The 60,948-nt window shown below is 52.8% G+C and overlaps 2 protein-coding genes across 4 annotated transcripts; one reads left to right on the top strand and one right to left on the bottom strand.

The window, feature by feature from the left end:
• Window positions 1–314: 314 nt before the first annotated feature.
• Window positions 315–24,634, bottom strand: MCM2 (minichromosome maintenance complex component 2). The gene is made up of 16 exons (XM_055259628.2): window positions 24,568–24,634; window positions 23,494–23,723; window positions 17,609–17,784; window positions 17,236–17,496; window positions 16,049–16,268; window positions 15,588–15,795; window positions 13,904–14,038; window positions 13,380–13,571; window positions 6,811–6,904; window positions 5,646–5,896; window positions 5,360–5,486; window positions 4,684–4,796; window positions 3,480–3,731; window positions 1,882–2,064; window positions 1,534–1,689; window positions 315–1,098 (listed from the first exon to the last, which is right to left on the bottom strand). Exons 1-16 carry the CDS (start codon window positions 24,571–24,573, stop codon window positions 988–990), a joined length of 2,715 nt encoding a protein of 904 aa, XP_055115603.1. The 5' UTR covers window positions 24,574–24,634; the 3' UTR covers window positions 315–987.
• Window positions 24,635–31,403: 6,769 nt separating this feature from the next.
• TPRA1 (transmembrane protein adipocyte associated 1) lies at window positions 31,404–50,740 on the top strand. 3 transcript variants are annotated; one of them, XM_055259697.2, is made up of 11 exons: window positions 31,404–31,618; window positions 42,749–42,890; window positions 43,040–43,172; window positions 46,785–46,871; window positions 46,968–47,040; window positions 47,165–47,244; window positions 47,811–47,921; window positions 48,052–48,112; window positions 48,320–48,422; window positions 48,560–48,640; window positions 50,023–50,740. In XM_055259697.2, the coding sequence occupies exons 2-11, from the start codon at window positions 42,766–42,768 to the stop codon at window positions 50,288–50,290; spliced, it is 1,122 nt and encodes a 373-aa protein (XP_055115672.1). In that variant the 5' UTR covers window positions 31,404–31,618; window positions 42,749–42,765; the 3' UTR covers window positions 50,291–50,740. The 3 variants fall into 3 exon arrangements, with proteins under 3 accessions (XP_055115672.1, XP_055115669.1, XP_055115673.1); XM_055259694.2 differs by lacking the exon at window positions 31,404–31,618 and adding an exon at window positions 41,932–42,087; XM_055259698.2 differs by lacking the exons at window positions 31,404–31,618; window positions 46,968–47,040; window positions 48,052–48,112 and adding an exon at window positions 41,959–42,087.
• The last annotated feature ends 10,208 nt before the right edge of the window (window positions 50,741–60,948 follow it).

Below are 60,948 nucleotides of genomic sequence, written 5' to 3'. Positions count from 1 at the left end.
CATCAGCATCTCTGGGTGAGGTGGTGGATGGTACTGCCCCACTGGGGGGTGGGCTACACCACCTGTAGTCCTTCTATACACATGTCTAACTAGGATTTCCACGGATTCCACTTAGATATCACAGAGGCAGTGACTGCAAACCAAGTTCAACGGGGAGATCCATATCACTTTTGCTTTCTCTACATCCACAAACCAAACAGCTTTTTTAACCCGACCTACCTCCTACAGAACTCTAAACGGAGAAGGTGGAAAGGGCCTTCAGAGGAAGTCCAGGTTACTTACTAAAGCGGAATGGAAGCTAACAGATACCAGCGTTTATATTTTATTCAACTTTATTAAAAATTAAAACTACAGAAACCAAACTGAATGCACAAATGAGAGTGGGGAAACAGACAGGCAGCAATGGCAGCTGATAACTGTGGCGAGTGGATAATCCGCATGACTCACATCCCATCCCTGCGACTGAGGAGCCCAGGCCGCTGCACCGGCACTGTTGTGCCCTCTTCCACCACAGGGGCACAGAAACCTGCAGGAGACTGAAAATGATTACAAACATCTTCAACCAGCTCTCTGGCCAAAGGCAGCAGAAGCAGCCAGAATACAAAACTCACGCCAAGAGGGCAGCAGCTCTCTTGACATCCATGTAAGAAGGCTAACACCTAAACCACACGCAGGCATCCTGAACTCAGCAGCTCTGATCCAAGGTACCGAGTGGAGACAAAGCACTCGGGTGGCAAGATGTTCAGCAACCAAGTAAGACACACTGGCAAGGCATCCCACCCAGAAGGTGAGAAGCACAAAGCAGGCTTGGAGAAACAAACAGTCATGCCAGGTGCAGCCAGACATCCTGCTACAGGCCCTGACCCTAGCACCCCGAGTTCATCAAGTGCTCTGGTTTTGTGTCCATAAAGCACAGAGAGCACTGACCATTCAGTCTGACCACCCCAAACCAGAATCCTAGGGAATCCTTATGGATGGTGTAGGGCCTCAGAACTGCTGCAGGATCATTTTCCTTTTCAGGTCGTGGCTGAACTTGTTCATCCTGAAGAGCTCACTGTCATAAAATGCAGACAGGTTGTGGATGTTGATCTGACGAGCCTGCAAGGAGGAAGTGTCCGGTGAGCCATCAGTGGTGTGAGAACAGGCTGTTTCCAGAGCACCCCAGTTACAGTGCACTTTCAGACACCATCACCTCCATTTATAGGAGGAAAATATCCAGGGGTGGAGAGGCCGATTAAGGGGCTTCAAATCTCTGCTGTGTAAGCTGTGCGTGTAAACTGAGACAAGTTACCTGGCTGTCCTGTATCTGTCTCCACCTCTGTACAACAGGAAGGCAGTAACAGGACTCACCTCACTCCCCTGCCGTCAGACTGTAGGCACAGAACTGGACTCAACAGACTGTAAGCATTCAATAAATGGCTGTCAACCAAGGCCCACCTACTTCCTGGACCCATTATGATGGAGCCCCCGTCAGGAGACTGGCAGCTCCCAAGGCAGCAAACCCCGACCCTCACCTCCCTTCCGGGCTCATACCTTATCCACCAAGTCCTTCTCAGGGACCTCAATAGTGTCCTGCTGGGCCCCAAAGCGGTTGCGCTGATATGTCACCTGCTCTGCCACTAACTGCTTCAGTATGAAGAGCAACAGCTCATTGTTGTCACGCCGGAATGAAAGGTAGCGGGCAAAAGTCTGCAGGAAAAAAGCCTCAGTCAAACACCCGCTCCCACTATGCCTGCCACACTCCCTTTACCCTACGTGCCAGCACCCAGGTCAGACAGGCTGCTGCTCCTGGGTGCACGTCCAGGCCAGAGCCTTGGATACCCACATGTGGCCTCCTTCACTGAGCTTGCCCATCAGGCCCCTACCTCAGAGCACACCCACCTTGCGCATGCTGCGCATGACGCTGAACTTCTGTGTGTCTATGAAGCTCTCCAGCATCACGCGGATGGCCATGTTGACATCGTCTTCGATCACATAGTCCCGCAGATGGATGCGCGCGTGGGCCTCTGCCATGCGGATCATGGACTCGATGTGCCGCACCGTAATGGGGATGCTGCCTGTCGCCTGGAGAGAAGCAATGTCAGGTCTTTAAGGGGCAGGAAAGAGAGGCAAGGAAAATAAAGCAGCAGCGCTGTTAGCACCCAGAGCCAAGAAGACCCATCTGACAGCGCCCCAGCAGAAATGCAGAATGCTTGACTGCACTGCCCAGTGAATGCACACTTCCAATCCCTCCTGGAAATCGGACGATGCCATTGGACGCTGCATGCTTACAGCCTGTCACCATCACACCTGCACAGTTCTGCTCCCGCCAGCTGACTTCTGTGCGTCTCAGAGGCTGTTGTATTTGTGGCCAGCTGTATTGGTTATTGTCACACACTAAATATTGAATAATCCTGTGCAATGTAAATGCAAAAAAAGGTCGTTGTTTGTAGGAAAACTAAATTGAATGATCTGAAAAAACTTGGTAAAGTTAAAAGGCAGAAATCTAAAAAGCTGCTGTGTTGACTGGGTGTGGCTGAGGCAGCAATCTACACAGACTTGGCATTCCCATGGCTTGCAAGCTGCCTTTAAGTTTCCATTCCACTATGAATGAGCCAAAGACCTTGTGTTCATTTACGTGAAATTTACACAAAGTCAATGTGGAACTTAATAAGCACATCAACAATTAAGGCTCTGGCCCTACACCAAGACAAAGGAATGCACATTTAAATTTCATCTAAAACAAAATGGTTAAGGTATACATTAATACCTTTTTTTTTTTTTAATTTTTTTTTTGAAACAGGGTCTCACTGTGTCACCAAGGCTAGAGTGCAGTGGTGCCATCATAGCTCACTGTAGCCTCAAACTCCTGGGCTCAAGTAGATCCTCCTTCCTTAGCTTCCTGAGTAGCTGGGACTACAGGCACAAACCACCAGGCCCAGCTAAGTTTCAAAACATTTTTTGTAGAGAAAGGGCCTCACTATGTTGCCCAGCCTGGTCTTGAAGTCACCTCAAGCAATCTTCCTGCCTTGGCTTCCCAAAGGGCTGGGATTACAGGCATGAATCACTGTACCCAACTTTCATTTTTTGTTTTTGTTTTTGAGATGGAGTCTCACTCTGTCACCCAGGCTGGAGTGTGGTGGCATGATCTCAGCTCACTGCAACCTCCGCCTCCCGGGTTCAAGCGATTCTCCTGCCTCAGCCTCCCGAGAAGCTGGGATTACAGGCATGTGCCACCACGCCCAGCTAATTTTTGGGTTTCACCATGTTGGTCAGGCTGGTCTCAAACTCCTGACATCATGATCCTCCTGCCTCGGCCTCCCAAAGTGCTGGGATTACAGGTGTGAGCCACTGCGCCTGGCACCTTCATTTTTTTTTAATGTCTGCCTGCTCTGGCACCTTTCGGCCTGACTGACCACTGACCCCGCTGCATCGGTCACAAGGCTCACACTGCACTTCCTTCTCTGCATAGCACTTCCCGGCTCTGCCTGGGCTCTCACCATAGATTCTTTCCTCAGGTCACTGTACATCTTGGCCACCTTGTCCTGGTCCATCTGGTTGAGCTTCGGGTGGACCCTCTCCTTGGCATAGATGATGTACTTCTTCAGGACCTCCTGGGGCAGGGGCTCCACACCATACGTGTTGGGCATGGCGGGCTCAGCGGCACTGCCATTGGCCAGCCCCTCCTCCTCCTTGTTGCTGGGGTGGTGTCTGACGTGGCTGCCCACCACGAAGCGGGCCAGCATCTCGTCCTAAAATAAGTCATGAGAGGGTGGGTCTGATTGTGGCTGTGCATGGCTTTGGGGAGGTCAGTGGCTGGAGAAGGGCTGCGTGTGTGCCCTACAAGGGTGACGCTCTTTCAACAAGACTGACTACACTGACCATGTGCCGGGCACTTCTGGGTGTGGGTGGCAAACCAGACAGTGGGACAGAGTCCCTACAGGGCTCACCTCCACAAGGGGACAGGAGACAAACAGTCTTAAAAACATTAATTATGGAAAGTAATGCTCAGAAGAAAAATAGAGTGATGGGATCAAGGGACCAAGGAGATGCCTCTAGCTAAGGGTGCCCGGCAAAGCCCCTCCCTGAAAGACAGGGAGCTGAGATGACGATGATGAGGTGTAAGTCACGTGACAGTGTGGGAGAGTGCCTGCCAGGAGCAAGGAGCGCATGCAAGCCCCAAGGCTCGGCCCTTTTGAGAGAGAGGGCAGGTGCAGGTGCAGGTGCAGGTGCAGGTGAGGGAAGGGAGCGAGGAGGAGGTAGCTGCAGAGATGGCGGGTGCGGGCCGGAGGGGAGGACTGTAGATTCTATTCTGATGACAGCAGAAAGCCTCGAGCAGTTGTTAAGGATGGGGCTGATCTAATTTATGCCTTCAACTGGAAGACAGTCTACATGGGTGCCAGGAGGCCAGTTCAGATGATCATAGTGCCTCAGGTCAGAGGCAGAAGTGAGGGAGGTGGGCAGGCTCAGGAGTTGGGACAACAGGATTTGGTGGATTGTGGGTTATGTAGGGTGGGGGTCGGGGGGCTGTGAAGGAAAGAGAAATCAGGGCAACTTCTGGACATGAGAAGAGACCGAGGGAACAGGCCTAGAAAACAGCCTATGACCCCTGCAGCACCTGTGTTGGGCACACTATATGACCCCAAGCCTCACCTGAGGTCCCCAAACCACAGTTCATGGAAACTGGGCACATGCGAGCTGTACCTGGACTGGGTCCACGGTGTCCCTCACCACACATAGGATATCAAAGCGTGAGATGATGGGCTCTGTGAGGTCCACGTTCTCAGAGAAAGTCAGCGAGGGGTCGTAGCGCCCTCCTGAAACACAGGTGAGCACCTCCATCAGGGTGGATTCCCCTATCCTCCCATCTCAGCGACCCCAGGCCGCTCTGATGGCAGAAGGGGATGAGGGCAGTGGAAGAGGAAGACATGGGTGGGTACTTAGCACCTGCTGTCTGAGACAGCAAAGAGCTTACCCCAACCAGTGCCCCAAATAGCCTAATTTAGACAGAAAGCATAACTGCTTCCCCAGGAGGAAAAACCAAGAACACAGTGGGTGACAGAGCCTGGGTTCTTTTAAGCATTTGCTGTTGAGACCAACAGCCAACTCCATCCTGGCCAGAGGGGCACTGGGCTCTCCTCCCATGCCTTCTGAGAACATCCAAGGTGATTCCAGGAACATGACTCTACAGGAAACCCAGGTGTCCCAGTTCCCACTTTCACTGTTCCCCACTCTGGCAGGATATGCAGAAGAGGGGAACCCTCTGCTGCCCAGTGACTTCCTCAGATCGGCTCCTGGGGACCCCGTGGGCTCCCGATTCAAGCAGGCGGGACCTCCCTGTGTCCCACCCCAGCCCCAGCAGTCAGGGTGCCTGCTGCACCTATGGGGTTGGCGGCAGCAATGACCGTGCAGCGAGCCTGCAGGGAGGTGACGATGCCAGCCTTCGAGATGGAGATGCTCTGTTGCTCCATGGCCTCATGGATGCTGGTTCTGTCCTGGTCATTCATCTGCAAGATTAAAATGGCCAGCCTTTAGCATGGTTCATGACCCTACTACTAAGTCTCCGATGAGGTCCCAATGGATCCCTTAACACCATTCCCCTCACTATGGCCCAAGCCCACACACACACCCTGAGTTCCACCAGCCTCTGTGACCCAGGGACCCACCTTGTCAAATTCATCAATGAGACACACTCCTCGGTCAGCCAGAACCAGGGCCCCAGCCTCCAAGGTCCACTCCCTGCTGACAGGGTGCCGCTGGACATACGCCGTGAGGCCCACAGCCGACGCCCCCTGGCCGGTGGTGAAGATGGCTCGGCTGGACACTTTCTCAACATACTTGAGAAACTGCGACTTCGCCGTGCCAGGGTCTCCGCACAAGAGCACATTGATATCACCACGTACCTTGTGCTTGCCACCTGGAGGGGACGAGTAGAAGCAGGGGAAGGGGAGAGTGGGAAGTAAAAGGAGGAGGGCACAGTTGCATCCCCCACCAATTCCTCAACCTACTTGTTAGGAATGGTAAGGCACAGTCCCTCTAGAAAGGGATACAATGCCCTACGCCATGCAGTCCCACTCTGGGCACTCCCAGGGAAACACACAAGGGTGCAGAGGAGGGATGCATGAGATGCCCTTGGCGAATGTGAAATACCAGAAACAATCTAAGTGTTCTCCAAAGGGAGAGCTAAATAAACTGCGTTATCCGGTGCCATGATACAGTCATTTAAAAGAATGCAATTGCTCTGTATGCACTAACAAGAAAAGATGCCGCAGTGTGGCATTGAGCGGGAGAGCTCCGTGGGGTGCACTGCACATAGGCACAGCACTGGGCACACACAGGGGATGCTGTGCTTGTACAAATAAACACGTGTAGTCATGAAACCCTGTGTTTGCTGTGTAATTGTAAATGGCCACAAAGGGAGGGACTAGGAAGAGAAGTGGGGGTCAATGGGGAAATCAGCCTCACCCATGACTTTTAGTGTTCTATAAAAGTGTAACATAAGCACATACTCATGTGTCAATAGTATTTCTGTACTTAAAACAGTTTTTTAGAAGACAAAGTATTTTTTAAATAGAAGAGAAGCAAAGACTCATTTGCTTAAATCACAAAAGCAGGCAGACACTGGCTCCCTGACCAACAGCCCGACACCCAGAATGCCCAACTCAGGGCCACCCTCTCCCTTGAAGAACAAGTCACGCCCAGCCAGACCATCTTTTAATGCATTCTTTCTCCCCAGCACCCAGGCTTTAAAAACACTGTGTCCTTCTTTGAATGCTAGCTCCCCAAAGAGAAAGCTGCTAACACCCCTGCAGAGGAAAGGTGGGTACTCACCTGGGTTTTTCGGCTCCCCTCCGAACAGGGCCAGAGCCAGGCCTCTCTTGATGTCTTCATGACCATAGATGGAAGGAGCAATGCTGGCAAAGATCTGAGAAAGGGAGAGAGACCGACAGGAATGGGAACAGATACTCACAGAGTAGGTCACCCACATGCTCTGGCATCAGGGAACCAGGACATCCCCAGCTCAAAGACACCCACTTCCACAGCTGCTGCAACTGCATCAGGCCCTGGTATCAAGCCGTGCCCGACTCTAAAGCTTTTCATGAGTTGGCTCTTCCCAAGAATCACAGAACTTTGGAGTTTAGAAGAACCTTCATCTGAACCCCTAATCTTGACATATTTCAGAAAGGCCTTTCCCAAGATCACAGACCAAGAGCAGAAATAAGACCAGAACCATGTCTGTCATGGCACTGGCCTACCCCAAGCCTCAGTTTCTTCATATGGGAAAGAGAGATGGCAACACCCAACTCACAGAAGGGTGGGTACAAATGCGACACTTCATGCAAGTGCCTGCCTCGTCAATGCAATAAATGTGGCACATCTGGGAGATGTGTCCACCAGGAAGTAATTCCAACTGGTGAGTCACTGGAACATTTCTATTTCAGTGTGTGTGTGAGAGAAAGAAAGAGACAGGGAGAGAGCAAAATCTTCATGAATTTTAAAGATAGAATCAGAGACAGCAAAGACATTTCTTGCTTGTAGGAGACTGCTTCCAACTCCACCTGCAGCACAGCCGTGTTTTGATGGCTTTCAACCTTCATACCCCCCTGCACTGGCCACACCCACATCCTTCCCTCCTTACAGGACAGACAAAGGAGCTCAGAAAGCACTGGCCCTCCCCTGGGGAGAGGGCACTAAGGCAGGAAAACCAGCCCTGAAGGTGGAGGGGAGACACCCCCATCAGGCTGCATCCTGTATGTCCTGCCTGCACCACCAAATTCATGCAGCTTTAGAGGTATCTCTAACTACAAATCTCCCTCTGAAAGGAAGTAACACTTCCCACAGGGCTTCTTGGAGAAATGGCCAATTCCAGGTCCGGGGCAGGAAATGTACAAGAGGAGCCTGCAATATCTTCTACCAGAAAGCAAAAAAACACTCAAAGACAACCAGGGTCATGTCAACAGAATTCGGGAGCCAACATGAATAGGTTCACACTGGCAAAAAAGGGGGGCACTTCAGCATCATAGGGATGACACCTGCAGCGTGGAAACCTCAACACCCGGCGGGCCTATTTGTCTGTTATGATACCCAGGTCACCTGGGAACCAATTCATTATTTTTAAAACTAGTAAGTCAAAGAAAAATAAGCAGGCATTTATTTGACTAGGCTCCAGGGCCTGACTGCCAAATTACAGAAAACATAGGTGACAGAGGTGTGTGTCTAATGGGGACATAATTAGCAACATCTCGACTGCAAGGCTCAACAGAAAAAATGACCCAGTTTCTTCCACAAAAAATTACAAGGAAAAAAAGAGATGGAGAAAAGATCTAAAGATTATGAGACTTAAGAGATATCAACCAATCACAATTTATGGACCTTATTTGGATAATGACTCCAAGAAGCTGTAAAAAACAGGGGGAAGGGGTAAGGTAATCAGGGAAATGTGAACACCAACAGAATATTGGATATTAAGGAACTGTTAATTACCTCTTAAAGTGAGATAATGGTATTGTGGCTAGGTTTATTCAAAAAGAGCCTTTTCTTTTTCATATACATACTGATGTAGTTACAGAAAAAACGGCATGCCTGGAATTTGCCTTGAAATATACTAAGGGTGAATGGGTGGTGTATTAAGAAAACTCGATTGGCTGTGGCTATGACAGCTGGGGAAGCTGGGTAGAGTGCTACGGTTTGAATGTCCCCCCCAGAAAACATGTGTTGGCATCTTAATCCTCCATTTAACAGTATTAAAAGGTGGGACCTTTAAGGGGTTATCAGGCCATGAGGGATCTGCTCTCATGAATGGAGGATAAAAGCCCTGCTATCCAGGGAGTAGGTCCTTGTAAAAGGATGAGTCTGGCCCCCTCTGGGATCTCACTCTGCCTCTTTAACTCTCACCTTTTTGCCATGGGATGACATGGCAAGAAGGCCCTCGCCAGATGCCAGCCCTCAATTTTGGACTTCCCAGCCTCCAGAACCATAAGCCAATAAATTTATGTTCATTATAAATTACCCAGTCTATGGTATTCCGTTGTAGCAGCAGAAAATGGACTAAGACAAATAGTCGAAGTTCATTACGTCATTCCACATACCTGTTTGAAATTTTCTGTAACAATGTTTTAAAATGTTGGCCAGGCCTTATGCAACACAGAGTGCCCACGGAACCCACAATAACCAAATAAACTCACCAACTGTTGGCACAATACAGTCACTGGGAGCATGGACTCAAGCCAGGCTGACTCTGCCACTTGCTATGTGACTAAGGCCAACTTATCTAACCTCTTGTGCCTTAGTTTATTCATCAGTAAAACAGGCACAGATGAAACCTCATAGGACCATTGCTATCTAGAAATTACCTAGACAATGCCAAGCAGATACTAGGTCCTCATGACTCCCTTATGAAACCCTTACTTTGTGCTGCGGATGCTAGGCAGACCCCTCCACGGACCTCTCACGTCCCAACACACCTCGTGCTGGATGTGCCAAGACTGCCAGTCCTTGACTCCTCTTAACCCAGCTCATTTCCCTGTGTAGTTTTTGTAGCGAGCAACCTTGCAGGATGAGGTAATGTCTCCCTCCAGGGCCAAGAGCTTCCTGCTTGCTATGCAGGGCAGACTGCCCAACTCAATCCCCCTCCTCTAAAGCAACCACTGCATCCAGGGGGACTTCCCCGTGGGACTGGAGGGCAAGCGGCACAAATGTGCGAATGCCTACACTGCCTGCTGTGCCTTCCACTGCTGACCCAGTTACTCCAGGAGAGAGTAACAGGCTAATTTAGTGGCTGGAAAGTGGGGCAGAATCAAGTCCCAGACCTGCCAGGGAATAACAGCGCTTTCCATGAATTACCTCATGTAATCCTCATAATAACCTTGTTTCTCTCAATCCTACAGAGGAAACCAAGGCTCAGGTCAAAACATTTTCTCCTAGGAGAGGCAAGACTCGACCCCAGATGCATCTGAATCCAAAGCTCATGCTCCTCATGGCTGTAGGTGTGCTGCTTCCTAGCACTCCTCAGTCTCCACACCCAGCAAACAGAGTGCCCACCTGAGTGGGTACTGTGAGCTCCACCCAGCAAACGGAGAGAAAGCACCCACCTGCATGGGTACCATGAGCCTGAGATAATGTGTGTAAAATGCCTAAAGCACCAGGCTCAAAGCTATTTTTGTCCTACCTACTGGCTGCTTATGCTTTCTACATGCCTGTCACAGGCTCTTCCATCCATTTTTTGTACAAATAGTTTAACTTCTGTAGCCACGTGCAGTAACAGCTAGATACTGAGCACTCGCCAACAGCCAAGTACTTTATATGCACTGATTTATTTGATCTTTATAACAACTCCATAAGTGTTTACTCTCATCCTCTCATTTCTATAGATAAGGGTGACTCATCTGACCATCCTAAGGATTAGGCCAAAATTCAAACCTAAAAAGTCTGGCTTCACACTGCATGCTGCTTCTGTTAGTTCTTTAAAATCTAAGTGTCGGACATAACCCTAATCTCTTTAATACTTTACCCGATCAGTGTCCAGGGCCCACGGAAGGCAGGCAGGACCATGAAACTGACAGAGTAGGGGACGGGGCAAACCTGGGGACACAGGTCCTGCCTGCAAGGGCAGCTATGCCTCGGCTCCGTCAGCATTACCAGAGAGGAACACAGAGCCAGCACCCACAGATCTTGGATTTTCAAAAAGCATCCGGATTTCTATGTGAAGTCTCTGGATCCCTCAAGGATGATAACTAACTCAAAATAAAAACAAATATGAAAAGTCAGCTGCAGAAGCCTGCAGGGCTTCCTGCTGGAGGTGGAATCTGCAGAAGACAGAAGTCAGCTGGGGACAAGTGAGGGAGGAAGGTGCTCAATATAGACACAAATAGCAGGCATCAAGACACGGGAGTGGGGCAGGGCTGCCTCCATTTGGGGAACAAGTCATTCTGGAACCTGGGGCTCCAGAAGCACATGGGGATGGCCCGGGCAGATGCCTTATTAGTGCCCAGGCATGCCATGCCTGCCACACACTCACCTATGGGTCTCTCACCTCTTCAATCAACAGAGTGGGAGATTAGTGGCTGAAGCTCAAGGCAAAGGAAGAGAAGGTGCCAGAAGAGAGTTCCTGAAGCATGCAGCTCCTTTGGCATGGTAGGCACAGACACAGATAAGCATGTGGGACACAGGTGGCCCGGCTGCTTAGGGAATGCAAGACCCCAGCAGGGCCAAGTCCACCCAAGCCTGAAGAAATTGGCTCAAGCATCTGGATGAAATTCTGCAAAGGTGTCCACCGTGGTAGCACTCATAAGCCTCTACAGGTAGTGAGGGTAGAAGGCTGGGAGATCCTGGCTTTCTTTGCCCGTGTGACTGTCTTCCTCGCATGTAAAACTACGTGAAAAGATCTTGTCTATTTCCTATTATTGGGAACCCTAGTAAAATATGAGCTCTGAGGGCAAGGGTCATGTCTGACTTACTCACCATTGTATCCCTAGAACTTGGCCCTAGGAGGTCTTCCAGGAACGAATGTGTGTTGGCTGAACTGAAGCTCCTGGCCTCCTGAGGCTAAGAAACACCCACCTCTGCTATGGGAACCCCAAATCTTCGCAGACTCGGTTAGATGGCCAAGAGCTGAGAAGGAATGGCACCAATACCAGCCTCTGCCAGGGATGCATTTCTGAAGCTTTCCTGAACAATGACAGTAATGTATAAGCCCACAAATGCTGGATGCTTCGCCCCTACTGGGTTTGCGTCTAGCCTGCAGCAGCTTCTCATGGTGGATGTAAAGACACACAATACACTTGAGAAAAGGAACCAAGACATAAAACTACCCTGCCTATTTGGAGAACACGCCTCAAGGAGTAAAGAAAGGAACAGAACAAACCATGCATGTGTAAGAATATTAAGTGGCAGGCAGACATGGGTAAATGTGATGGGTGACGAGGAAAAGGAAGGGGCAACCATAGCCGTGCCTCAGAGGAACCAAGGGGGCTCCACAGCCTTCAGGGGAAGGTGGATGGAGAGAAACAACCAAAACAAATCAGCTAACCTGCAGCCTGGACGCAGCTCTCCTTACCCCACCATCCATTCCTTCAAAATTACTCAGGGCCTCCTGCAGCCAGGCCCTGGGGACAGAGGTGATTAAGCCAGTGATGGCTCCTGTCCCTGGGGGGTTTACATACATCAGAAGGAAATCACCCAGTTCACCAAAGAAGCCAAATGGGATCTGAATTTTATGTTGCCAGAGGGTAGCAGAAGAGTGGAGGCTAAAGGGCGAACTAAACTGCTCTGCATTAAAAACTGAACTGCAAGTTGACTTGAAGGCCAGGCGTGGTGGCTCACGCCTGTAATCCCAGCACTTTGGGAGGCCCAGGCAAGTGGATCACCTGAGGTCAGGAGTTCAGACCAGCCTGGCCAACACGGTGAAACCCATCTCTACTAAAAATACAAAAATTAGGTGCGGTGATGCGTGCCTGTAATCCCAGCTACTCGGGAGGCTGAGGCACAAGAATTGCTTGAACCCAGGAGGCAGAGGTTGCAGTGAGCTGAGATCGTGCCACTGCACTCCAGCCTGGGTGACAGAGAGAGACTCCATCTCAAAAAAAAAAGGAAGTTGACTGAGAAAGAGAGGAAGGAAGGAAGAGAAAGGGGAGTGCAGTGAGCTTGAGAACACACGGTGCTCTGGGGGCAGGATGGAGGTACTGTGGGAAAAACAGCAAAGGATTTTTATCAACAGAAATTTAATGTTCTGTTTAAGTAATCCATATTTCTGCAACATAAATCCCCATCTCCTCATCCTTCAGTAAGAATGTCTACACCGAAAACCAACTGCCCAGCTGCCTGGGCACAAGGGCTCACACCTGTAAGCCCAGCACTTTGGGAGGCCAATGTGAGAGGATCTTGAGCCAGGAGTTTGAGACCAGCCTGGACAACATAGTGAGACCCCATCTCTATTTAAAAAAAAAAAAAAAACACCACCATTCTGGGTTGTTTTTCTGAAGAAATTCCCTTTGGCCACAGCTGGATCCCTAGGAATCCCTCATGACACAAGTTATCCTATTGCCCTGCCTCTGTTCCAATTTCAAACCACAGCTCAAAATGATCTGCTAAAGGAAGAGCTCTTCTCGTTGCAACCCTGTCCTCAGCAGGACTCCTCCCCACCACACAGACTCAGAGAGGTCATCCAAGTTATCCCACTACCTTGATGGCCCATGGTGGAGCCAGGGCCAGGTTCACCCATCCCCAGTGCCAGTTTACCTCTTCCCCTGGAGCACGGGGCCTCCCTTCCAGAGAAGGTTACTGAGTTCCAGGGGAATAAGGCAAGGTTTGAGCAGTGAGCCCTAGGTGCCTACCACAGCCACAGCAACCCTCCATATCCCCTCACAGCATCCTGACAGCCCCTGCCCCTGCCTTCCACCTGCCTTCTCCCCGATCTGCTGATCCTTGGAGAGGCTAGTGATCATCTTCACATCTTCATCGGTCAGTTCCCCTACAGCGACCTTGTTGTCCTTCTTGGCCACGTGGTTGGCCAGGATGACAGTGGCAAAGACAGGGAAGCCATTGGCAGTGTTGAGGGAGCCATCATAATTGTTGTGATAGATGCCAGTCAGCTCCTGGGGAAAGGGAGGGGCCAAGAAGTCAGAGCCTAACCCAGGGGCCACAGGCGGAGTGGGTGCCCACCTCTGTGCTGCCTTCCTCCAATTTCTCCTATTGCAAGTGCTCCACACTACAGACACCAAGATAAGTAACTCAGTAAAACCCCTCCTAAACCCACCATTCCAACAACCCATCCACCAGAAGAAAGTTCTTTGCCTCAGCCATGCAAAAACAGACCCTAGCTCGAGTGCCCCTGTGACCACAGACACCCCCACCAGCCCAACCACAACTGCTTCTGCCAATTCCCTCTGCAACTTGGCTCCCTCCCAGCCTGCCCCTGGCTACTTACTATCTCGTCTCCTGGCTTGCAGCTGTCTACCAGATCCGCGAGGAGAATGGCGTCCTTGGAGCGGGGCAGCCGGCCAGCCGCCACTTTGCCTGGACTCTCCTGGATTCGGATACGCTGGTAGTTCTGATAGATGGTCTGCGAGGGACACACAGAAGGCCTCAAAGCACTGACTTACTATGTCACCCAACCTTGACCCCCGACCAGGAGGGAGAACAGGCAGGATTCTGACTCCTGAGTGGCAAATGGAGAGCCAAAGACAGCAAGGAATGAGTTCATGGCGACTCAGCACATCAGTGGACAGTCCCCACTCCTGCCACCATCCCTCTGGGATGCCTTCTGACTGCCAGACTCAGCACCTGCTCTATGCTGTACAGCTGAGCTGTCTTGAGTACTGATGCTGGAACCAGGCTGCCTGGGTTCTGTGTCTAAGCTGTGTGATCTTGGGCAACGGACTTCCTCTCTCTATGCCTTCTCTGCAACCTCCCAATGAGAATTAAAGCAAGTCATACATACATCAACCTAATCCAGCATCTGATAAATGTTAAGTTACAGGAAGTTTTGGCTGTCACTGTCAAGTATCACAGGCCAGCACTGTGCCATGTCATTTCGTGCCCATTATCTCACAACACGGCACTGCGGTTAAAAGCACATGCCCTAGATCAAGATGCCTGAGCTGTGGACCTCTGACCCACATTCTGGCTGGGTGACCTCAGCTAGTTCTCTAAACACTCGGCAAAGTGGGGCCAGTAACAGTTCCTGCCTCATGAGCTGTGAAAAAGGACCAGGTAATAAACCACCCACCACCTGGCACTGATAAGTACTCCATGAATGATAGCTGTAACTGTTAACCCTCTACCAGGTACTATCTCAGGTCCCTAGAAGCAAGGCCTGAGGGAGACAGACAGGGCATGGAAAGAGTGAGCAAAGATGTGGCTCAGCCGGCATCTGGCCTGCAGCTGCCCCACCTGAGACTGGGGTCAGCCTTTGGCTGTAGGTGGCCACAGGTGGAACCTCTGAGGCATTTTCTGGCAAGGTGGCTCCAGCTGGGACAGTTCTCAGAACTGCAGAGTGGTGAGGACAGCCAACAGCCACAGCAACAGGGCAGTCAAGGTGCCTGGGTGCCACCACAGGGACTGCGACGAGCCCATTTACAGGGACGCTGAAGTACAAAGGCACATTACATGTGCCTAAGACCTTAACGCCAGAGGCTTTGGCAGCATCTCCTGAATATGGTGCAGGAGGTTGGTATGGTCCAGGGGCCCCACATGAGCCAGGCAGGTCCCAGAAACAAGCCGAGGGGAAGTCCTGATGGGACTGCAGCTGCCTCACGTGAGTGATGGCGCCATGGAGACTGGTAAGCACATATCCTGAAGGAGTGACCCGGCAAGAAGCGGGCCCTGTTTGCCAGATCTTCCCATGTTTTAAGAGGAGCCATAAACTTGTATTGTTTAAACAAAATCGTCTGACTTAAATATTGACTTGAATTCCTAAAAACGTCGTGTGGGCCAAACTAAGCCCACTGGCCAGACAGATTGGGTCCACCCCAGGGTGTGGCCAACACATAATTCTATCTTGCTTCTTGCAGCTGCCCACACTGGTCTTCCACAGCCTGAGAGGCCAGTCAGGCCCTGCATACTGGGCACCCCTAAGGACAGCTGGCAGCAGGCCCTGTGTCTTCTCTCACCTCTTCCATGTTGACCTCAAAGGGGCCGGCCGACTGGCACTCAGGACAGGAGCCTGGTTTCACCTCCTGGTTCTGGGACTGGCAGAAAGGACCCAGGACGAAATTGCACTTGTTGCAGTTGTACTTGACCATGCTGAGCTGGGGCAGGACGCCAGTGCAGCTGGTCACCACCCCACTGGTGCGGATCAGCTGGTTCAGATGCAGCTGTCTGCAGAGGCAGAGGGTGCATCAGAAGCCGTGAGCCAGGGTGAGGCCAGGCTGCAGAGGAGTGTCCCAACACACTGTCCTGGAAACTGGGCCCAGCCCCCAGGCCAGGAAGATCCCTCCCATCACACTCCTGTGCAACCACAACTCACCTGCGATGAGAATGCTGCTGGCTGCACCCTCCCCACCCGTACCGTGACCGCTCTGTCACCCAGCACTGAGCTCGGACCTGCCATCCCCACCTGCCCTCAGCTCACCTCAGCGAGCGCAGCTCCTCCACCAGAGGCAGGTGGGAGATGCGGACATGGATGTGGTTGGTGATGCGGTCGTACTTGGGGTACATGGCCAGTACCACCTCCAGGGCAGCCTCGTCAAAGATCTGCAGCAGCTCCGCCGGCGCCTCAGGCAGGAAGTAGGCCAGCACGTGCTCCCTGGCTGCCAAGTCCTCATAGTTCACCACCAGGCTCTCACGGTTCTCTAGACGGGGGCATGGTGGGAAGAGAGTTAACTAAGCGTGAGGCCCGGGCTGGACTGCAACAATGCCTGTGTGAGAAGCAAGGCCTACCCACCCCACCCCGACCACTGACTTTGACCTAGAAAGCCCAGCTTTCACTTCCAGGTCTACCACACTTCAGCTGTGACATAGCCTGAGCTTCAACTCCCCACTCCATAAAATGGGCCTGTCACACAGTGTACAAAGTTGCTGGGGGGTTAAATTAAATATGAGCAGAGTGCCTACAGAGCTACAAACATGAAATGGCTTACAAGAGCCAGGAAGAAAACCTATGAATAAACTGTCAAACATAGGACAAAAAGCAGTGGAATGAATTGCAGGAATCAAGATCTACATGTCCCTTTTAAAAGTCAATTCCTGGCTGGGGACGGTGGCTCACGCCTGTAATCCCAACACTCTGGGAGGCCAAGGCAGGCAAATCACCTGAGGTCAGGAGTTCGACACCAGTCTGACCAACATGGAGAAACCCCATCTCTACTAAAAATACAAAATTAATCAGGCATGGTGGCGCATGCCTGTAATTCCAGCTACTCGGGAGGCTGAGGCATGAGAATCGCTTGAACCCAGGAGGCGGAGGTTGCAGTGAGCCAAGTCCGCGCCATTGCACTCCAGCCTGGGAAACAAGAACAAAACTCCGTCTCAAAAAAAAAAGAGTCAATTCCTTTTACAAAGATCAAAGTAGTAATCCAGATTTTTATATAAAATCAGTCTATTTTCAAGCTTGTCAAAAAACGCTTTGGTGGCCCAGATGTGGTCACTGCACAGCCAGCAGGAGAGCCCTGGTGCAAAACTCAATACTTTCGGTTTCTCTGACAAACCTCTCAGCCACATGCCCTGTGCTTCACGTGTTCACTCGGGCTGGGACAACTTTCTGGGGAGGATTTACGGAGGCGCTACAGGGGCTGAGGCGGGGGCGTAGGGAAGCCACACCTTTGCACATGTCACTGATGCGCTCCTTGAAGACGTTGTGGCCGTGGCTGTCGACGTGAGTGCGCAGGAAGTTCTTGAAGCGGTGGTGGATCTCCAGCCGGGGGCCCGCCATGCTCACCCACTCGCGCACAGAGTGGCCCTTGAGGTCCTCCAGGTTTTCGATGCTCTCAATCATCTCCTCGTCCTCCTCGCCCTCCTCCGTGGCCCGCTCCACCTGGCGGCGCTTGCGGGCAGGGCGCTCCTCGTCCTCCTCATCGCTGTCTGGGGAGGCAAGAGACACTTGCTACTGCAGTCATCCCCAGCACCTTCTACTCCCCTCCCAGACTCCTTCCCAGCTTCCCAGCCCCTCGGGCAGACAGACAACTGGACCTACCATACAGGAGCCCACGGCGCATGCGGCCCAGGCCCCGGCCAGCCTCCCGGTCGCGCTGCCGCATGGCCCGCTCTGCTGCCTCCCTCTGACTGGCCGTCAGCTCCTCTACGTCCTCATCATCCAGAGCCAGTCCCTCGGCCTCATAGGCGTCCAGCTCTGGGATGGCGCGGTAGTCCCTGAGGGAGCACCAAAACAGATGTGGTTACTGCTGAAAAGAAAAACCCAAAGCACCAAACGCCATCCAGGAACTGGGCCTGTTCCCTGAGGTTCAGGAGCTCCAATGTGGGTAGGCTCAGCGCTTCCATGTCAGAAACACAGAAGGCTCAGAAAAGATCTCCAATGGATGAACAAAAACAGGATCTGTCCATATGATGGACGATGCAGCCTTAAAATAGAAGGAAACTCTGCCACATGCTGGCATGTGGATGAACCTTGAGGACATGATTCTGAGTGAAAGAGGCCAAGCACAAAAGGACAAATCCTGTATGGTTCCACTCATTGAGTGGTCAAATTTACAGAAACAGAAAGTAAAATGATGGTTGCTAGGTGCTGGGAAGAATGGGGACTTAGTGTTTAACCGAGACAGAGTTTCAGTTTTCAAACTGAAAAGACTTTTGTGGATGGATGGCGGTGATGGCTGCGCAACAATATGAAAGTACTCAATGCCACTGAACCATACACATAAAAATGGTTAAGATGGCTGGGCACGGTGGCGGATGCCTATAATCCCAACACTTTGGGAGGCCAAGGCAGGAGGATCACTTGAGCCCAGGAGTTCAAGAACAGCCTTAACGTAGTGAGACCCCATCTCTATAAAAATAGAAAATAGCCCGGCACAGTGGCTCATGCCTGTAGTCCCAGCACTTTGGGAAGCTGAGGCGGATGAATCACGAGGTCAAGAGATCGAGACCATCCTGGCAAACATGGTAAAACCTCATCTCTACTAAAAATACAAAAATTAGCTGGGCGTAGTGGCATGTGCCTCTAGTCCCAGCTACTCAAGAGGCTGAGGTAGGAGAATCGTTTGAACCTGGGAGGCAGAGGTTGCAGCAAGCAGAGGCTGTGCCACCGCACTCCAGCCTGGTGGCGACAGAGCGAGACTCCATCTCAAAAAAACAAAAAGAAAAAAAGAAAACCCAGGCCTGGTAGCACATGCCTATAGTCCTAGCTACTCAGGAGGCTGAGGTGGGAGGATTGCTTGAGCGCAGGAGTTCAAGGCTGCAGTGAGCCATGTTCGTGCCACTGCATTCCAGCCTGGGTGACAGAGTAAGACCCTGTCTCAAAAAACAAACAAACAAACAAACAAAACAAAACAAAACAAACAAAACGGCTGAGCACGGTGGCTCATGCCTGTAATCCTAGCACTTTGAACCAGGGAGGCAGAGGTTGCAGCGAGCCGAGATAGCGCCACTGTACTCCAGCCTGGGCAACAAGAGTGAAACTCTGTCTCAAACAAACAAACAAACAAAAAAGGTTAAGATGGTAAATGCTGGGCCAGGGTGGTAGCTCATGCCTGTAATCCCAGCACTTTGGGAGGCCAAAGTGGGTAGATCACAAGGCCAGAATATCGAGACCATCCTGGCTAACACAGTGAAACCCCGTCTCTACTAAAAATACAAAAATTAGCTGGGCGCGGTAGTGGGTGCCTGTAGTCCCAGCTACTTGGGAGGCCGAGGCAGGAGAATCACTTGAACCAGGGAGTCAGAGGTTGCAGTGAGCCGAGATCGCCACTGCATTCCAGCCTGGCAACAAAGTAAGACTCTGTCTCAAAAAAAAAAAAAAGGTAAATTTTGTTACATGTATTTTACCACAATTACAAAAGGGGAGGTAGATCTCCAGACAGCTTCTATGCGCCCAGTAAGAAAAAAGAATTCAAGGAACCACAAAACATTAGACCAAAAGGCTTCAGAGAGTTGACCCAACTCCCCGTGAGGGCTGGAATTCTCCCTGTACTTTTCCCATCTCTGACTATGCTGCCTTCAACAACCTGATGTCCTGGCTTCTATGCACAGTCAGCCAAACTAGCCCTCTGAAATGACCACCCACTGTCTCAACCCTTTGAGCTACTCCAAGACCATTAGACACACATTTTCCACATTATCTTCCTTCAGATACTGAAGTAATGCCTTAAAAAGGCACCCAACGGGCCGGGCGCGGTGGCTCACACCTGTAATCCCAGCACTTTGGGAGGCCGAGGCGGGCGGATCAGGAGGTCAGGAGATCGAGACCATCCTGGCTAACACAGTGAAACCCCGTCTCTACTAAAAATACAAAAAACTAGCCGGGCGAGGTGGCGGGCGCCTGTAGTCCCAGCTACTCGAGAGGCTGAGGCAGGAGAATGGCGTGAACCCCGGGGGGGTGGAGCCTGCAGTGAGCCGAGATCGCGCCACTGCACTCCAGCCTGGGTGACAGCGAGACTCTGTCTCAAAAAAAAAAAAAAAAAGAGCACCCAGTGAGTGCAAAGCACTCTGCTCTCTTCCCTGCAGTCCTCTCTTCCCTGAGAAGGAGACATTGTCATTCCATCTGAAAGATGAGGAAATGGCTAGTTGAGGGGAAGATGTGATTTTTGCCTATGGTCACTCTGCAGACCTGGGTGTCAAAATATAGTCCAAGCCCAGAGCTCCTTCCCCCATGCCATACTGCCTCCCCAAGACAATCACCTTGAATTCTCCTTTTTTCAGGTTAAATGGTGATGAGAGAAACTGCTACTATTTTTCTGCAATAAACATTGTCAAACTACTGTCAGAACAAATCTTTTTATGCTATTGATGCCCCAAGCAGAACCCAGCCAGGTAGATATCAGAGTTGACCAGGTCTGATTTCTTCCATGTTCTCGGGGAAAAGGTATCGGTCCAATTCTCCCTGGATCTCAAGTCACACAAAATGCCCTTAGCAAACTTCTAATTGGTTCATACAAAAAAAAAAAAAAAAAAAGATAAACTGGACTTCATCAAACTTCAAAATTTTTGCACCTCAAAAGAAAACATTAAAACCATGAAAAAGATAAGCCAGACTGAGAAAATAACCTCAAATTACATATCTGATAGAGGACTTATATTCAGAATACATAAAAAACCTCTTACAACTCAATAATAAAAAGCCAAGCAACCCAATTAAAAAGTGAGTCCAGGGCCGGGTGCAGTGGCTCAAGCCTATAATCCCAGCACTTTGGGAGGCTGAGGTGGGCGGATCACGAGGTCAGGAGATCAACACCATCCTGGCCAACATGGTGAAACCCCGTCTCTACTAAAAATACAAAAAATTAGCTGGGTGTGGTGGTGGGTGCCTGTAGTCCCAGCTACTCGGGAGGCTGAGGCAGGAGAATGGCGTGAACCCAGGAGGCAGAACTTGCAGTGAGCCGAGATCATGCCACTGCACTCCAGCCTGGGTGACAGAGTGAGACTCTATCTCAAAAAAAAAAAAAAAAAAAAAAGTGAGTCCAGGATTTCTCTGAAGAGGATACACAGATAGCCAATCAAGTGTACGAAAAGATGTCAACATCATTAGCCATCAGGGATGAGATGCCACTTCACACCTGCAGGAATGGCCAGAATCAAAAAGACCAGTGTTGGCAAGAACACGGAGGAGTGGAACCCTCGCGTGTTGCTGGTAGGAATGCAAAATGGTGCAGCTGCTTTTGAAAACAGTCTGGCAGTTCCTCAAAAGATTAAACACAAGACCAACAATCTCACTCCTACATAGCCAACAGAATTAAAGACCTGTTCACATAAAAACCTGTAACTGGCTGGGTGCGGTGGCTCACACCTTGTAATCCCAGCACTTTGTGAGACCGAAGCAGGTGGATCACCTGAGGTCAGGGGTTCAAGACCAGCCTGGCCAACATGGCAAAACTGAAACTGCGTCTCTACTAAAAATACAAAAATTAGCCAGGTGTGGTGGCAAACACCTGTGATCCCAGCTACTTGGGAGGCTGAGGCAGGAGAATTTCTTGAACCTGGGAGGCAGAGGTTGCAGTGAGCTGAGACTGTGCCACTACTCTGCAGCCTAGGCGAAAGAGCAAAACTAAAAAAAAAAAAAAAAAAAAAAAACAAAAACCACTTGTAATGAATGTTCATAGCAACATTATTCATAATCGCCAAAAGCCTTGAGGAACCCAACGTCCATCAACTGCTGAATGGATGTGGTATCTCCATACAAATAAATATGATTCAGCCACAAAAAGGAATGGAGTGCTGCACATGCAAGAACACAGAAAGACCTTAAAACCACACTAAGAGAAAAAAAGCCCATTACAGAAGGGCATATATTATATGATTCAATTTACATGAAATGACTAGATTGGAAAATCTAGAGACAGGTCTTTTATTCTTACCCATGGGTCAGGTAAGAACTGAGAATGAACTATAAGCAGGCAGAAGGGACCTCAATGGGACAATAGCCCTGTTCTAACACTGGATTGTGGTGAAGGCTGCGTAACTCAGGAAATTTACACTGAATTTGCATGGAATTGTATTTTCATAAGGGGTAAACTCTAAAAAACTATAGCCCAATAAAGTTTTTTTTTTGTAAAACCACAAAAACAAATGTAATTGGGCTTAGCTATCCCTCAGATACCTCTACCCAGAAGCCCCCTGCCAAGGGTCTCTCACTCTCTGAAGGAAAAGGGAAACAAAGAGAAAGGGTCAAGACAGGGAGGGGATGCAGCAGAGGAGCGGCATCTGGCCTGAACAACTCAACCAGGGAGAACAGGGAAGCTGTCCAGGCCCCATGCCCTGACCCCAAGTCCAGGGCAGATTTATCCAAACACTCCTCATTCCTTCTACAGTCTAGAGCACGTGCAGTCTCATCGTTGGGGGTGGTACTGATAACAGCAAAGATCCATCCAGTCTGGAGTGCCCTTGAAAGCCCCTCAGCTGTCTGACATCCTAGGGACAGCAGGATGCCCTGCACAGTACTGTCACACACGCTAAGGCTGGAAAGGCACAAAAGGAGCATCTCCACGAGGCTCCTGGGCATTCACACAATTCCGCTACTGACATATCTACCAGATCCCAGCTGGAAACGCAAGTAAGGCAGGAGTAGAAATCTAGCCTTGCTTACGCGCAGAGCTTACTCCACTCTCCTAGCATTAAGTCTTGATAACCTATTTATTTATTTATTTATTTATTTATTTATTTTTGAGACAGAGTTTTGCTCTTGTCGCCCAGGCTGGAGTGCAGTGGCGTGATCTCAGCTCACTGCAACCTTCGCCTCCTGTGTTCAAGCGATTCTCCTGCCTCAGCCTCCCGAGTAGCTAGGACTACAAGCACACACCACCACGCCCAGCTAATTTTTTGTATTTTTAGTAGAGACGGGGTTTCACCATGTTGACCAGGCTGGTTTCAAACTCCTGACCTCAGGTGATCCACCCACCTCGGCCTCCCAAAGTGCTGGGATTACAGGTGTGAGCCACCACGCCCGGCCAACACATGTTTACTAATAAACAAGACCATTCCTAAGAAAGGGCATGGTGCACATTAGGTACAATAAATGTTTGCTGATTGACTCTAAAACTTTTATCAGATCCCTCCTCCCTCATGCACCTTTCCTTTGAAAAGTTACTGTGAAACACTGGGCTTCTTGCTTCCTGTCTTTTTGAGTTGGAGTATTCCAGATTAGAGATCCCTGCATTCTCTGGGGTGCTTATGGAGTTGGGGCTTATCCTCAGCTTAGGGTCTAGTCTTTCCAAGTTACATACAGTAAGTTAAAGAGACCTATGTCATGACTCTGTAAACCTGTCTCCCCAGAACCCTGGAACAAGCTGTGCTCAAAGGCACGAATGCCATCAGATTTATCTGCCCCCAGCTCCGAAAGCCAGGCCACCAGACACACAATGGGCTCTCTGCAAAACTATCTGCTGAGTCTGGGGCCTTGAATGAAATTACCTTTCCATGCCATCTCCAATGAGCTCCTCTCCATCCTCTTCTTCCTCCAGGGGCCCCTCTGTGCCTAGGAGCCCCTCAGACTCATCCTCAAAGGGTGGAAGGTCACGGCCAGGGCTGGAGGTGAGGGCATCAGTACGCCGGGAGCTTCGGCCAGGGCTGGAGGTGAGAGGATCATTGCCTCTCCGACGCTGGGCCGGGCTGGATGCCATGGTGAAGGACTCTGATGATTCCTGCAAGAGAAGGTGCCGCTGTCAGAAACATAGGAAGCTGGTGAGGCATGATACAGCTTCCTTTTTACCATCAGGGCCCTCCCTCCTCTCTCTCCACCTGTGACTCTTGTCCTCCAACACACCAAACCCCTTCCAGCCTCCAGATCTTTGCCCTTGCTGTTCTCTCATCTGGAATGCTCTCTGCTGAGCAATCTGAGTCAGTGGCTTCCAAACAAACAGAAGCCAGCTCAAATATGGGGTCACCCACATCACCGTGCTTTCTCCATGAAAAACCACTGAGGTTATGTCATTTGCCTATTTACCTGTTTACTGTCTATTATCTCCCCCTTAAGCATTAGACCTATTTCAGTACACACAGTGGGCAAGGTATTGTGATAGAGATGGCAATTAGAGCCACCAAAACAAGAGGTCTGGAACTCAGATGTGGAACAGACAGTATACAAGACAAAGGGACAAGAAGGTAATACAAAAGTTAAGTGTAGTGTTCGGAACAAGGATCATTGGGAAATTAAAAAAAAAAAAAAAGTTTAAAGGAGTGTAGTGAAATGGGGGCCTGTCTTTTGTACGCTCAGCGCCATAGATGGCGCCCAATAAGCATTTGTGGGGTGAATAAAGGACACAGGCTGAGCGAGCCGGGCTCGCCTTAGGGAGCCCAGGGCCCCAGGTCAGTGGTAGGTAGGCGAGTCGCCTCACGCAGGGTACAGGCGAGAAAGGAGCTGCGCCCCAGAGCCTGAGGCCCAGCCTCACCCAGAGCGCCGCCCCGGGCCGGGGCCAGAGTACGGGAAGCGCGCAGCCTCCGCAGCCATGTCCCCGGCGACCGCCCGCCCCGCGCCAGCGCGCTCACCGCCATAGCAGTACACCACGATCCCCTCCGCCACTACAGCAACAACCAGGTTTCGCGCGAAAAGTGGCTCACGTGACCCACCAAAGCCCGGGAAGAGACCTACGGAACGCGACGTCATGACGTCGGCGTCCACTTGCGACCAGCAGGGACAAGGAGGGGCAGGCCAGAGGGTCCGGTCCCGCCCACGCGGTCCATGAGGTCCCGCCCACAACGCCCGAGGCGCTCCGCCCAGAGCCCGGAGGTGTGCGGCCGGGCGCTGTACGCGTGCGCTTGCCTGCTCTGTTGTGGGAGCTGGAGCGGAGGTAGGAGCTGAGGCTCCAGGGGCCCCGACTGACACTTGCTGGCTGCGTGACCTCGGTCACACCAGGGCCATTGTGCTGACAAGACAACAGAGGTTCAGAGCCTGGTTTTCTGACGCTTCTTACCGTCTTAGGAGCGGAATGTTTTAACTTCTCCCAAAGCTCAAAGCCTCAATGCTTCAAGCAGTTGGACAACTCAGATTTTGTAGGAGGTCACATCTGAGGCTTTAGTAGGAGTTATCCTTGCCCAGAGAAGAGAAGACGCAGGAAGGATGTTACAGATAGAAGGATGCCATGTGCAAAGCCGCAGAGGTCATGGCAGGGCCCGGATGTGCAAGCCCCTCTCTAAGAACTAACGCTAGGAGCTTATGATGCCCGGCAACGGACAAGACTTGAGGGAGAGAAAATCCGGATCAAAAAAGAGCTAGATGTTTTTCTAGAGAGTTTGACTATTCTGTATTCTGAAGGCAATGGAAGGCCATGGAAGCATTTTGAGCAGGGTGAGACGTGAACTAGTGTGGGTTTTAGAATCCCTCCGGCTGCTACCAGGTGAAAGTGGATTGAACGAGGTTGAAGGCAGCAAATGAGGAGGTTGCTGTGGTTCTTGTCTAGTTCCAGGCAGCCTTAGTGAGCAGAGGCAGGGCTGAATCGCAGCCCTCTTAGCCAGGCACTTTGTGCAGTGAACAAGCATCTTTGCATGGGACCCAGGGTAGGGAGGCAGGAGTGATGGAAAGAACTGGAAATACAAGATGTTTAGGAGGTGGGATCTTTTTTTTTCTTTTCTTTTCTTTTTTTTTTTGAGACAGAGTCACTCTGTCACCCAGGCTGGAGTGCAGTGGTGCGACCTCAGCTCACTGCAACCTCCACCTCCCAAGTTCAAGTGATTCTCGTGCCTTAGCCTCCCTAGTAGCTGGGATTACAGATGCAAGCCATCATGCCTGGTTAATTTTTGTATTTTTAGTAGAGATGGGATTTCACCATTGTTAGCTAGGCTGGTCTCCAACTCCTGACAAGTGGATCCGATTGCCTTGGTCTCCCAAAGTGCTAGGATTACAGGCATGAGCCACCGTGCCCGGCCAGGAGGTGGGGTCTATTGGTGTTGGTGATTGAGGACAGCACAAGAGGCATGCAGGATGACACCAGGATCCTGGCTTAGCTAGGTGGATGATAGCGGAGATAGGAGCACACAGGAAGACCAGCAATTTAAGGGGGAAGAAGATGAGTTTGTTTCTGGCCGTGCTGAATTTGGGCCGAGGGGACATATCCAGGAAGCTGTTGGATATCCATGTGTGGGACTCGAGGGGGAGTTTGGCCTGCAGCTGTAGATTGCCTTGGGAGTGTTTGTATAATCCAGAGTGAGTGCAGGGAGATGAGAAGGTCTAAGCCTGGGACCTGAGAAACCCCAACAGTTAAGAGACACCAACAAAGGATGTAAAGGATGCACCTTGGATGCTGGGAGCTGCTGACAGGAAAGCTGAAGAGACTCTGCATGGGCTTGTGTTATCTATTGCTGCATAAAAAATTATCCCGGGATGGCCAGGCATGGTGGCTCACACCTCTAATCCCAGCACTTTGGGAGGCTGAGGCAGGCGGATCACCTGAGGTCAGGGGTTCAAGACCAGCCTGACCAACATGGATAAACCTTGTCTCTACTAAAAATCCAAAATTAGCCAGGTGTGGTGGCGCGTGCCTGTAATCCCAGCTACTCAGGAGGCTGAGGCAGGAGAATCACTTGAACACTGGAGGCGGAGGTTGCGGTGAGCTGAGATTGTGCCATTGCACTCCAGCCTGGGCAACAAGAGCGAAACTCCGTCTCAAAAAGAAAAAAAATTATCCTGGGATTTAGCACCTTGAAGCAATTAGCACCCATTATCTCGGTGGCTGTGGGTCAGGGATCTGGGCATGATGCGGCTGGGTGCCTCTTCTTCAAGGTCTTTCAAGGCTGCAGGCAAGGTATTGGCCAGGGCTGCTGTCTCATCTGAAGGCTCATCTTGAGGAGGATCCCCTTCCAAGCTTCTTCGCATGATAGGATTCAGGTCCTCACAGGCTATTGGACTGAACACTTAGTTTCCCACTGGCTCTTGGGTGGGGGCCTCTCTACAGGGCAGCTTACAACCTGGCAGCTGGTTTCTTTCAGACCAAGCGAACAAGAGAGAGAGGCCACACAAGACAGATGCCATGTCTTGGAAGTGATATTCCATTACTTTTGCCATATTCTCTTAGCTAGAAGTGAGTCCTGAGGTCCGGCCTACACTGAAGGAGAGGAGATCCTAGCAGGGCTGGGGATTATCAGGAGCCCTCCCAAACGCCACTGAAGAGAGCAGTCAAGATGGTAGATGGGGTCAGCTGGCTGCCCAGAGGTCATCTGGTAAGGACTAGGAGCTGTTGGTGGCCCTGGCAATAGCAGATCTGGGCTGGCTGGTGTGTCTGGAGTGAGGCACCACATTGAAGTGTGTTGACAGGTAGGATGCAGAGAAGTGAGAAGGGTGAATGTGAGGTACTAGTTGGAGGCTGGAGCGCTTTTATGTCACCCAGAGATGTATGGGTAAGAGAGGCATTCCCAGGTGTGGAATGGACTGTGAGAGCTTGGACAGGCACTGGAGTGGGATATGGCTTTTTCTCAGGTGAGAGGTTCTTGGGCATGTTTAAACACTGGTCAGCGGGTAGGGTAGGAGAGATGGAAAGGTGGGTGGGGTGAGTAGGCAGCCTCTATTATGGCCCTGATGGCCCTTGCCTTCTGGTATTCACACCCTTGTGTGATCTCCTCTCAACAGCATAGGACAGATGTGGTTGGATGTTACTTTGGAGATTCGGTTACAAAAAGACTGCAGCCTTGCTCACTCTGAGAGAAGGCAGCATCCATGTCTTGAGGACACTCAGGCAGTCTGGGACAGGCTTGGTGAGTGAGGAGCTGGGACCCCGGCCAACAGTCATGCTGGACTTGCTCCAGGACACATCACCTTGGGGTTTGCTCTTCCCACATCAGTAGGCATCCAGCGCTGGGGCAGCTGCTTCAGGACATCACCGAGGATAAGTCTCCTCCCCACTCTGCTTCCACCATCTGTAGCCTGTGGCTTTCATCCTCAAGGGCTCCATGCGACCACTGCACATCCAGGTACTGCATCTGACCCATGTATTGAGCCAGCTCAGCTGTGATCAAGCGCAGCCTTTTTCCTCCGTAAGAACCACCCATTGGTGTGGTTGTGAACTGAGGCAGAGGAGCTGCTGTGGCAGTGGTAGGTGATGTGGATCTACAATGGATTGCTTACAGTCTCACAGTGGATTGCTGCTGGGCCCACCCACCTGAATTTACATATTAGAGGGCCTGACAGAACCCAGTTCACGAGGGGCAGCTCTGGCCTCATGGTCACTTGATGTCCCCCAGTCATCTCTACCAGGGTCCAGTAGCCTGGCAGAGCTGCTTTGTGAATGGTGTCTAGTTCTCTACTATAGATGGCCTGGTCTTGCTCCAGAAGCCTAGGGGGTCTACTTTGTGGTTTTCCCATCAGAGCTTGCCGTAAGCTTCACACAGTATGTCTTCCCACCATGTATGCTTCTAGTATCATGGGGTCTGTGGGTCCCATAGCCTGAGGGACAGCCTTTGATGTCATGTGACCCAGAGATATGTGGGTCAGAGCAGCACTCCCAGATGTGGAATCTGCTACCTCCAGAACCCAAAGAGGCCTCTAAGCATTGTGCTTGGCTCTTCTGTGATGGAGTGTGCGGGGGGGATGTTCTGGTGTGCCCCAGACCACCAGACCCCTACAAACCTCACTGATGTGGCAAGCCCCTAATTCTTACAGGGTTTAATCTTCTGCCCGCTGGAGCACATATGTCTCATCAAGTTTTCCATGCACTTGTCACTTCTTGCTCGTCTATCCTGATTAGCACATCGTCATTGACACCGTGAACCAGTGCAGTGTTCTGCAAGACGTTCAAATGGCCCAGTCCCCTTCAGACTGTGAAGACAAAGGATGGGAAAGGTACCATTGGCCTGGGGCAAGACCATATGTGTGTATTTTTGGCCCTTCCTATGAATGCAAATGGTCCCTGATAGGGCTGAAAATGTATGGTGATCAGATGGAAGGCTAGACCCTGAGAAGCGGAGGCCGTGCTGATCTGTCTGTGCTAGCAATGACACCTGCATGGCACCTGTGGTCAGGGCTACCACTTGGCTGAATCTGCAACAGTCCATTGCCATTCTGTTTATTTTTATAAGGTCAGACTGATGATTAAATAGGTACATGGGGGATACCCTCCCACACGTCTTTGGTCTTCAAGGGTGGCACCAATCTCTGCTATTTTCTCTCGTGTGTGATGTTGTTTATGTGCTTGCTCTTTTGGCCAGGGTGGGTGGTGGTGATAGTGGGGTCTCAGAGGCTTTCACTTGACTTTTACTACTATCACTGTCACCCCATAGGCCAAGGAACCAGTGCGGGCATTTTGTTTACTACACAGGATGTCTATCCCAGTGATATATTGAGCTTGATCTTGATGGTCCTATGACAGTCGTACCCACTTTGCTTCTCACGCCTAAGCACTACCATCTGGCTTCTGTTATCTGGGGATTGTTGTCATCCCCATGGCTATCAGGGAGCCCAGTTCTGTAACAGCATCTCCTACTGTCAGCCATGGCCACCCCTGAGCCTGCTGTAGGGCGATGAAGAACCTGAGAGTCAGATCTGTTTATTAAGCTACTGTTCATTTAATGTTGCAGATGCCACGCTCTGTCCTGTGTGTAGTGGATACCGCAGTGAATTAGCCACTGCCTCAGCTCTCAAAGGGAGATACCTTCGGTTATTTCACAAATACAACAAAATCCCACAGAAACCTAGATATGGGGTTCAAAACTCAAGTGAAGAAAATGCAGAATTCTCCAAGTCTCAAAAGGCAGAAAAAGAAAAATAGAAGGTTTAAGATTCTTCCTGGGGCCTGAAAGCTTAAGGAGATGAATAACTCCTCCCTTCTCAGGCCCAGTTCCAAGTCGCAAGGCTACTTGTGCCAGCAAGATGGCAGAAGCAGGACAAGAGCTGGCCGGAAGACACCTACCCTGGTGGGAAGACACGTACCCGTGAAGATCGAGAAAGAGGCCATCCGGGTACAATGTAGCAGTTATGTCAGACTAGGACACTTCCTGTTTACAAGAGACTATAAAACCTTTGCCCCATCCTCACTTGGGGCTGATGCCATTTTAGGCCTCAGCCCACCTGCACCCAGGCGCTCATTAAAACAGCATATTGCTCCACACCAGCTCGTGTTGTGTGTCGGCGCGCTCTCAGGGTTCGAACCGATACAAGAACCTTACAGAGAGTAGTTATTAGGCCTGGTCACACATGTCCCATGACTTCTACTTCCTGGCATATGGTAGGGTGGCAGTTTCCTGCCCTCGAGGCTAGAAGCGGTGGCCAATTGAATGTGAGTGTGAGTGATGTGTATAACTTTCTGGCAGGAACTTGAGGAGCCACTGGATTCCCCACAGCTCATTGTAGCTATGGTCATTCGTGATTACGCAGGCCGGCCCTCTGGCGAATACAGAATACAATTTGTGATTGCCCAGCCTCTCTGGCGAATACAGAAGCCGAAACTTAGGCTATGCACGTTTGGGTGTGGTCCAGGCTGGGAAAGTCCCAGATAAATTTCCAGAGGTCACAAGGTGGTTTCTTCCCCAATCTCCCTGTGTTTTTAGGACAGGAGTAAGGAGGAGAATGGGACCCAATCTCATTCCAGCCCAGCGGTGCTATCATGAGGTGTGAGTCTTGGGGTGCCTGGAATAACTGGGTGCCTACAATCTGCACCAGGCTCTGAGTCAGCCTCAGGATGCTGCAGGAGACATCCTGCAGCTTGGCTCTCTTGGTTGCATCCTCATGAAGCTGGAATTCTATAATAGGGTGGGGAGACTGGACGGGGAGGCAGGTAAATGAAGACAATCGGGCGAGAATTAAGATGCTCGGAAGGAAATGAGACTGGACAGCCGCTCCAGCGAGGGTGCCCACAAAACCCTCTTAAGGACATGATATGGCAAGGAGCCAGCTCGGCAGGGGAACAGGCCTAGAGCCAGGAGCAGGAACAAGCTTGGAATAGCCGAGGGATAGAAACAGAGACCCGCATGGCTTGAGTATGGTGAATGCAGCATCGATGCCAGGGGATAAGACAGGCGCAATCAGGGAGGGCTTTCCAGAGGAAGAGGCCGACGAACTGTGGAAGTTAGAGTTGGGGAGAGGCGTCCTGGCTGTGTCGCTTCCTCATTGCGCGGCTTTGGGCAAGTTATTTGACCTCTCCAAGCCTCAGGTGGCCCTGTAAAACGTGACTATAATGACTGCCCAGCAGGGTTATTAAGAGGAGTGCCCGAGGTCTGGCGGCGCCGCGTGGAGCAGCGCGCTGGGAGGCGGCGGCCCTGCGGGGTGGCGCGGCGAGAGCGCGTGGCGCCGGAGACGGTCCCCGACCTGCCTTCCCCCAAGCTGACCCCAGGTCACCCCTGCTGGGCGCCAGAAGCGCCCGCACGCGAAGGGGCGGTCCCCGGAGGCTCCGCCCCGACGGTCGGGCCGCGGCCCAGGCCGGGAGGTGGAGCGCGGTTGCCGCCAGCTGGTCCACTGACAACTGCTGCCAGCTGGAAGGCGCACAGGGCGAGAGGTGGCGCGTCCTCAACTTTCCAGTCTTCGATTCCGCCCGCTTTCCGAGTGAGAAACGCAGGCCTCTCTTCCGTGAAACAGCGTCTTCTCTTCCGCACCTCCTCTGTGCTGTCTCTTTAAGAGGTCAGCGGGCTGCTCCGCCTCTTGGGAATTTGATTGGTCTCTCCCACTTTCCCCCCCACCCCCCCCGTGATGGCTTATTCCTATAGGCTGCTGGAGGTTAGAGGGCGGCCCCGAGTGATAACAGGGACTCTGGGACTTGTGGGACTGTGGCCGTTTTCTCAGTTTGGGCTGGACGAAAAAGACGGTCCTGCTTTCCGGGTCGCCGCTGTCAGGAAGGGCTGCAGGGTGTCCGCGAGACCCGCGGCCCGGCGAGCTGACCCCGCCTCTCCTTTCCTGCATAGCGCTCATTCCGCGGAGCCGGTCGCGCGCGGTCCTTGCGCGACGCTCCCCGGCCCCGGCCGCCTGGTCTGGCCCTGGAGACCGGAGTCTCGCGGCCTGTGCTGTCCGCGCACACTCAGCGGCGGCGGATGGGCGGCCGGGCGTGAGCGCGGCCCGGGCTGTCAGGTAAGGAGGGGCTTTCTCCCCGTCTCCTGCCGCAGCTAGAGGGGGAGCCCCGTCCCTCGCCCCGGCGGGAAGCCCAGCTGCCGTCCGCCTCCTTGCACCGCGAGCGGCCCATTCCCGCTCGGGCGCAGCTCGGACGGCCAAGGCGGCGTTTGAGAAGGAAGGGCCTGGATGTGGGAACCCACGGGAGGAGCGCCGGGCAGTCGGGAGTCGCTCGGGGCGCGGGGGCACGCGAGGCCCGGGAGGGAGCCGCACGCAGCGGCATCGGGCTCGGCCCTGGCTAGAGGCAGTGCAGGCGGAGATCCGGACCTCGGCGACCCGGTCCGGCGCGGGGTGGTGACACGGGCTCCAGCCCCACGGTGGCCGCCCGCAGCGGCCGAGGTGCTCCTGAGCCAAGCCTGCCGCCGGTTCGGGGCTTCGCTGCCCCGCGAGGGGCCGTGTCGAAGCCTGCGCTCCCGCTGGACTGGGGGAAGGCGGGTGGGGGCTGGCTTTGCCCTCCTCTCTGCAGTGAGGAGGGGCCGCGGGGTCGTCCAGTCCCCAGCGGGGCTTGGCGGTGCTGGAGATTCAGTTGTTCCCATCATAACAACCTGTTGAGGGCTCGTGTCGTGCCAGGCCGTGTTCTAGGGGACCGAGTCCTGAGCACTCCCGGGATAGAGAGTAGTAAACACCCAAACGCGGCTCGGGCGCTGGAGACAGCTGAGAAGGGAAGGCTTCTCAGAGGAGGTGTCAGGAGAGAGGTGGGGGAGAGCCAGCACAAAGGCCCTGAGGAACGGACCAGCTCAGCAGGTGGAAGGCAACCAGGGAGAGCACGGTGCAGGTCAGATTGGGCCTAGGCCTCCCAATCTTACTGGGGTCTCCGGCTTAGGACAGGGACCACACGCCTGCCAGCCCCAAGGCCGAAAGACAGCAGGGGAGAGCAAAGTAACTTGGCTTCTGCCCTATGGAGCCTTCCCCACCTTGTCACCCCTGGACTCCACCCCTTCTCACCACCCTTAGGCCCCAGGGTTTGTAAGCTCAACAACCCGTTGGTGTGGGAAGCATTGAGGGCCCCTCTCCCCAGGGTTTCCCATCCGGTAGCCGTGGGTGGGGTTTGGTCAATCCTGTTGCACAGATGAGAGCAGGGAAAGCTGAATCCCAGAGAGGAAAGAGAAGGCCTTATCCAGGTGTTCTCAGCGGGTCCTGCATTTCTTGACCATGACCTGAGCCTAGCATCCTGTCCCCCAACTGGGTGGGAGGGAAGAAGGCAGAGGCCTCTGGAATGTTGTGAGGCTGGGAGACTCCTCCCAGGTGGAAGAAACAGTCTGTCCCAGTTTCCCTGTTCCTGGGAGGCCTGGGGTTGCCCAGGGTGCTCTGCACCCCAGGAATTCCTCCTCTGGGAATCACCCCTGGGCTCCACCCCTTCTCACCACCCTTAGGCCCCTATCGTGAGCTGACCAACCCCTCCCACTTCCTTGTCAGTGCTTGGGAGCATGAGTCTAAAAGAATTAAGTAGAGAAGGCTGAGGACTGACCCTTTCTCTGCCTCTCCTCTCCTCTGTATAAGGGGACAGTAATTGTCCTCTCTCCCTTAGAGGGCGATGCCATCGTTAAGTGTGTCACCACGTGTAAACTGAGCACCGTGGCTGCACATAGGAAGTGTGCATCCTATTAACTAAAAGTCAGTGCTAGCCAGGCACGGTGGCTCACTCCTGTAATCCTAGCACTTTGGGAGGCCGAGGTGGGTGGATAATCTGAGGTCAGGAGTTTGAGACCAGCTTGGCCAACATGGCAAAACCCCATCTCTACTAAAAATACAAAAATTAGCTGGGTGTGGTGGTGCACACCTGTAATCTCAGCTACTCAGGAGGCTGAGGCAGGAGAATCTCTTGAATCCAGGAGGCGGAGGTTGTAGTGAGCCGAGATGCACCATTGCACTCCAGCCTAGGCGACAAAACGAGACTGTCTCAAAAAAAAAAAAAAAAAAAAGTCAGTGCTTCAGTTATTTCATAAGCTTTGATACGTAATGGCAATCCTGGTATGGCCAGCAGCCCCATAACTCCAGTGTGGTTGCTGGATCAAGCAGCAGCAGCAGGGACACCACCTGGGAGCCCGTGGGAAACACAGACTGTCAGCCCTACCCCTGCCGTTGGGAACAGCATCTGCATGTTAACAACACCAGGGTATTTCCCACATCAGGTCTGAGAAGATAGCTCTAGAACAAGCCTGGTGCTCTTGACCCACAGGTGGAGAAACCAAGGCCCGGAGAGGGGCACCTGGCAAGTTGTTGACTGGGGGCCTGGGCTCTGGAGACAGGCAGCCTGGATTGCCGGCCTGGCAAGTGGCTGCCCCTCTGAGCTCCACGTGCACAATGCGGATAACATAAGTACCTCCCTCCCAGGGTTGGAGGTCAGGGAGCAGAGGTTGGGCACAGAGGTTGCTACATTGTTGGCAGGGGAGTGGGGGCAGGGAGAGCAGCTGACACCTCCTCTGTCTCTCCTCAGACCCCACAGCAATGGGGGCTTCACAAGGGGTCCATGGACCTGGGAACCAATTCCTTTCTCTCCTTGCCCTTCAGTCCCTTCTCTGGTAATCCCAGCAACTTGGGAGGCTGAAGTGGGAGAATTGCTTGAACCCAGGAGGTGGAGGTTGCAGTGAGCCGAGATCGTGCCACTGCACTCCAGCCTGGGCGACAGAGCAAGACTCTGTCTCAAAAAAAAAAAAAAAAAAAAAAAAAAAGCAAAGCAGCAACCACCTTTGTACATGTGTCACTTTTGTAGATGTTTACCTCCCTGGTTTTGTTTGATCCTTACAGCACCCTTATTAGGCAGATGTTGTCCCCATGATACTTGGAGGGGGAGTGACTCACCCCAGGTCACACAGCAAGCATGTGGCAGAACCAGCAGTGCAGCCCTGTCTTGTTGACTCCATCGCCTGTGTTAGCTGGAGGTTTTTCAGTGGTGAATTAGAGAAATCAGACTCAAACTGGCCTAGGCAGAAAAGGGAATTTATTGGGTTTTATAACTGAAAAGTCCAAGTGGGTAGGACTGGCTTTAGGGGTGGCTGAATCCAGGGGCTCCAGTGAGCTCATCAAGATCTGTCTCCAGCTGTGTCTCAGCTCTCCACTCCTCTGTGTCGGCTTTACTCTGAGGCAGGTCCCTGAGCGTGAGGTCAAGGTGGTATAGCCCTGACTTACTGAGCTCAGCAGAGAGTGTTTCCTCAATTGTCAATGAGAATCTGCCCTGAGACTTTTACTCTAATAATTTATTCTAATAATAATTTAGATCAAAAGCCTCAGGGCAGATTTTCATTGGCCAGGGTGATGGAACATCCTGACTAGCCAGACTTAGATCACAGGTGCATTCCCTGGGTCGTGAAGGGTTAGAGTCAGGCATCCCTAAACTTCCAGAGAGTCTAGAGTCTGGGAGCTGAGTTTCCACCTCAGGAAAATGGTGCTCTTACCAACTGGCAGGAGCCTGGATGCTGGGCAGGCAAAACGAGAAGCCCACCCCGCCCTCCATACCCTGGACTCTACCTGACTCCTCCACTCTCCTACTCCCTGCCCCTATTCCTCCCCACTGGCTTCTGTGCCACAAGGGGCCTCTCAGCCTCCTGGTGACTGCTGGGTGCCTGGCCTGCACCCTGGCCCTGCCCGTCTTGGGGCTGCGTGACATTCCATCCTGGGTCAGAGTTGGTGCTGGGCTGCTAGGACCAGGTGTTTGCTCTGCCTGGCTTGGCTTTATAACAGGGGTGGGGATAGCTGGTCATGGTGGCCCACACCTGTAATCTCAGCACTTTGGGAGGCTCAGGCAGGTGGATCACTTGAGGTCCAGAGTTCTAGACCAGCCTGGCCAACATGGCAAAACCCTGTCTCTACTAAAAATACAAAAATTAGCCAGATGTGGTGGTGCACACTTGTGATCCTAGCTACTTGGGAGGCTGAGATGGGAAGACCGCTTGAACCCAGAAGGCTGAACTTGGGAGGCAGAGGTTGCAGTGAGCCAAGATTGCACCACTGCACTCTAGCCTGGGTGACAGAGTGAGACTTTGTCTCAAAAATAAATAAATAAATAAATAATGGGGTGGGGAGGAGAGGGCTGTAGAATCTCCCTCCTTCATCAGGTCACTGATATTCCCAACTCAAAGTTACAAGTTATTATCTCATGCCACCAGAACTCATGCAGGAGGCGCGCTGCACAGCCGCTTCCAGCTGTAAGCTCCTGCATGCTCAGGGTGGTGGCCCAGTCCTCCAGGGGTGCAGGAAGACAGTTCTGGACACCACGCCCTCTACTGCCCCACGCAGGTGCAGATCCCGCCATGAGGCATCACATGCCTTTGCCTCACCAGCTGCTGGCCAGGAGCAGAAGGGCCACCCTTCTTTTTTTTTTTTTTTGAGACGGATTCTCACTCTGTCGCCCAGGCTGGAGTGCAGTGGCGCAATCTCGGCTCACTGCAAGTTCCGCCTCCCGGGTTCACGCCATTCTCCTGCCTCAGCCTCTCTGAGTAGCTGGGACTACAGGCGCCTGCCACCACGCCCGGCTAATTTTTTGTATTTTTAGTAGAGACGGGGTTTCACCGTGGTCTCGATCTCCTGACCTCGTGATCCGCCCGCCTCGGCCTCCCAAAGTGCTGGGATTACAAGCGTGAGCCACCGCACCCGGCCCGGCCACCCTTCTTGACTTTGACCAGAGCCACTCTGCAGGGCATGTTAGCTGTAGGGGAGGACAGTTAGTTACTCGTTTGGTGGACTGTCCTATGTGTTGCAGACATTTGGCAGCCCTGCACCCTGCACACAAAAAAATCTACAGTCCTCCATCCCCTAGCAGTTGCCATGTCAAACTAGAGCAGTGCTCCACACCGGCTCCACCCCAGAGACCACTGGCTGAAATTAATGGAGATTCAACTTCTGGTGCTGGGGAGGGGCCCCTGCTTGAACACTAGGTTTTATAGAGGGATTCTGAACAAAATAGTAGCTTGTTAGTGAGGAAGAAGGGGACAGTGTCTGGTGGGCAGTGTTGGCCTCAGTTGCAAAACATCCAGTGACTCAGGCCAGAAACTGCACCATCAGCCTTCTTTGGCCTCTTCTCTCATTCCCTGTGTTTGATCTGTCAGTGGGTCTTGTTGGCCGAGCCTCCCAAAGGTCTCCCAAGTCCCTCTGTTCCACCTGCGCTGCTGCCACTAGTGCAAGCCTCTGTCCTCTCATGCCTGGACTGTTGCAGGAGCTCCTCATGGCCTCCCTGTCTCTGCTCCTCCTCCACTTCAGTCCCTTTTCACTGGCATCCTGTCCCCACGGAAACCAGACCTCTCACTCCTTGTAACACCCTTCTGGTTGCACTTAGAGTGAAGTCGAGTTGCATGTGGGACCTGGCCCTGCCAACCTTTCTGGTATCAGCTACCCTGGCCTGTTTTTTGCCCTTGGGGCAGGCCAAACCTGTTTGTACCTCTGGACCTGTGCATCTGGTTCTCAGGTGATTCTCCCTGGAATGTTCTTTATCTCGATCTTTCCAAGGCTGGCTCCTGCTTATTTATTGAGATCTCGGCTCAAAATGCACTTTGGGAGGCTGAGGCGGGCAGATCACAAGGTCAGGAGATCAAGACCACGGTGAAACCCCGTCTCTACTAAAAATACAAAAAAATTAGCTGGGTGTGGTGGCGGGCGCCTGTAGTCCCAGCTACTTAGAGAGGCTGAGGCAGGAGAATGGCGTGAACCCGGGAGGCGGAGCTTGCAGTGAGCCGAGATTGCGCCACTGCACTCCAGCCTGGGCGACAGAGCGAGACTCCGTCTCAAAAAAAAAAAAAAAAAGTCACCTTGTTTGACCACCCAGTCCAAGCAATACCTTTATATTCATTGGGATTTGGGCTAGCTGTTGAAACAAAGGCTAGGATAATAAAATAGATTATTTTTATCTGTGCATTACAGCCTCTGTGCAAGCTGTTCAGTACATGCACAGAGAGCCCTCATTGTGCTGGGGACCCAGACACCTTCTTTCTCATTGCTCTGTTACCCTCATACAAGGTTTCTGCCTCGTGGTCTGAGGAGGCTGCCCTTGCTCCCACTGTCTTATCTATATTCCAGCCACCTGGAAGGGAGGAGGGCATGACCTGAAATTAGCAGACCTCACTCTGCTCGTGTCATATTTTTATCACAAAAAACAGTTCTTTTTAAAGACAAGTCAGGGTTTTTATCTTTGTTTGGCCTCTGTTGTAGAGTTTACGTCTTCACACCATGGGATTAGATCAAATGACAGGCTGAAGGACTGTCAGCCTGTCTCAGCTTGTGTCCAGTTGGATAAAACTCAGCCACATGGCCACACCCAGTTGCAGGGAAGCTGGGAAAGGTCCCCATTGTGCTGGGAAGTGATGTGTAAGCTAAACTCCATGGGTTCCATCACTAAAGGGAAGGGTAGATGTTGGGGGACCCCAGCAGTTTCTACTGTGTTTCTTGTCATTCTCTGTTTTCTTCACTTAGCATTTATCTCTAGAAGTTTGCTTTTTTTTTTTTTTTTTTGAGACAGTCTCACTCTGTGGCCCAGCCTGGAGTGCAGTGGTGTGATCATAGCTTGCTGCTGCGTGGATCTCCTGGGCTCAAGTGATCCTCCCACCTCGGCCCCCCCGAGTAGCTAAGACTACCGGTATGCACCACCATACCTGGCTAGTTTTTAAAATTTTTTGTAGAAATAGCATCTTGCTGTGTTGTGCAGGCTGGTCTCAAACTCCTGGGCTCAAGTGATCCTCCCACCTCAGCCTCCCAAAAGTGTTGGGATTACGTCGTGAGCCACTGTGCCCTGTCAAGTTTGCTTTTTAAATGGGGTTTTCATGCTCATTGTTGGCTTCACCTCACTGTGAGGGCAGGGCCTTGTCTGCTCTGTTCCCTGCCATGTCCAACCACCTAGACTTGTGCCTGGCACCCAGTAGGTGCTAGTTAAGGTCTGCCGAACAAATGAAAGCATGTGTGGGCTGGGCATGGTGGCTCATGCCTGTAATCCCAGCACTTTGGGAGGCTGAGGTGGGTGGATCACGAGGTCAGGAGATCGAGACCATCCTGGCCAAGATGATGAAACCCCATCTCTACTAAAATACAAAAAATTAGCCGAGTATAGTGGCACGTGCCTGTAGCCCCAGCTACTTAGGAGGCTGAGGCAGGGGAATCGCTTGAACCTGGGAGGCAGAGGTTGAAGTGAGCCGAGATCACGCCACTGCACTCTAGCCTGGTGACAGAGCAAGACAACGTCTCAAAAAAAACAAACCATGTGTGAATGAAGGATGGGCTTCTTTGCCCCCTTGCCAACAGTATGGAAGGAGCCATATTCTTTCTTAGGATCTACTATGTGTCAGGCATTTGTTCTCTTTAATATTCCCCATCACTTGAACATTGCAGCTATGGCCTCATTTTTTTATTTTTAATTAATTTATTTATTCTTTTTTGAGGCAGGGTCCCACTCTGTCACCCAGGCTGGAGTGCAGTGGCACAATCATAGCTCACTGCAGCCTTGAACTCCTGGGCTCAAGCCATCCTCCCGCCTCAGCCTTCTTATTAGCTGGGACTACAGGTATGCACCACTCTACCTGGCTAATTTTTGTATTTGTTTGTTTCTTTTTTTTTTTCCTGAGATGGAGTTTCACTCTTGTTGCCCAGGCTGGAGAGCAATGGTGCGATCTTGGCTCATTGCAACCTCTGCCTCCTGGGTTCAAGTGATTCTCCTGCCTCAGCCTCCTGAGTAGCTGGGATTACAGACATGCACCACCATGCCTGGCTAATTTTTTTTTTTTTTTGGAGACAGAGTCTTGCTCTGTCACCCAGGCTAGAGAGCAGTGGTGTGATCTCAGCTAAATGCAACCTACGCCTCCCGGGTTCAAGGGATTCTCCTGCTTCAGCCTCCCGAGTAGCTGGGATTACAGGCATATGCCACCATGCCTGGCTAATTTTTTTGTATTTTCAGTAGAGACGGGGTTTTTCCATGTTGGTCAGGGCGGTCTCAAACTCCCGACCTCAGGTGATCCACCCGCCTTGGCCTCCCAAAGTGCTGGAATTACAGGTGTGAGCCACCGTGCCTGGCCCTAATTTTGTATTTTTTTTTTTTTTTAGTAGAGGCGGGGTTTCTCCATGTTGGTCAGTCTGGCCTCAAACTCCCAACCTCAGGTGATCCTCCTACCTCAGCCTCCCAAAGTGCTGGGATTACAGGTGTGAGCCACTGCGCCCAGCCTTTTTTTTATTTTGAGACAGAGTCTTGCCCTGTTGTCCAGGCTGGAGTACAGTGGCAAGATCTCGGCTCACTGCAACCTCCACCTCCCGGGTTCAAGCTATTCTCCTGCCTCAGCCTTCCAAGTAGCTGGCATTACAGGTGCATGCCACCACGCCCGGCTAATTTTTGTATTTTTTAGTAGAGATGGGGTTTTGGCATGTTGGCCAGGCTTGTCTTGAACTCCTGACTGCAAGTGATCCGCCTGCCTTGGCCTCCCAAAGTGCTGGGATTACTGACGTGAGCCTCCGCGCCCGGCCAATTTTTGTATTTTTTGTAGAGATGAGGTCTTGCTATATTGCCCAGGCTGGTCTGGAACTCTTGAGCTCAGGCAGTCCTCCCTCCTCAGCCTCCCAAAATGTTGGGATTGCAGGTGTGAGTCACTGCACCCCGCTGTCCTTATTGTTTAGATGGTGACGTGATCCCAGAGCCAGTGAGTGGCCCACTGGAGCAACCTGAGCCCCGGCCCATGGCCCCCCCCCTTTGGAGTCTTCCCTTCCTTTCATCCAGAGGTATTCTGGTATTTAAGGGCTTGGACCAGCAATGGGAATATTCCTAAGTCCCCCAGCCCTATCTTGGGCTGCTGTTGTTTAGGGATAGCTTTGGCAACAACACAAGCAGGGCTCCTGTTGCGTTTCTGCAGACCTTGCTGTCAGGCACGCAGCTCACTGGGTGGCTCCTTGCTGAAGGGGCGGCCTGGGCCCTTGAAGTGTTGTCGGGACACATCTTTTTTTTTTTTTTGAGATGGAGTCTTGCTTTGTTGCCCAGGCTGGAGCACAGTGGCACCATCTCGGCTCACTGCAAGCTCCGCCACCTGGGTTCAAGCAATTCTGCCTCAGCCTCCCAAGTAGCTGGGACTATAGGCACATGCCACCATGCCCAGCTAATTTTTTTTTTTTTTTTTTGTATTTTAGTAGAGATGGGGTTTCACCATGTTGCCCAGGCTGGTCCCGAACTCCTGAGCTCAGGCAATCTGCCCATCTCGGCCTTCCAAAGTGCTGGGATTACAGGCGTGAGCCACCATGCCTGGCCACATCTTTTTTACTTTGTAAAATTTACTGAAGTGCACCTACGACTTAGGAGTCATCGGTGTGTGGCTCGATGAATTACCACACAGTGAACACACCTGTGTACCCACCACCTGGATCTGACACCCAGAAGCTGGCAGGCCTCCCCCAATTACCATGCTCTTCATCTCTCCAAAGGTGCCCTGTCTGCATTTCTCCACAGATCGTACGCTTGTCGGCCCTTGTGCCTGGCTTCACGCTATATCACTTCTGAGAGTCATTCGTGTTGCCTGTAGCAGTGGGTCATTCTTTTTATGCTGCGCAGTGTCAACTGTAGGAACCTGCCACCATTTATGCCCATGCTGTGGGGCTGCTCCCCGCCTGGGGCTGTCATCCACGGCCTTTACAAGCATTCCTGGTGAAGCGGAGTCACAGGCATCTGGCCCAATCTGTTCAAATCATTCTAAATGTTGGCATCTGTTATGTTCTGGTGCCCCAGGCCACATCTGGATCACCCCGAACACCTGTTGCTGTCCCCTGAGAGTCCTCTAGCTTAGAAGTCTTGGTTTTCCGACCAGACCCTCAGTCCCCCAACCCCAGAGTGGTTCCCAGGATCCCAGACCACCAGCTCTCCTATCTTCCAGGCTAGACTCGACCTCTTGTGCTCAGAGTGTCATGTGGGCCCACCCTGTCCCTGGCTTCACCCTGCAGCCTGGCCATTGCAGACACACTTGCTCTGCCCCTCTGTGGTACAGCCTCTTCCCCCATGGCCATCTCCACATGGAGACCTCCTGTGCATCTCCCAGGTACAGCTCATTGTCCCCTCCATCTTTGTCTGTGGTGGCAGAGGGAGACAAGGGCCGGGCCGGAGGGTGCAACTGAGGAGGGCATGGTGCCCTAGTTCTGGCCCTCAGCAGCGCTGTGGCCTCACATGAGTCAGTGGCCTCTGAGTTCTGCATGGTGTGGCGGGTCGGAACCATGGCTGACCGCTACCAAGAACTCCCCACGTGTGTGCCTTGTTTGAGGCACTCAGCATCACCACAGCCTCACTTGTTACACCCATTCCATGGTGGGGGGTCACAGGCACGGAGAGGACAGGAAGGAAGGGGCAGGGCTGGGCTGTGAATCCAGAGCCTATGCTCTCACCCATGCTGCTCTCATGGGCCCTCAGGACTGAAAGGAGCCAAGTGGCTTCGCCTTGCACATGGAGATGCTCAGCTGAGGGGGTGGCTTTGTTACTGTTTGCAGGTTGTGAGATAGAGCCTGAGATGGGGGACTGGGCCCCTGCCTGGGGGATTGGGTCGTGACCTGTGCGGAGCCCCACACTGAGCTGCAGTGGGTGGGGAGGGTGGTTTACAGGGATGCTCTGTGCAGCCCCTCTGATTTTCCCCTGGGAGTCCCAGGTCCAGAGGAAGGAGGACAGTGGCCCAGGCCACACAGCTCACTGGGCGGCTCTCACTCCCCCAGGGCTGGCTGCTGGCGGGATGGACACGCTGGAGGAGGCGACTTGGGCCAATGGGAGCACAGCGCTACCCCCACCCCTGGCACCAAACATCAGTGTGCCTCATCGCTGCCTGCTGCTGCTCTACGAAGACATTGGCACCTCCAGGTGAGGCAGTCACAACGCTGGGCAGGCTCGCTGAGTGTCAGTGGCTTTTCCTGGTGTAGGGGAGTGGTGAGGGTGGGGCAGATTATGTGCTGGAGAGGGGGTGCATATGTGGCCTCGCCAGTGAGCCAGCTCTTGTGCCCATCCGCCAGGGTCCGGTACTGGGACCTCTTGCTGCTCATCCCCAATGTGCTTTTCCTCATCTTCCTGCTCTGGAAGCTTCCATCTGCTCGGGCGAAGATCCGCATCACCTCCAGCCCCATTTTTATCACCTTCTACATCCTGGTGAGTTCACTGCAGTTGACAGAAAAGCCAACTCCAACTGGCTTAAACAAAAAGGGAATTAACTGCTTCTATAATGAAAATAAGTAAGCTTCAGGTATGGCTGGATCTAGGCAGTTAAGTGATATCGTTAGGATCTGTTTCTGCATCTCTGCTCTCTTTGGGACTTATCTCAGATGAGTTCTCCTCATATGGTGTCAAAGATGGCCAAGAACAACTTTGAGCTAACATCCTGCCTCTACAACTCAGGCAGACAGTGCCTGTTTGCTGATAGTGCCAGCATAGACCTGGGATTTCCTCTGACTGGCCCACCTAGGATCCCATCCTCATCCCTGAGCCAAGCACTGTGGCTAGCAAGGAAAGGGGCACTGTGAAGCTGGGAGGGCAGCATCAGCTCAGCCGGACCATATGGACTGAGGGAGCCCACAACAGAACTGGGGAGCTGGTACTAGAGGGGAGGGGAATGGATGCTGGGTGGGGAAAATGCCCACTGCATCCTCCATCCATTCATCCCCCATCTGTCCATTCTGTGAAGCCACTTTGGAGAAGACATCTTACTTGCTGGGAGAGCCTGCATTCTCACCACTTGGTGGTCCTGGCACATGTTGCCTAGGGAGAGGTGTCAGGGCTGTGGTTGAGAAGGCAGCTCCAAATGTGGGCTGTCCCAGCATAGGCTCCAGGTGTGGGCTCCAGGTGTGGGCTGGCCCAGTATAGGTGCCAGGTGTGGGCTCCAGGTGTGGGCTGTCCCGGTATAGGCTCCAGGTGTGGGCTCCAGGTATTGGCTCCAGGTGTGGGCTCCAGGTGTGGGCGGTCTCGATGCAAGTTCCAGGTATGGGCTGCAGGTCTGGGCTGTGCAGGTGTGGGCTGCAGAAGGATTCAGGTGTGGACTATCCAGGTATGGGCTGTCCAGGTGCGGGCTTCACGTATGGGCTGTCTAGGTGTGGGCTTCAGGTGGGGGCTGCCCAGGTGCAGGCTGTCTAGGTGGGGGCTGTCAGGTGTAGGCTTCAGGTATGGGCTGTTCAGGGACAGGCTATCCAGGTGTGGGCTTCAGGGCTGTCCAGGTGCAGCCTGTCCAGGTGTGGGCTTCAGGTGTGGGCTCTCCAGGTGTGGGTTTCGGGTGCAGCCTGTCCAGGTGTGGGCTTCAGGTGTGGGCTCTCCAGGTGTGGGTTTCGGGTGCAGGCTGTCCAGGTGTGGGCTTCGGGTGTGGGCTGTCCTGGTGTGGGCTTCAGGTGTGGGCTGTCCTGGTGTGGGCTTCAGGTATGGGCTTCGGGTGTGGGCTGTCCAGATGTAGGCTTCGGGTGTGGGCTGTCCAGGTGTGGGTTTCGGGTGCAGGTTGTCCAGTTGCGGGTTTTGGGTGCGGGCTGTCCAGTTGTGGGTTTCGGTTGCAGGCTGTCCAGGTGTGGGTTTCAGGTGCGGGCTGTCCTGGTGCGGACTTTGGGTGCGGGCTGTCCAGTTGTGGGTTTCGGGTGCGGGCTGTCCAGGTGTGGGTTTTGGGTGCAGGCTGTCCTGGTGTGGGCTTTGGGTGTGGGCTATCCAGTTGTGGGTTTCGGGTGCGGGCTGTCCTGGTGTGGGCTTCGGGTGCGGGCTGTCCAGTTGTGGGTTTCGGGTGTGGGCTGTCCTGGTGTGGGCTTCGGGTGCGGGCTGTCCTGGTGTGGGCTTCGGGTGCGGGCTGTCCTCAGGTGGGCTTTGGGTGCGGGCTGTCCTGGTGTGGGCTTCAGGTGCGGGCTGTCCAGGTGTGGGCTTCGGGTGTGGGCTGTCCAGCTCCCTTCCTTCAGGGCGCCCTTCGCCTACCTGCAGGGCCTGCCTGACTGGAGTCCTCCCTTGTCTGTGGCCCTCAGATACCACCACATGAGAGCTGAGTGGCTCCCTGGTCCCCTCTTTGTGGTCTAGCCCAGAACTTCCCAGTCAGAGGAGTGGGCTGTGGGCAGGCAGAGAGACAGACAAGGGGCTGAGGAAGCCTGGAGGCTGTAGTGGTGTGATGTCCCTCACACCTGCAAGATGGTGGTGGACAGGACTGGGAACTGAGGCCTGCTTTCTTCTCTGCTTCTCTCCCACTGCTTCTCTCACCATTTATTCATTTGTGTATTTATTCAACAGATATTAAACACCTACTGTATGCTAGGCAGATGTCCTTTTGTCGGGTAAGGGGGAGTGCAGGCAGGGAGAAAGAGCCAGGGCTAAATGTCCAGGAACATATAACAGGGCCCAGCCCATCAACTTTTGGGGACTTTGTCCTAAAGAGTTCAGGAGGCAGTGTTAAGAGTGGACTCAGGAAGTCCAGCTTTGAACCCCAGTCATGCTGCTGTGTGACCTGGGGCCAGTGGCTTGGTCCTCTGTGCCCCAGTGCCCTTCTGCGTAACATGTTGATGTGCTTTAGCTATGGTGTTCACGTGAGCACCTATGAAGTCGTCTGCGTAGCTGCAGCCCAGTGGGAGCCTGGCATACAGTAGGCGTGTGGCAGTTTGTTGCTTTTGCTGCCTGCCCTGCTGACACAATTTCTCATGGCACAAAAGACAGAGTGTATATGGATCTGGGCATGTGTCAGAAAACCCAACTGAGACTCACAGAAGCCAGTTTCTGACTGAGAAACTGGGCAGTTCCTGGGCCTCAGGCACAGCAGGATTTGGGGGCACAGCAGTGCTGCTGGGGCACCATCTCCATCTCCCACTCAGCCTGGGATCTCCCCGATGGCCCTGCTCGCTCGCCATCTGCCCTTGTGGCAGCAGGGTGGTGTCCATGGTGCCAGGCTTGCATGCCCTCCGTCTGCCTTTCCCAGCAGCTGTACCTGACATCCTGGGTCTCTCTCATGAGGCTCCCTTGGGTCCTATGCCCTTCCCTGAACCAGCCCTGAGGCCAGGGGAATGGCACACACCACTGGCCAGTGCTGCGTCCCAGGCCCATCCCTGAAGCCAGGATCGGTGGACTCAGCCTCACCTGGAACCACCAAAGTGGGGGTGAGGAGGGAGAGCAAGGGGATGGATATACCAGGCCAATAAGTGCCACAGATGCTGAGCAGGCACTTTTGCGAAACCTACTGGGCCGGTGGCTTCCCTGGAGGTCTCCGCACCTCTTCTCGGTGATCTTTCGCCTGGTCCCGCATGCCTCAGAATTAAAACCATGAATACGATAATAACAGCAAATGTATACTTGGTCCTTCCTGGGTGCCAGGCAGCCTTCTGCTGCATCTGTTAACCCATTTGACCCAACAATCAAACACAGTAGGTTTTGTTTCTGCCCCCATTTTATAGATGAGAAAGCTAAGGTACAGAGCCAGGAAGCAGCAGCCTGCTGCTTGTGATGTGAATCTGGCCCATCTGGCTCCACCGTACTCACTCCTACTCACCAGCCCAAGGCTGTTGGTGCTAGCCAGGAAACTGGGGCCCCGAGAGGGGAGGGCCAGGCTGGAAGTCACCCGAAGTTGAGGGTCTACAACTCTGTGAGCCTTGCTTCCTGGAGCCTGATCCCCACCTCCCTGTGTCCCACCCTGACTTGCCCCTTCCTCCTTTTCGACCTCAGGAATCAAAGGCTCCTGTAGATATGGGGGTGGGCTTTGCTGCCCCTGCCGACGCAGAGGCTCTTGTTCCCTGACTGCCACGCCACTCCCTTGCCCACCAGGTGTTTGTGGTGGCACTGGTGGGCATTGCCCGGGCCGTGGTATCCATGACGGTGAGCACCTCGAACGCTGCAACTGTTGCTGATAAGGTGCGGCTGGGCCCCCTGAGGGAGGCCGGGGAGGCCTGGCCTGGGGTGGGCTGGGGATGCTGGCCCGGGCTGACGCTGTGCCCACTCTGCGTGCAGATCCTGTGGGAGATCACTCGCTTCTTCCTGCTGGCCATCGAGCTGAGTGTGATCATCCTGGGCCTGGCCTTTGGTGTGTGTACCGCTGGGCTCTTGGGCCCTGGCGAAGCTCTCCCCTGCCCCTCCCTGGCTGTGGGCTGACTCAGGCGTGGTCATCTGGGCTGGCTTCTGCCTACTGACCAGCGTGTTTCTTCCAGGCCACCTGGAGAGCAAGTCCAGCATCAAGCGGGTGCTGGCCATCACCACAGTGCTGTCCCTGGCCTACTCTGTCACCCAGGTAAGAGGGTGGGTGGGGGCAGGGGATGCCAGGAGTCAGGGCACCAGGCACCCACTGCTTCTGGGTCTGGGTCAGGTTTCCAGTCTTTATCACCTTCAGAGTTCTCAAAACTTTGCACCTGAGAAATCACATGGGGTGCTTGTTACTGAGGCACGTTCTGGGGTCCCCTGGAGATTTGGATCCAGTGGGCCAGGGCGCCAGGGTGGGAGGCTCAGGACTTGCCGTTTTAATAAGGAGTTCACGTAGGGACAGTGCAGGTCTGCAGACCCCCCTGAGAGGCATGCATCTAGAGGCCCCTTTCTTAGATTGGGGGCAGGGACTGCACCTTGTCCATCTCTGCCCCCTTCCCCATGTGCCTCAGCCCACGACTGGGCCGGCTCTGGATGCTGCAATCAGTTGGGCAGGGCACGGCCAGGGAGCAGGCTGGGGCAGGTGAGTTGAGGGTCAGGCCAAGAGGCTGGACTTGGTGTGGTGGACAGCTTAGGGGGCTTTGCATCAGGGAAAGCCCCTGGGAGAGAGAAGCCTTGAGATCCTCTCCCTTCATCCCTTCCTGCTTGCCCCTGCAGGGGACCCTGGAGATCCTGTACCCTGATGCCCATCTCTCAGCTGAGGACTTTAATATCTATGGCCATGGGGGCCGCCAGTTCTGGCTGGTCAGCTCCTGCTTCTTCTTCCTGGTGAGGTTCAGGCTGGGGCAGCTGGGGTGGCTGGGACCTCAGGGCCAGGTAGGGATTGGATTCCTGGGTTTCTGGCTGTGGGTCTGGGCTGGCGCCCCCAGCACCTTCTCAGCCCTGCCTGTCTCTGTAGGTCTACTCTCTGGTGGTCGTCCTTCCCAAGACCCCGCTGAAGGAGCGCATCTCCCTGCCTTGTGAGCAGCTGGCTGGCGGCTCTGGGACAGGCGGGGATGGGAGGGGGTCTATTTGGGCCACTGTGGCTGGAAGCTGGAGAGCCCTGGGTGAGAGGGAGGCCTAGAGGGGCCCCGGGGGACACACCAGGCTTGAGGGTGGTAGGTGCTGGAGGCAGAGCCTGGCCTGTCCAGGGTGGGACCTCACGATCCACCCTGTCCGGCCCCCAGCTCGGAGGAGCTTCTACGTGTATGCGGGCATCCTGGCACTGCTCAACCTACTGCAGGGGCTGGGGAGTGTGCTGCTGTGCTTCGACATCATCGAGGGGCTCTGGTGCGTGGGGGCCGCAGGGTATCTACCTCGTGGGGGCATGGGAAGTGCGCGGCAGGGTGTCCACCCACTGGGGGCATGGGGAGGTGTGGAGTCAGCATGAGGCTGGGAGGCCCCGCGCTGACCCGCCTTCTCCGCAGCTGTGTAGATGCCACAACCTTCCTGTACTTCAGCTTCTTCGCTCCGCTCATCTACGTGGCTTTCCTCCGGGGCTTCTTCGGGTGAGTCTGTGGCCGCCGGCGCCCCCGCGTGGCTGCTGTCGGAACTGCGCCTTCTTCCAGCATGGATGTGAGGATTGAAGCGGAGAGGCTGTGTATGCATACAATGCGCATGCGCACGCACATACGTACGTGCACATGGGCACAAGCATACAGATACACATGCACATGTACACAGATATACTCACACCCACCCGCATGTGCATGGACACGTGCACATGCACACACAGATGCACAAGCATGCACACATGCACATGCACACACAAACATGCACATATGGATACACACGGCCACATGCACATGCACACCCACATGCATGCATACACACATGAACACGTGCTCAACATATACATACATGTAGATATATGCATATATACACATATACATATATATGCACATTGTATGTACAGTACACACAGACATACTCTCCCCACGAGAGAGAGAGTGACTATGCACGTTGTTCTACATTGCTGGTTTTTATTGAATAATATATTAACTCATTCATTCGCAAGCATTCATTGAGCACCTACTGTGTGCCAGACACTGCTAGAGCCAGAAGATGCGACGCCCACAGCAAATGCAAATCCCTGTCCTCACGGAGCTTGTACCCTGCTGGGGGAAGACTTAAGTGGGGAGCAGGTTTGGGGTGGGAAGTCAGTTGGATTCTCTGGGGGTGAGTACACTGCTGTGCACATGTGCATCTACAGAAGCATCTGCGAGATGGGATGCTGAAGTCGTGGGATTGGGGGTCCCACTCGAGGCCTCTAATGTGGTCGGAATGTGGGTGTTTTGTCCCCCCTTTCTCACCTGCCAGGTCTTGTGGGGAGGGGATCAGCCTCCCACCTGGGTGAAGCTGGGAGAGGGCCAGACTGGTGCATGGCACCAGCTTGGATCTGTGCACACAATTTCTCCCCTGAGCCTCAGGCTCCTTTTTGTAAATTGGGTGTAGTGTGTCCCCCTTGGAGAGTTGCCCTGAGGGCTGAGGGACCAGGTCAGAGTGGAGTGAGTGGTAACATGAGCAGCAGGGGTCACAGGAGTGGGGATGGAGGCCACAGCCAGTGTCTCCTGAGTGCTTGGGCAGGCACTGTTGAAGGCTTATGATTTATGTCCGTTCTTCCTCCACACGGTGTCCACGCACCCATTTCACCATGAGGAAGTAGGCACAGATGCCCCCTGCCTGAGCTCCCACAGCCAGGGGGAGGAGGGCTGGGTTCCAAAACAAGTCTAGATGGGCTCTGGGGTCCAGCTCACAGGCCCACTCGGGGTGAGTGTCAGGCAACTGTTGGTCGATTCCTTCCTTATCTGGTGGCCCCATCGGCCTGGAGGGGAAGGCTCTTCCTGAATCACTCAGTGAGGCTCCTGTGCCCCTCTCTTCCTTTTATCAGCTCGGAGCCCAAGATCCTCTTCTCCTACAAATGCCAAGTGGACGAGACAGAGGAGCCAGATGTACACCTACCCCAGCCCTACGCTGTGGCCCGGCGGGAGGGCCTGGAGGCTGCAGGGGCTGCTGGGGCCTCAGCTGCCAGCTACTCGAGCACGCAGTTTGACTCTGCTGGGGGGGTGGCCTACCTGGATGACATCGCTTCTATGCCCTGCCACACTGGCAGCATCAACAGCACAGACAGCGAGCGCTGGAAGGCCATCAATGCCTGAGAGCGGCTGCCAGGGCCTGTGGAGGACAGGCCAGAGAGGAGGCCAGCGGGCCCAGAGTCCCCGGGGGAGGAGGACCAAGTCAAGGGACCTTCTGCGGGCGATAGCCCTGTGTGGCCCTGTTCCCACCGTGAGTCTGGAGGCCCCATCTCCCTGGGGCTCCCAATCCCCTTCACCATCTCTGCTCTCACTGGGGACCCTCCTCCCCTTCCCACCTGCTCTCATACTGCTCAGTGACATGGCTCAGGCTTTCCTTCCAGGGCCATGCTTGGCAAGGTTGGCTGAGGGCACCCTCCTTCTCTGCACCCTTGGCACGAGGGCAGGGCTGGCTCTCCCAATGCCTCCATGCCATCCCCATGGTGCTTTGGCCTCCTCAAAGCATCCACCATGGTGGATGGACTGAAGTGTGTATATTTTCTTGATCTATTTTTTAATAAAAAGAAAGGAGCAGAAGGTGCTAATGTGGAGGTTTTGCAGGAATACCGGGACTGGTTCCTTTCAGGAGCCTGAGGGCTGGGTGAGGGGCTGGGAGGCTCAGGGGGCCTCTGTTTGCTCAACCAAGGAACAGTCCCTAGTGCCCAAGCCCTGGGCTGGCTGCTGAGGAGCTGGAGAGAAACAGGATCCCAGCTGCCCCTGCCCCTGGGCCCATCTGAGTAGGGGGGACAGACATGGAGAGAGAGGAGAAATATGTTTTGTGAGCCAGCCCCTCTCGCATTGTCAGAGACACACACTGTTGTCTTGGGCAGCCGGTTCTCTCTGCTCAGCTCCAGTAAAACTCAGAATGGACTTACTATTGCCATCTGTAAAATGCGGAGAAGACCCATCCTGCAGGGCCTTTTGTAAGGATTGGAAAACACTAAGCGCAGGTGGCTGGCGTACAGTAATGAACGATAAGGATAGCTCTTATTTTTAGCCTCAAGAATAGTGCTTGGTGCATAGTAGGCCCTCAGCAGACAGGACACGGGGACTGATGTTTGTCATAAGGATGGGTGTGGTTAGCTGAAAATGAGAGTAAATCAGAGCAAAGCCCCGGGATCATAAGGCATGAGTAGGGGAGAGGGGCCCACGTGTCCCTGCCACTGCCCTTGTACCTGAGTTTGGCTTTGAGCTTTTTGGCAGCCAGAGCGAAAGGGAGTTGCTGCCAGTTATGTAATCCCCAGTGTTGGAGAGGAGGAGCCCACTCAGGACACAGCCAACTGCATGCTTCAGAGCCTGGGGAGGTCTCAGCCCTGGCCCTGGGGACCCTGAGGATCAGGCTGTTGCCACTTCTATGATCAACCATTTTTTTTAGGGGGGAATGGGGTGCTGAGGGCACCAGCTCCAATACAGCTCATGTCTGTAGGGCCAATGTGTCAGGCTCCCTGGGATCCAGGGCCCGGAGGGTTGGTAGTGGGCAGGGCCGACAGTACGGACAGTGAGCTGGACTCCTGGGCTGCAGGGGGGACTGCAGGGTGCCCCTGAATGGCATACTTTATTGGGGCCTCTCAGCTCATGTAAAAGCCTGGTAATCAGGGAAGGCAAGCTTATGGCATTCTGAGTGAGCAGGGTAAGGGTTGGGGGCCAGCAGGAATTTGACCATCAAATCCACATGCAGTTCAAGACGGCGCAGTGTCAGCTGAAGTTTGCTGGGTGCAGTGAATGAGCAGAGAGGCATCAACAGAAGAAAAGAGACCATTTTTATAATTTTCAGGTTTGTTTTTAAAAAATAGGTCATATATGTACATGGCAAGAAAAAAAAAAAGGTTCATGCAGTACAGGAGGGTATTTTGGTGAACGATAAATCTCCCTGTGTGGCACTGAATTCCTCCATCCCCCTCCTGAAGCACCCAGGGTCTCCATAACCTTCCAGAGCCATCCTGTGTTCACACCAACAGATGTGTATATCATCCCTCTTTCTGTAACGCTAATGTCCTGTAGCTTGCTCCAGTGGATCTTGGAGATCATTCCATGTCAAGTGGAGGACTGCTTCACCCCTGCAGCTACATATATATGGATATATGGCAATTTATAAACCACTTCCCTTTTGTTTCTGAAAGATTTTGCAACAACAAGGCAACATCAACAATCCTTATAAATTTGCTTTTGGTAACTCATGCAAGTAGAATTGCTGGAAGACACAGTCTTAATTAGTTTTAAATACTCTTATTAGTCTTCTGCAGAGATTAATAGTTGTCCTCCAATATATGTTGTTCTTCTCCTTTGGAAGAGAATCCCTGATTTTTAGCTGGATACACAGCTGTCTAGAATAAAGACTGCCTTTTCTAGCCTTCCTTGCAGATGGGTTCTGGCCAATGGATATAAGTACACATGCAACTTCCTTAGGGTTAAGAGGTGGCCCTTCTTTCCTGCTGACTGGAATGTGCTTATAATGGCTGGAGTGACAGCAGCCATCTTGAACCATAGGGTAATCTGGGGAATGGAAGTTTTTCATTGCAGTGTGACAGGATAGAGAGAGCCCGTGTCATGGACACTGTAGTGCGTCTGTAACGACCTCGGACGTCCTACCTTCAGATGACTTTTGGAACGTATGAGACAAATGAGTGGCTATCTTGTTCAAACCACTTTTGATGTGAATGGCATTAAAGCCTCTCTCCCTCTGACCTCCTGACACCGTGCAAGGTCCGGAGACCTTTCCAGATCCATGGAACAGTCAGAAAAGCCCTAAGCATAACTGAGGTTACGTCTTCCTCCTGCTCAGCAGAATGGGGCCATGGTGGAAACTCAGCAACATTCTAGGAAATTCCTGGTGTGCTATGGTGGGATTCCCGGCGCTGTGTGGGGCTGGGTCTTCTCGAGGACAGCCCCAGGTTCTGCAGTTTCCCTCTGGACAGCTGGAGGAGCATCGCCCTGCCCTGCCCCGTTAGAGGAGGGATGAGGCCGTGTGACTAACACTGGCTACTGAGATGTGAGTAGAGGTGGCATGTGTCAGTCACTTCCAGGTGGGAGAATTTAATGGCCAGTACATTGCTCCAACCAGCCACGGTGATGGCAGAAGCATGTGGTAAAGATAGAGCCTCTGCCAGCCTGGGTTCCTGAGGGGGCTCAGTGGGAAGAATCCCCCTGCTGAGCATGCACTGAACATGTGACCAGAACAAGAAGTGAACCCTGCCCTTTAAGCCTCCAAGACTGGGGGCTGTTTGTTACTGCAGCACATCCTGGCATGTGTCAACCTCTCCAAGGGTTAGCTGAGATGGACACCTGCTACAGTAGCTGCCATTAATTTGATTTCCAAGTAGAGAGGGCAAGGCCTGGGCTAGGGACAAGTAACAGCTCCTGGGCTCCAAGGGTCACCCCTCAGCCCCTGTGTCACATGGGCTCATTTTCAGACTCCATGGATCATTCTGTTAGTTTCTGCTCCCCTTCATAGCTTCCTTAGGGATGCCTGTGCCAGGGTCATAACCTCAATGCCCTAGTCTTTCCACCTCCCTTCAGCTTCCAGTGGCCTCATCTCTGTGCTTTGGGGTGACTGTGGAGGGGTGAAGGCATCTGGGGAGGAGCTAGTGTGCTGTGATGGCACAGGCCATGTACTAAGTGTGTGCTGGGCACCCAGCGCCGAGCTGCCTTCTGGAGTGCCAGCCTAGGAAGCACTGTCCCCTTCCCTGACCAACTGTTCCTGCTGTGCCACTTGCAGATCAAGGGGCCGGGCCTGGGAGAGAGGCCTGTGCCCGAGCCCAGGAGGAGTGAGCCTGCTCCTCTCCCAGTGACGATGGGGTAGGTACCTCTTGGAGCAGCCAGCCGGCCTCATGGGCTGTCCCAGAGGTGCTCAGGTGGCCTGCACCTGGTGCCTGGATGTCAGACACCATGGCAGTGAACCCATTGGCAGATGGGCTCCCTGGAGACCTGAGCCCACCCTCTGCCCCAGGCAGGTGATCAACATGCGGCAGAGCCAGCCTGGAGAAGCAGTTCCTAAGCCACGAGCATGCCTCTCCTCGATCTCAGAAATGCCTTTTGGGAGCTGCAAGGGGTTAGAGGCACCTGCTCAGCACTGAGCCTGGTGAATAGACCTAGTGTGAGTGGCCTAGAGTGAGTGGCCACTTGCTTCTCCCCATGGCTTTGTAGTAGAGCTGGGCTGGAGACTGGACCCACACTCCCCAGGGCTGCAACAACTGAGTGAGGCCAAAAGGATGTAGGTTCCAACCTTCCCATGTCCCTGGGGATGCGTGCACAAGTTCTGCCTTGGGACTCAGGCTCAGTCCCGGGCACAGCAAACGTGAAGTCTTCTGGACTTCCCATGCTGCAGCCTCTCAGAGGACAGTCTCATCTTCAAAGCTGGCAATCCCGTTTCACACCCATGGGTCATCCACAAGAGGTCATTCTGCTAAAGTCCTGGTAATTATCCTGCAAGACAGGTTTACCTATCTCATTTTACAGATGAGGACACCGAGGCTCAGAGAGGTGCAGTTATTTGCCCAAGATCCTAGACCTCATGGGAAGCAGAGCTGGGTGTTAAGCCCAGGTCCGCCTGAATCTGCAGCCTGACTTTACCCAGGACACAGTACCCCTCTCAGGGGGACCCAGGTCAGTGGAGGGGTTCAGGGAGAGCAATTTTACCAAACTGCCCCCCTTAACAACATCAGATGTGAAAGGTGTGAATGGGAGGAGCTGGCTTTCACATGTCACATCGGAGAGGAAGGCAGGGTCATCTGGTACCGCACATGTTTTTGGTTGATTATTTAGGGGGATATGAAAGTAGTTCTAAACCCTATGTTCTGGCAGCATTCTAAACACTCGCCGTGGGTTATACAGCCCCACTTTACAGACGGGGAAACCTGAGGGAGTGAGGTCACATGGCCAAATACATGGTGGTAGGGTGGGTTTTGACTCCAGGCAATCTGGCTGAGTCCAGGCCTCTGACCACTGCGCTGCACTGTCACATCTGACAGAAACACCCTCAGCACTGGAAGGGCCCCGAGCCTTGTCTCTTGGGCCATTGCATGAAAATGAGGAGCCTGCAGCCACTCCAAAGCCAGTCTGCAGGATGCAGAGAAAATGCCCAAAGGATTGTCAGGATGGGACTGAGAGCGCCTGGGGCGGTTATAGCAGAGCGGGGTCTGGAGTGCAGAGCGGGGTCTGGAGTGCACACCTCTGGAGCATAGAACTAACTTGTTTCCACTCCTAGCTCTGCCACTTCCTCAAGTGAGCTGGCAGGCTTCCTGTGTTCTGTGCTTCAGTTTCCCCACCTATAATGTGGGGCTGATTGTGCCTCCTTGGCTTCTATGAAGCCCCTACCCCATCCCGTGCAGGGCCTGGCCCAGTGCAGCATCTCCGTCTGGGGAACTGTCCATGCTATGTTTCTCAGCAGGACCTTCTTCGGAGGGTGCAGGGGCTGCTTGTGGGGAGTGGCCCGTGTAATTGGCTCTGGGATCAGGAGCGTGCCCAGCGATTTATTTCTCATATTGTTTGGGGATGGTGACTCAGCTGAATGCATTCCTCAAATCAAGATCTGAAAACCTGCTGTGAAGAGTGTTTAAAGCTGGCTCCAGAAGGCTCTGGGATGCAAGATCAGTTCTGCTTGGCTGGGGCCGAATGGTATTCTGGGGAAGACAGGGCCTAATTTGACATGGAAAATGTGAGAGCCACCCCAAGGAGCTGGCCCTCCCCATGGGCTGGGGCTTGCCCGGGCTGGAGCTGGGCCATGGGCTTGCAGGGCACACCCCCTCACACCATTGGCCTCCCCACTGTGGGCACCTGGGCTGCCTCAGGGACTGGCTCTGAAACCCTTGACTACAGACTGGAGTGGGTGACAAGCACCCTCCTCTAGACATTGATGCAGCCCTTGTGACGGTGGCCTTCCAGAAGGTTCCTGCTCTTCCCCATTCCAAATGCTGACCCTCATCATCCTCATGAATGGAGGTGTCCTGTGGGCTTGCACAGTGTTTAAAATATTAGTTGTCAGATTTTAAATATTACAAGATTTCATATATTGTCCAAATATTAGGCTTCTCATAAAAAAAATCAGAAGATGTGACAGTCTCAGATTGGGACATTTTGCCCCCAGTTCTGACCGGTCTTCCTGGCATGGACCATCGTGTCTCCTGCCTGGCTCCTGCACATATCAGAGTTTCAGAAATCCCTGCAATCCTGGGCCCTGTCATCAATCAGGAGGATTCTCCCAGGCTACATCTTGTCCTTCCCACTCATAGCATTCTGCACATGTTTACTGAGCACCTACCTAGTATGCCTGTGCCATGCTCTATGGTGATCTAGATATAGAAGGCAGACAATAAAACAAATTACAACCTCGTGTTGCCATGGAGTCCAGTTTTTTTTGCCTGCCCAGTCTTCTTAAAAAAATTTTTTTTTAATAAAATAGAAATGGGGTCTCTATGTTGCCCAGGCTGGTCTTGAATTCCTGAGCTCAAATGGTCCTCTTGACTCAGCCTCCCAAAGTGTTAGGATCACAGGCGTGAGCCATCATACCCGGCCTGCCTGCCCAGACTTCTAAGATGCCCCCAACTTCCCTTCTGGGGACAGGACCTTGCCTGGGCTCCTTGGTGGGAACATGCTCAGGCCTAGCCAATGAGAAACGTGCATGTGACTCAGGCTGAGCCAATCGGAATCACTGAGCTGCTTCTGGAATTCTTGAGAACAAGAAGTGTCTTTCTGCAGGGTTTGCAGAGCTGGTGGAATGTGGTTCTGGAGCTGCTCTAGCTCCCTTATGAGAGCCTCTGAGGATGAGGCCATCAGGGCCATGGCAGAGCTTTGGAGAGGGGCAGGCCTCAGGAGCAAGCCCTCCGCCCAGCACCTGGACCCATCCGAGCCTGAGCGGGGCATGGCAGGGGTTTCCAGGCATTGCAGCCAACACAGCTCCTTTTTGGCTCAAGCCAGCTTGAGTTGGGTCTTGTCACTTGTAACTAGAGGAGCCCTGTCTTATGTGGGTGAGGGGAGAGCCAGGCAGAGGGATACCCAGGGGCTGCGGGCATGGGGAGGAGACCCAGCTCCAAGCTAAGGGCAGGGGCCTTCCAAACGGCAAGCTTTAAGGGTGAGCAGATGTCAGGGAAATGAAGGGAGGAGTGGAAAGGGAGGACATTCTAGTCTGGGGAAGCCATGAGCAAAAGACTGTTAGATCAGTGTGGATTGAAATAAGACAGGAGTCTTAGAACCTTGGTTCAAATAAGGAATGAAATAGCGTCTTAGCTTTTACTAATTTTTTCCTTCATGCAGATGGCAATGATCTTCTTATAGTTTGACCAAAAAATTTCAGAAAGTGACAGATGTAAAATTAAATATTCTTAGCAGAGCAAGAAATGATCATACAAGACACCTCCTCATGGGTCTTGCAGTCCGGAGAGCATCGCAGGTCATGATGGCAAAGCCCAAAGTCCAGGCACCTTAAAGACTCCTTTGTCCAAATAACCCTTCTGCAGACACTTTTATACTAACAGAAAATAGAATGGGATTTTACATTTTCTCATCAGTCTCCACACTGGAGAGAGAGAGAGAGAGAGAGAGGGAATATATATATATGTGTATATAACATTTTCAATTCCCCACGTTACCAGAAGCCTTATGATTCCAAAGAGCGCCTGTGTTTTTGCAGCTTTAGGGAAGGGGGGACATTTCTTCCTTCTTATCTTGCTGAGATTTCTTTCACTGGAGATAAGAAAGGCTTAGAGTTCTCAAGGCTAACTGTTGAAATGTCATTATTTGGCACCAAAAGGAGAAAAAAAAGCAGGCTCAACAAGCTTGCAACTCAGACTACAGAAAGGCGAAGAGCAGGCTAGGCTGAGTCAGTAGGAGAATTGGGGCACACGCCATTTGCATCGTCGGTGAGCGGCATGCCCCCTGAATGTGCCTGGGGAGGTGCAATTGTTCAACTCAGCCAGTGAGGGGGGTATGAGGGTGCGCTGCTGTGGACACACACAGCCGGACCAGAGGACCTTAAATAAAGAGAGGATGGAGCTTGAGGTGAGAAGGGGGCAGGCCAACCAGTCCATGCCCCAGGCTCCCTCTGGCTTTGTGCTCTGCTGGCCTCAGCCCTGGTTCCTATCCCAAAGGTGGCCTCATAGTCCTGGGATGGCAGCTGTGGCTCCCGCTGTCCTGTTCTGTCTAGGTCCCTGGGGCTCTGGGCCAGCAGCCCTTCCATGTGAGGAGCTGGCACATCAGCTGTACTTAATAACGCTCACTTTCCCCTCGTTGGCCAAAAATTGCTGATCAAGTCACCCCTGTTTGCAAGGGAGGTTGGAAAAAGTAAGCTTTCCTTTTTTGAGGGGTTGGGCACATGCTGTCTCCCATAAATCAGTAACAGAGAAAGAAAACAGATATTAGATATGCAATTGGCAGTCTCTGCTACGTGTACTAAGATATACAAAGAATCAGTTAATGAACTGGTGCTGGTGCTGATGATGGTCGTGGTGATGGTGGTGCTAATGGTGGTGCTAGTGGTAGTGGTGATGATGGTGCTGCTGGTGGTGGTGCTGGTGGTTTTGGTGGTGGTGGTATTGGTAGTGATGTTGGGGATGGTGGTGGTGCTGGTGCTGGTGGTTTTGGTGGTGGTGGTAGTGGTAGTGATGGGGGTGGTGGTGGTGGTGGTGGTGGTGGTGCTGGTGGTGGTGATGGTGGTGGTGGTGCTGGTAGGATGGTGGTAGTAATGGTGGTGGTGCTGGTGGTTTTGGTGGTGGTGGTAGTGGTAGTGATAGTGGTGGTGATGGTGGTGGTGGTATTGATAGTGATGGTGGTGGTGCTGGTGGTGGTGATGGTGGTGCTGGCAGTGGTGATGGTGGTGGTGGTGCTGGTAGGATGGTGGTAGTAATGGTGGTGGTGCTGGTGGTTTTGGTGGTGGTGGTAGTGGTAGTGATAGTGGTGGTGATGGTGGTGGTGGTATTGATAGTGATGGTGGTGGTGCTGGTGGTGGTGATGGTGGTGCTGGCGGTGGTGATGGTGGTGGTGGTGCTGGTAGGATGGTGGTAGTAATGGTGGTGGTGGTGGTGCTGGTAGTGATAGTGGTGCTGGTGGTAGTGGTGTTGTACTATGACAGGCTTGTCATAGTTTCCCACAGTCATTCAGATAGGTCTTTCCAATGTTACCTTATAAATTAAGCCATCATGGATACAATTCACCCCCCACCATGTGTAATCCTTCCTTCTTATTTCCCTCCTCTGACCCCTACAGTAGGCAACTACTCTCCCACTCTCTCAAATTTGTGTTTATCCATGCAGTATGTATCTGTGACAGTATGTGGCATTGTCTTGTGTGCATTTAAATTAATCAAATAAGTTCATACTGATCACTTTCTTCCATAACTTGATGTTCCATTTCATTTTGTTTTAGCGACTCATCTATGTTGATACTTGCAGCTACTGCACAGTATTCCATTATACAAATACAGCATCATTTATTTGTCAGTTCTTCTGACAATTCAGGTTGTTTGCAAACTGTGACAGCAAACAACATCCCCATGCGTGATCTGGTGTCTGACTTTCTGAAGCCCTTCCTAGGGTGTATCTTGAGGAACAAATTTTCTGGGGTCATGTGCATACACATCTTCAACTTCACTCGATGCTGCCAAAGTTTTCTTCCAAGTGGTCATAGCAATCCCTGGAGCTTTTGAAACAAGGATGTGACATAGACCAGGGGTTCTCAAACTTGGGCCCTGGCCCCTACGGATTTCTGAAACTCTTTGATGGGGTTTATGAGGTCAAAACGATTTTCACAATAAGCTATGATCTGCCTTTCTCACTCATTCTGTCACAGTGCACGGTGAAATTTTCCAGGCATGCATGTGATGACATCACAGCTCTGACAGCCAGTGAGATGCATGCTCATGGCTTCTTGTGCTTTTGAAGCTCTCCATTCTAATGAGTATGGTAAACGTTGATCGATAAAACTCTCCCTGACAAAACCTCTTTGAGGGCCTCAATTTTTAAGAGTGTAAAGGGGTCCTGAGACCAAAAAGTTTTAGGGTTGCCAAGGGACAGACCCACCATTTAGACCCACAGAGCTGGGGAGCACGAGGAGCAGTCCATGGGCGAGTTGCTTCAGGGCTGCTGTTCCTCCTTGCCGGATTTACTTCTTGGAATGCTGAGACAAAGTGATTTCAAATGCAGCCAGTGGAAACAGGCCCTTGTTCTGTTGACTGCCCGTGCTGCATGGATCCTCAGGGGGCAACTCGAGCTCTGGGAACCACCTTGCTGAGGTGCACTCCTCACATTCTGGGCCTATCTCAGAGCCACTCCAACCGGCCCCATTTGGCCCCTGGGGGTTGCTAACAGTGTGTCATTGATCCAACCTCTCTGATTCCATCCCAATTTGGAAAACTGTGATTTTCAGGCCAGAGGGACAGTGCCAGATCTGAACAGACCGGCTGGGAAGGTGAGCACTATGCAGAGGGAGGCAGCCGTGTGAGGGAAATAAGTCAGATGCTTGGGTTGCAAGTTAGACTCTACTTCTAAGAGTGACCTTGGGTGAGTCATTTTACCCTCTGGGTCTCAGTTTCCTCTTCTGTAAAATAGGGACAATAACATCTCTTCCTGTTGGGGATTAGCTGATCTATAAAATAGCCGTTGCTCAGAAGGCTCTTGAGAACTGTGGGTTCTCCAAAGAGACTGAGAACTTGGCTTATTTCCCCAACATCTATGTGTGTCCTGGTGCTAGAATCACATTCACAGGCCTCGGCTGCTAGGAATGATTCGGCTCACTGCCAGCTGAGAGGACAGGGACCC

The sequence above is a fragment of the Symphalangus syndactylus genome, chromosome 21 (genome assembly GCF_028878055.3).
Source record: "Symphalangus syndactylus isolate Jambi chromosome 21, NHGRI_mSymSyn1-v2.1_pri, whole genome shotgun sequence".
Lineage (NCBI taxonomy): Eukaryota > Metazoa > Chordata > Mammalia > Primates > Hylobatidae > Symphalangus > Symphalangus syndactylus.
The sequence above is the reverse complement of the archived record's forward strand: the minus strand, read 5'-3'. Positions and strand labels throughout refer to the sequence as shown.

Excerpts from the sequence above, each read along its gene's own strand:
- MCM2 (XM_055259628.2), bottom strand. Across the intron at positions 5,487-5,645 it reads TCATTGATGAATTTGACAAG|ATGAATGACCAGGACAGAAC; the intron begins GTGGGTCCCTGG and ends TTAATCTTGCAG. Across the intron at positions 3,732-4,683 it reads ACACCGTGGACCCAGTCCAG|GACGAGATGCTGGCCCGCTT; the intron begins GTACAGCTCGCA and ends GACTTATTTTAG.
- TPRA1 (XM_055259694.2), top strand. The coding sequence starts at position 42,048 with ATGGCCATCTCCACATGGAGACCTCCTGTGCATCTCCCAG. Across the intron at positions 43,173-46,784 it reads TTATCACCTTCTACATCCTG|GTGTTTGTGGTGGCACTGGT; the intron begins GTGAGTTCACTG and ends CTTGCCCACCAG. Across the intron at positions 48,113-48,319 it reads GGAGCGCATCTCCCTGCCTT|CTCGGAGGAGCTTCTACGTG; the intron begins GTGAGCAGCTGG and ends TCCGGCCCCCAG.